At 36.8% G+C, this 68005-nt stretch overlaps 5 protein-coding genes across 7 annotated transcripts; 4 read left to right on the forward strand and 1 right to left on the reverse strand.

The window, feature by feature from the left end:
* Positions 1-3409: 3409 nt before the first annotated feature.
* Positions 3410-7727, forward strand: LOC149381481 (5'-3' exonuclease family protein). Of its 3 annotated transcripts, none has more exons than XM_089601155.1 (17): positions 3410-3539; positions 3636-3752; positions 3859-3917; positions 4022-4081; positions 4188-4241; positions 4358-4406; positions 4512-4559; positions 4732-4797; positions 4912-4962; positions 5131-5250; positions 5333-5417; positions 5554-5635; positions 5982-6093; positions 6210-6266; positions 6377-6423; positions 6512-6566; positions 7389-7727. In XM_089601155.1, exons 1-17 carry the CDS (start codon positions 3528-3530, stop codon positions 7464-7466), a joined length of 1152 nt encoding a protein of 383 aa, XP_089457281.1. In that variant the 5' UTR covers positions 3410-3527; the 3' UTR covers positions 7467-7727. The 3 variants fall into 3 exon arrangements, with proteins under 3 accessions (XP_089457281.1, XP_089457282.1, XP_089457280.1); XM_089601156.1 differs by having other exon boundaries at positions 7395-7727; XM_089601154.1 differs by lacking the exon at positions 7389-7727 and adding an exon at positions 6960-7275.
* A 1143-nt stretch (positions 7728-8870) lies between these two features.
* Positions 8871-11018, forward strand: LOC149381482 (Pentatricopeptide repeat (PPR) superfamily protein). Its single transcript, XM_089629942.1, has one exon. The coding sequence runs from the start codon at positions 9142-9144 to the stop codon at positions 10873-10875; it is 1734 nt and encodes a 577-aa protein (XP_089486068.1). The 5' UTR covers positions 8871-9141; the 3' UTR covers positions 10876-11018.
* Positions 11019-20687: 9669 nt separating this feature from the next.
* GLP5 (germin-like protein 5) lies at positions 20688-21790 on the forward strand. Its single transcript, XM_089600740.1, has 2 exons — positions 20688-20919; positions 20995-21790. The coding sequence occupies exons 1-2, from the start codon at positions 20808-20810 to the stop codon at positions 21537-21539; spliced, it is 657 nt and encodes a 218-aa protein (XP_089456866.1). The 5' UTR covers positions 20688-20807; the 3' UTR covers positions 21540-21790.
* Positions 21791-24656: 2866 nt separating this feature from the next.
* On the reverse strand, positions 24657-30229 carry PHYA (phytochrome A). The gene is made up of 4 exons (XM_089630744.1): positions 29498-30229; positions 26138-29045; positions 25320-25610; positions 24657-25212 (listed from the first exon to the last, which is right to left on the reverse strand). The coding sequence occupies exons 2-4, from the start codon at positions 28999-29001 to the stop codon at positions 25011-25013; spliced, it is 3357 nt and encodes a 1118-aa protein (XP_089486870.1). The 5' UTR covers positions 29002-29045; positions 29498-30229; the 3' UTR covers positions 24657-25010.
* A 28877-nt stretch (positions 30230-59106) lies between these two features.
* LOC149381485 (uncharacterized) lies at positions 59107-60263 on the forward strand. Its single transcript, XM_089601752.1, has one exon. It carries the CDS (start codon positions 59404-59406, stop codon positions 59809-59811), a length of 408 nt encoding a protein of 135 aa, XP_089457878.1. The 5' UTR covers positions 59107-59403; the 3' UTR covers positions 59812-60263.
* The last annotated feature ends 7742 nt before the right edge of the window (positions 60264-68005 follow it).

Raw genomic sequence — 68005 nt, forward strand, 5'->3', positions numbered from 1 at the left:
GCGAGCGTTATTCTTTATTCGATGAGTGGCGAGATTACGAGCTACGCCAAGGCAAAACTAGTGCCCGACCCATTAGGGGCTTATTTGGGCCTGTTTTTGCCAAAGTGAGCTAGTCTAGTTGATATAAATTGAGAGATTTGCACCAAAGTCACTTCTTATAAATAAAATTGCATCTATGTCACCACAAAAAACGTGTTGCAAGTAAGTCACTCTTATTTATTATTAGACCAAAATACCATTAAAGTAGAACCAGAGTTAAATATTTACAAAACAAAAGTAGACTAGAAGAAGAAAGTAGAAGCACAGTTAAATATTTACAAAACAAAAGTAGACTAGAAGAAGAAAGTAGAACCACAGTTAAATATTTACAAAACAAAAGTAGACTAGAAGAAGAAATCGATAATCTGAAGCGCCTCGACTCCGTTGGACAACTTATCGGCACCATTCTCCACCGCGGCCGCCTTGGAAGACGCTGCCGCCTTGCCTCCTCTCTTCGCCGCCGTAAAACACACACCAACTTCTTCACCGGATCCGGAGAATCTCCGCGATCCCGAACTCCGGCGAAGGCGGCGATGGTGAGTTTATCGGCTTCGTCATGGTCGAAACCATATACTCCGTGGACTGGTTCTCCGTCGAGTCTGGACCGAATCTCCGCCGGCGAAGACGAACACCGGGAGAGATCGGAGCACGGTGGCTTCAAGGCCGCGGGAAGGCTGGTTCTGTGATTCCGGCGAGAGCTATGGCGAGGGTTACGGCGGCGGTGGCCTCGTCGGAGAAGCGATCGACGCGGTGGTCGGAGCTTGAGCTAGAGAGATTAGGGTTTGGGAGAGAATTTGATGAGAGATTAGGCTTTGGGTGTGGATATGGATTCTTGTTGGATATAAAATAGAAGGGTAATTAAGATATTATATAGGTGACAAATATGCAAAAAAAAAGACACGAATGCAATTTAGACTCATTTGTGATACAAATGAAATAATGTGCTGTTGTTGTGACTTCAACAACAAATTTCACATATAAATTTGGGTTTTCCGTGTACATTGGACGTCGATTTTAGGTGTTGTTTTTGTAAATATGCCGTTTTTTCGATGTAACCGTTGTTTTATTACCTATATATATAACTCTCAAAACTACTTAAAAGGAAACATATGTCATATGGTGTAAATATTCTAGTCCACCGCTGTCTACCACACCCCAATCTCGTTCAGTTGGTCTAGTCCATGATATTCTAGATTTTCATTTGATGGAAAAAGTTTTTTTTTAATGATTAAAAATAATATTTCAAAGGTATTTTGCTTATGTAAACGTGCATATAATTGTTTAATATTTGTATAAAAAATAAATATAAAAATATTTTTGTAGTGAAATTTATCTTTCTCTAACTAAATCCATTTTATAAGTTATTGATGTTGTGTATAAATATATCAAATAATTGGCTACATAGCTATCTTAAACACTAGCAATTAGGTTTTAGCCAACCTTTCGTTAATTTTCCGTAAATAGCCATCTTGCTTACGTGGCATCTTATTAATTGAATTAGTTTTACACATTTGCCCTTATTTATTACGCCCGCTAATTGAATTATGCAGTTTTTTTTTTAATTTTGAATCTAACCGATTTGGAAATTTTCAGCGTTGACTTTAGCTAATTAGTTTATATTTTTGTGGCAATTCATTATGGATAAAATCTGTAAATATATTATTCATTTATAGATATTATTTGTTTTCATAATTTTAGAACGTCCAAAATATTTCCAGAATTTTTTTCAGTTTATTTACACGAATATATTGTAAATCATCTTTGTATTTACAATGCATTACGATGAAACAATTGGTATTAACTGTAAATCAACGTCGTATTTACAATACTAGATAAGAAAGAACCAAAATCTCAGCAAATTCACAATCACTGAAACAAATCTCATACACTCAAAACCACCAGCAATTCCGATGAAGAAGAAGAAGAAGAAGAAGAAGAAGAGAGAAAAAAATGAAGGATCGAACACGTCGGAGAACACCATGGCCGACATCACGGCGTGGACAAATGAACATTTTCCTCTTTAAAACGAATCTTTTCTTCTTCTGTCATCTTCTTTCTTCTCGTTGCCTCCCCGGAGAAGAAAGAAGATGACAGAAGAAGAAAAGATTCGTGGTGCTCCTGTCGGCGAGGGAGCATCTCGGTGAATTTTGTGGTGCGTGTGTTTTGAATGGATTTTGTGGTGCGTGATGTTTAATTATGTTTGTTAATGATGGTCCCTTGATTTGTGTCTTGATTTGTGCTAGAAATTATGACCTAATATTTGATTTCCATTTTAATTAATGGGCTGAAAATAATGAGCGGGAATTTGACACTGAGGTCAGTTTGGTCTTTTTACCTTTTGTAAATTGGTGGGTGTGGCTAGATACTAAAAATCAACAAAAGGTTGGCTAAATTTAAATCCCCTATAACAAAATGGCTATACACCTATATAACCCTAAATATATATACAAGGACGAAATCAAGAATCTAGATCAGCAGAGGCTAATTTGCAAAAAAAATTCAGGGAAAGCTGATTTGTAAATTTTAAGAGTAAAAAAATATAAAAATAAAATAAAAAGTACAAAAAAAATTTAAGGGAACCTATAGCCCACCCTAAACTGATACTTGTTTCATGCCTATTTGCGTGTGTGTATATATATATATATATATATATATATATATATATATATATATATATATATATATAAAAGAAATTTAATGTAGGTGGAATATAATATTTCTAAAATTATAGGAGAAATTTTACGGATGTCGATTTTATGCTCATATCAAGATTACCGATTGTCAAATTAAACTTCCCCAAATTTAGTTTATAAATTTAATGTAAACAACTAAATAAATAAATAAATCTGATAGAAGTAAAATAAATTAAAAAATACTATACATCATATAAATAAACCAAATAAAGTAATACACAATAAATTTATTTTTATAGAAGGTTGGTATTTCATGGGATTAACTTTTGAAATTTATTTGTGAATTAAGTTTGAAAACTAACTTCTTCTTAAATATCATTGAAGAGAATTCATGAAAAATGATTGTTTACAAACTTAGCAATAAATTAATTTTATTATAAAAATAGTGTTTGTTCAAATATTTATTTTCTTAAACAAATACTGTTAGAAGTTAATAAAGTTAAATGAAGCTACCCGTCACAACTCACAAGTTTTGTAAGCATAAAAAAAGATGGTTTACAACTTGCAAAAAAGAAAAAGCTATTTTCGCCATAAAAATGAGTGCTTGAGTTAGCCAAGACAATTTCCACAATTTAATATGGCCAATCCAGAGGCCCAGAAATAGTAAAGATCAAGGCCCAAAAAGAAAGCCTGGGTAGTGTAGACATATGCCAAGGAGGGAATTTGGGAGTATAGGCGGGAAGAGAGAGAGAGAGAGAGAGAGAGAGAGAGAGAGAAGTCATCTTCATAAAACTCCTACGTTTTTCCGACGCAAATTCAAAGTCTCAGCAAACACATAAACTTTCTGGAACTGCGATGGGTATTAAGGTATTCATTTACATTTAATAATTTAATGTGTATGCGTTTGATCACAGTTGCTCTGTGTTTGTGATTCATGAAATTGCGGTTCGTGTAAAAATGTAGGGTTTAACTAAGCTTTTGGCCGACAACGCTCCCAGTGCGATGAAGGAGCAGAAATTCGAGAGCTACTTCGGAAGAAAGATTGCAATCGATGCCAGTATGAGCATTTACCAGTTTCTTGTAAGAACTTCCCTCGTCGTTGATACTGTCCTCTCAATTCGAAGCGTTTAATTTTGTTTGTATTTTTTAGGCTTAATTTGGTAGTTTTCTGTTTCGGTAATGGTAGATTGTTGTGGGAAGAAGTGGGACAGAGATGTTGACAAACGAGGCTGGTGAAGTTACTAGGTTAGCTTACATTTCTCTTTATACATTTTTTCTAATTATAAAAATAAAAAAAGAAACTTTTGGCTGAGTTATGGTGTTTCTTTTCGGTATTTTGTTAATTACAGTCATTTGCAAGGGATGTTTTCAAGGACGATTAGGCTACTTGAAGCAGGAATTAAGCCAGTGTAACGATTTGTTTTCCTTTTCATTTGATTATGAATCCGTTGGCTTCGTTTTGCTCTCGATGTATAATTTATATTGAACGGATCATTTTGGGAGGTTTTTTTTCAGATATGTTTTTGATGGGGCACCGCCAGAGTTGAAGAAGCAAGAGCTGGCAAAACGGTACTATTTTCAAATCACGTACAACCAGACGTGTTTATTCATGCCTTTCTGCCAGAAAAAAAAAAGAATAAAATTTCTAATTATGCTGTCAATTGATATTCTTTATCGTGATTTAGGTATTCAAAGAGAGCAGACGCAACTGCTGATTTGGCCACGGCTGTGGAGGTAAATCTGGCACTGTTTTTTCTTTCTGATGTTTGAAATAGTATGTACGTCGTCTAATAATATATATATATATATATATTTTTTTTTTCTCTCTTTTCTCTGCAGACTGGTAATAAGGAAGACATCGAGAAATTCAGTAAGAGGACAGTAAAGGTGGGCGGTTGTTTGGCCTGCATTGCTTCATAATCAATGGCTTTCTTGTTATTAGAATTTGTTTGTCCTTCGCATCACATGTGACAAGTACAAATGTGAAATAATTAGCAGAAACAGTCAGTTAAAAAAAATGTGCATACTTTTGTTGAAGTATTCGCAATTAATTTTTCAGGTGACGAGGCAGCACAACGATGACTGTAAAAGACTTCTGAAACTCATGGGTGTTCCTGTAATTGAGGTGACAAGAATGTTTTATAAATTTTAATATATAAATTACTGATTTCTTATATGACCTTTAGTTTATATGTGGATTTGGAATTTCTCACGAGATGTGGTGGTTTTTCTTTCACAGGCTCCCTCAGAAGCTGAAGCACAATGCGCTGCACTGAGCAAAGCAGGGAAGGCATGAATCTCTTTGCTTTGGTGTAGTTTAAATTAAACCTTTTTGTCACACAGAGTTACTTTCGTGAAATTAAGAGAAGGAAGAAAATATGTTTTATGTTCTTTGTCATTAGCTTTATTGTGGCACACCAATCTGAGTATACTATTATACACCTTTTGGCCATATTAGGTTTATGCGGTGGCTTCAGAAGATATGGATTCATTAACATTTGGAGCTCCTAAATTTCTTCGTCATTTGATGGATCCTAGCTCAAGAAAGATCCCCGTTATGGAGTTTGATGTTGCAAAGGTGCTTTACGTCTTTTATGCCTTCATTTTCTCTATGTTTTTTGGTGCACAATCGAATCCTTGAAATATGATTTTTTTTCTAGGTCTTGGAGGAGCTAAACCTCAGCATGGACCAGTTTATTGACTTGTGCATTCTATCTGGTTGTGATTATTGTGACAGCATTCGAGGTACCAAGACTTAAATTCCTTGTTGAATGTGTGTATTTTCCATTTGTGTTTCAAAGTATTACTTCAGTCCCAGAGTTTGATTGAATTTAAGAGGGCACTCAGGATACGTTGCACATAATTGTATCTTTATTCACAGGAATCGGTGGACAGACTGCATTAAAGCTTATCCGCCAACATGGCTCAATAGAGAGTATATTGGAGAATATAAACCGAGAGAGGTTCTTCGCTTGCTTATCTCATTTATTTGTTATCATTCATTAGTTTGGCACACTTACTCAGTGTTTTCAACATGGAACATGCTTTATATCTGAAAATTGAAAACTAAGATAGCCATAGGCTATGGGCTGGTAGCCAATTTGAGATCCACAATCTCATTTTACATGGATATTTTAAATCCTGTTTCTTCTCAAGTGAACTGATTTCTATGTTAAGATTGGTAGTGCTCTTATTCTTCTATAGGAGGTTAATAGAAGTTGGAGAATGGACTGGCTACTTTGGAACTGATATCGTCTTGTTACAGGTATATTCACATTGTCTTGATTCAGCAAGTATTTACCTTTTCAGGTATCAAGTACCAGAGAGTTGGCCGTACGAAGAGGCTAGAAAGCTTTTTAAAGAACCTTTAGTCCGTACAGACCAGGAAGCTGAGATTAAGTGGACTTCTCCAGATGAAGAGGTAATGTGGCAATTGATAATTTTTTTTTATATGTGGTCCGATGGTTTCAAATCACGGGCTGACGTATATTTGACCTTCTATATGGTTTGACTAATAAATTCCATGTCATATTGCAGGGGTTGATCACGTTTTTGGTCCATGAAAATGGATTCAACAATGACAGAGTTACCAAGGTGAGCATGTTTATTTTTGGATGCAGTTGGTTCTATGCTAGCTGTTGCTGTTCTTGTTGTTATTGACATACTAAACACTTTATTGGAATTCTATATCATTTTACTTTTAGGCAATCGAAAAAATCAAAGCAGCAAAGAACAAGTCATCCCAGGGCAGGTTGGTTACGCTCGTATCACAAATGTGAATATTTCACAATGCAACTCCTGGTATTCCGGGTTTTAAAGCTTTATATTTTCTTTTGCAGATTAGAATCATTTTTCAAACCAGTTGCTAGCTCTACAGTTCCGATCAAGCGAAAGGTAAAATTCAACCATGAATCCTTTCATACCATCTATTCTATATTTTCTGATTTAGATCCAATATTTGGTATGTGGATTATTTGCACCACATGAAATGGGTACTTTTATAAGGGCTTCAAAGTCGGCCATTTTATATGTATTTTTTTTTTCTTCTTCCTCTTTTCTTGTATTTAGTAATAGTTTCGGTGGGTCTGTTTTCGTTGGTGTGTGGCTTTCAAAATTAGTTCCCTATGCTCTAAGGTAGTTTAATCTTCCGTACAAGCTGTTTTTCTGGCGCATTTCTCTTCCTCGTCAAAACTGATTCATGGGTATAACAATCTGAGATGAGAGCAAGTTAAGAGATCCCCTGGGCCGAAATCATGTAGACCTGATTTGTTATAACATAATTGACAGGGAACCAAATGTGTTCTTAGATTGCCTACACAGCCATTGAAGCATAAGATGTTTTCTCTGCAAGCTTTTGATTCTTCGAGGATCAACATCACTCTCAGTTTGACTCTTCACCCAAAACCAGACCCAATCTCACGGCCCAGGGGTGTCTGCTCGGCCTGCTTTTGAACCTCTTTCCCAACCATCACAATACCATTACAATTAAAGTCTACATTTTTATTTATTTGATTTTAAATAGTTGGAATGTGGGAACTATCTCGTATTTGAACTTTGTTACAACCCTACCCTGTGAGCTTGAGCCGCTAAATGAGAAATCATCCCCGACTCATTATTCTTCCTTTTTTGTGATCAAAATTCGTTTTCCATCTTCCGTTGGGAATAGCTATCTTGTGTTGCTTCGGATTATCAATGTGTTGTTCGTTCTTGTCTTAATGGCAGGAAACTGCAGAGAAAGCTAAAGAAGCGAGTAATAAAAAGTCCAAAGCCAGTGGCGGTAAAAAGAAGAAATAATTTGCTTTTATGGCAATACATTTTTATTTATTCCACCAAGGTTTAGGGAACTATGAGTACCCTGATCAGGTTAGTATGTATAATGTATTTCTCTCTTCCGAAGCTATTTATCATCAGCACGGTGTCACTAGATAGAGTACGTTACTAATGAAAGTTTGTTTTTGTGGTGGTATGATTCGGTTCTTTTCTTAACATTGGACTTTGTTAGTTTTTTTCTTTGACTCGGCAAACTTACTATGAAAACGTTTTTGTTTTTGTTTATTTTTTATTTATTGTTATACATATACATATATGTGTATATATATATATATTCCCTATTAAATTTTTAAAGATAAAATATTTTATAAGTATGATACATAAGTAAATGTATATAGACTGAAATTTTATATATAATTAAATATTGATAATTGTTTCACTTTTAGATGTATATTCTTTGAATAGTCTTGAATAAAAAAAAAAAAAGCCGGTCTCACACCAATCAAGATTAAAATAAAAAAAATGTATTAAGTTTTTTTTATAAAAAAAAATGTATTAATTTTTTTTTATTTTCAATTCACACAACCCCGTTAGTAGGAATTTTGATGAGAGAAATGATTATAAACTTAATTTTCAAAATTTTGTATGATATATATATATATATATATATATATATATATATATATATATATATATATATATATATATATATTGAAGAACGTTCATGTAACATAAACTAAACTACACGACTTTTCATGGAAATTCGTTGAAAAATGAGGCCAAAAGTTTTAAAGCATGTCTTTCGAAGGTCGGAAGTGTTGAAAATTGATTATTCCATGGAGAATCATGGAAATTCTTACATTCAAGTAAAATAAGAATTTTTGTAGTTTGCAGTTTGCTTGCAATTGATATTTATATTTTGATTACTTTCTTTTGTTTTGTAATTCTCTATAGTATAAAAAAGTACATTTTACACCAATTTTTTCCATTGATTAGAATGTTATCAAACAACTCTAAGTTTATATGAATTACTTTGTTCTGAATTAAAATATATAGATTAAAAGTATAAATTTAAAATGATCATGGGGTCATTTTGAAATTAAAATAACTATTTTTAATTTAATTATTTTAATTCCGACATGGAATTACATTAGATTTACCTCTTATTTATGGAAGGGGCAATGCAACTAAATAGACTTGGGATTTTAATTTAGTGATATCAAATTAAATAAAAGAGGTTACAATATCTTAATTTGTGGAAATCGTATGTGGTAATGTTTTTACTAAAATTAATCGCAAAAATAATGTATTGGAAAAATAATTTGTTTAAGCATTAAATATATATTTTGTTTATGTTTACACATTGTTTTAAAAAGTTTGTTTATAATAGGACTTCGATTACAGTTTATAATTTTATTTATAAGAAAAATAATTGAATATAATTTGAAGAAAATTTTATTAAAATATAAGATGACCACAATTTTTTTTTTTTTCAAAATCACACTTTTAAAACACTATTCTTCTCGTAGTTGACTAGTTGTAGTGGTTCCTATTTTGATCTAACACCAAATGACCTTGAAGAAAAAAAAATCCAACTTAATAAAAAAAAAAAAAATCCAATTCTTAGACCGAATCCGGAACCCGTTTTGGCACAATTAGTGCAACAAAACTCTGAAAACCCGTTGATGCTCACGTCAGAATGTCCTTTGCGGCCGACGCCAAAGCCAAAGCCGTTCTAAGATTCCTTCAAGGCTGCGACTCCCACCGAAAGCTCCGCCAAATCCACGCCGTCGTCCTCACCGCCGGCCTCCTCCGCCACTTCCCCGGCGTCCCCTCCGCCCTGCTCCGCTTCTCCGCCGTCTCTTCCGCCGGCCGCCTCTCCTACGCCCTTCTCCTCTTCCACCACCACCTCCCCCACCCCTCCTCCGACGACTTCAACTCCCTCATCCGCGGCTTCTCCCAGAGCCCCTCTCCCCAAAATGCCCTCTTTTACTTCAACCACATGCTCAACGCTTCCTCCGAGGCCTCTCGCCCCGACACGTACACCTTCTCCTTCGTCCTCAGAGCCTCCGTCAGAGCCAGGTCGCCGGAGAAGTGCCGGGAGGTCCACGGCTCTCTGGTCAGACTCGGGTTCGAGAGGGACGTTGTCGTCGGGACGAATCTCCTACGGTCCTACGCTGGGCATGGAATGGTTTCGGTTGCAGCCCAAGTGTTCGACGAAATGCCCGTGAGAGACCTCGTCTCGTGGAACGCGATTCTCTCGTGCTACTCCCAGGCGAGCCTCCACGGGGAGGCTTTGGAGGCTTATCGCCAGATGAGGCTCGCCGGAGTGACCCCCGACGCGTTCACGCTCGTCGCGGTTCTCTCGAGCTCGGCCCACGTGGGCGCTCTCGCCGTCGGGCTCGAGGCCCACCGAACGGCCCGCGAAAAGGGGCTCCTGAGAAGCGTCTTCGTCGGGAACGCCTTAATCGACATGTACGCGAAATGCGGGAGCTTGGAATCCGCTCTCGCCGTGTTCGATTCGATGCGGAGACGCGACGTGCTGACGTGGAACTCGATGATCGTCGGGTACGGAGTCCACGGCCGAGGAGAAGAAGCCATCGAGTTCTTCGAGAAGATGGTCTCGTCGGGGCTGAGCCCGAACCCGATCACGTTCCTCGGCCTCTTATCCGGGTGCAGCCACCAAGGCCTGCTCGAAAAGGGCCTCGAGTTCTTCGACCTCATGACCTCCAAGTACAACATAAAGCCCGGGATCAAACACTACGGTTGCCTCGTGGACTTGTACGGGCGGGCCGGGAAGCTGAAAAAGGCTCTGAGCGTGTCCGAGGCTCGCGGGTCGGACCCGGTCCTGTGGCGGACCCTGCTCGGGTCGTGCAAGATCCACGGGAACGCCGAGACCGGCGAGACCGCGATGAGGAACCTCGTCCGCCTCGGGGCCGCGAACGCCGGGGACCACGTGCTTCTCGCGGCGATCTACAGGGCCGGGAACGACTCGGACGGGGTGGCGAGGATGAGGAAGATGATCAAGAGCCGCGGGATCAAGACGAGCCCCGGGTACAGCTGGATCGAGGTCGGGGGCCGCGTGCACAGGTTCGGCGTGGACGACAAGTCTCACGCGGAGTCGGACGAGATTCACGAGAAGCTTAGGGAAATAGTGAGGGAGCTGAGTCAAGTGGGTTTCAGGGAAGAGGAGTGTTTCATGAACATGGAGGCTTGTTCGCACCACAGCGAGAAGCTCGCCATCGCGTACGGGCTGTTGAGGACCCAGGAAGGGACGGGTCTCAGGGTCGTTAAGAACTTGAGGGTTTGCGTGGAGTGTCATTCTTTCACTAAGCTTGTTTCCAAGAAGTTTGGGAGGGAGATAGTTGTTAGGGATCGAGTGAGGTTTCATCATTTCAAGAACGGGTTTTGCTCTTGTAATGACTTTTGGTAAAGAAGTGGAAAGAGATACAATAAATTGATTTTTTAAATTTTTTTATTTATTTATTTTATGGTATCAAGCTGTGAAGTGTGATCTAAGGCATAGAATTTAGGTCATATGCGAATCCATAGTAAATTTAAATGGGTCTCGTTCGGTAGAGAAAAGAGCATCTTTTGAACCTCATTTACTGGCATCTGTCTCAAAAATTTTGTGCACAAAAGTGGGATGGAAGTGGAACAAAAACGCCATAAAATTCGGACCTGGACCGCCTATATTGGTTCTCAACTCATACTTATCCGATTAAAGTTTACAGACTCAAAATCATCTCCCAAATAATTATCAATTCAAAAAGTGGCAACGATGAAATTTTGATTACACGCTGTAAAACTTCGGGATGATTGCGAAAGTCCATAAGATTAGCGTCTTTGCACAAAACACGAGAATTGTGCAGCTTTCTCAAAAAAATTATTATTTATTATTATTATTTAGCGTCTGCGTACAATTTGATGTACATGTATTAAAAGACTCTTTGGTTATATATCAAGCTCCATGTCACGTAGGATATTTTAAGACGATTAACGATTCAGGTAGATAAAAGGCTTAAAATACTCTTTGTTAAAAAACTCCGAAACAATTGAAAATATAAAAACAAAAACTTTGAAATCATTAGAAAAATGAAAAAAAAAAAAAAAAACTTTCGAAGTCAATGTTAAAAAAAAGGCAAAAATTTTGAAAATAAATTATTATGACATTAGTGATTTCGTTTTTTTTTTTTTTTGCCGTCATCTTTTTAACTATTTCTAAAGTCTTGTCTTCATCTTTTTTAATTGTTTCGAAGGTTTTGTCTTCATTATTATGGTGATTTCGAATTTTTTTTATTATATATATCTTTCTAATTGTTTCGAAGTTTTTTAACAAGGATATTTCAAACGTTTTACCTATTAGCATAATATATATGTCATTCTATTTATTTAGGGTTATTTTAAGAGATTTGTAAGTAACTAGGCCATTTTAAACATGTGATTTTGGATCTAGCCTATGTTTGACAGTTTTTAGGGATATAGCCAAATGACTTATGTGGCAATAATTAAGGTATGATTTGCCCTTATTTATTAACAAATTCGTCACTTTCTCTCTCCTATTTTTTTCAAATAATTTTTTTTGCATCAAAACTTCAAAAATTGTATCTTTCTCATACGAACTCGAAATTGAGTGATTTCAGATCCTACAAATTCGTGGCGTCGAGATCTTCAAAAATAGACCTATTGTGTTTGATGAAAAATTATGTTTAATGCATCATAGTTACGTTTCCATTTATTTTTTTGATAATTTAAAAAATTTCCATATTTAAGGTAGTAACATGATTTTTCTACATCTATGGTATTAAACATGATTTTTCATCAGACACAATTGATCTATTTTTGAAGATCTCGGCGTCACGAATCCGTAGGATTTGGAATCACGCAATTTCGAGTTCATATGAGATAGATATGGTTTTTTGAAGTTTTTATGTAAAAAAAAGTGTAGGAAAAAAGTAGGAGAGAGAAAGTGACGAATTTGTTAATAAATAAGGGTAAATCAGATCTTAATTATTGCCACATAAGTCTGTTGGCTATTTCCCTAAAAGTTGTGAAACATAGGCTAAAAACAAATTTCGTAGTTTCATTTTGGCTATATCGCTACAGTGCCCTTATTTTAATCTTTTTATTTAGTTGTATTAGGATTATATACCAAGACTATTGTATTATTCATTCTTACATTATTATCCGTATCTCTCATTTTCTGTCTGAATCTCGCATGGATCTTGGTTCTCAAATGTGAAGTAATATTAAATTTGGTTTCTCAAGTTTTCCTATATATACATATTACAATTTTATATATTATTTTTTTAATCTTCCAAAGGCTATTCAGAGTCCCAGTAAGAGAAAGTTAGATGAATACTGTTTTATAACATTTAAAAATAGTGTTTTAAAATTATAAATTAATATTTGTGATTATTTTCTTAAAAAATGAATCTGTGTTACTGTGTTAAATAAAGCCCACGGCAATAAAAAAAAAAATTATTTTTAACATCCAAAACAATAATTGTTTACGACTAGAAAAACGTCATTTTCGCACTAAAATTTTTAAACATGTTATTTTTGCGATAAATTACAAAAAAAAAAGGTGCTAGCAATGTCCACTAAATAAATCCTAACTCTACTTATAATGATACTTGAAGCCTCATTTGTTCCAGAAAAATAAAATAAAATATTATTCTTACCTAATAGAATTGGACCTGGCTCTACTTCCAGACCCTGCTCCCTTATAGTTCTTTAGGGGAAATTACAAAATAACTGTTTTAAGTGTAATATATCAAAAATAGCAACTATTTTAAATCTATCAAAAATAGTTTATTTTAAATGGACAATTAGGCCAATAGCCCAATAAACCACCATGCGTTTAAGAAGTAGCGCAAGTTATAATTTATTAAAAAAATAGCCGATCGGACCCACATTAGATTAATTAACTAAACTGTAAATTAAATTTAGTTTTTGGTTAATTAATTTACTACAGACTTGTTGGACTATTTTTTTTAATAAATAAAACTTGGTTAGAATCTTAAAAGAAGCTAAGGAAATTACTAGTTGCAACAAATTTTTGTTTTTTCAATGTTAAACAAATATTTTTATTTTTAATTATAATATAAACAGTAAATAAATTTAAGTAGAGCCCAAAATAGTACACTAATATTTAAAAAGATGATAAAAATAAAGAAAAATTATCTATTAACACTCTAAAAAAATATTGTTATAGTAAAAAATTTAAATAGACTATTTTTGCAACAAATTACAAAAACAACTATCAGAAGCAATTTACACTAGTTATTTTAGTGAGCAATGTACCTTATTTCGTATACCTTTTAGAATTATAAAGCAATTAGGTCTATAGCTCAATAGTCCACCGCTCTTTTAACGAATATCTAAAATTTCATTTTACTAATAAAATAATCCAATAGACATACAGTAAATTAATTAACGAATGAGTAAGTTAATTAATTTATTGCGGGCTTGGTGAACTATCATCTTAATAAAATAAAATTTGACGAGAATTTTAAAATAAATTAAGAGACTGATTAGTTGAACAAATTCTTTCAGAAAAAATACCTCCAATCGAAGTCTTGGAATTGACATCTAGTGTTCGAACTTAATCCCCAAAATATATCATTGCTTTTTGATTATTTAAATACCAATTTTTTGGGACCAGATTGCCACTCTAGAGGATGTCCCTTTCTGTAAGGCTTTCCTGATCGGGTGCTCTGTTCGCACCACGACCTGGTGCGCCTGGAAGTACGGGCGAAGCTTCCTGGCGGCGGTGGCCAGGGCGAGGGTGAGCTTTTCTATCTCGGGGTACCTGGTCTCGGCGTCCAAGAGTGCCTTGCTGACATAGTAGATGGGTTGCTGGACTCTATTTTCTTCTCGAACTAGGACGGCGCTGACCGCCCTGGTTGACACAGATAGGTAGAGGTAGAGTGTCTCGCCGTTTTTCGGCTTTCCCAGGAGTGGTGGGGAGCCGAAGTAGGCCTTGAGCTCTTGGAATGCTGCTTCGCACTTTTCGTCCCACGCAAAGTTTTTCCACCCTTTAAAGCCTGGAAGAAATGTTGGCACCGGTCAGTTGCCTTGGACACGAAGCGACTCAGGGCGGCGACGCGCCCGGTCAGGCTCTGAACTTCCTTGATTCTCCGTGGGCTTTTCATGTTTATAATTTTTTTTTACTCTTTTGTTCAACTGTTTACCGTAACAATTAAAAATAATAAATCATTTTAAAAGGTTTGAATATATTCAAGTTCGAAAAACTAGCAGTTTTATATGAGGTATTTGTGTAGATGTCTCAAATTTTTAAACTCATATCCTAAGCATCATAATCACCTTAATTCCAAAAAAGGATTATACATGGTGTTGATGTCGGAATCCGAGCTTTCAACAATCACAAAGAAAATTACGATAAAATATTTATTCAATTTTTTTTTATTAAGTGGATCTCAAAAGACTTCGTAATTGAAATGAATTGTTCAACGTAAAGAATGAACATAAATCTAAACATGAAAGAAATGCTTTATTGACTTCAAGAATTTGATTACAGAGCGAGGTCGACAGATTCGAGGTTACAAGAGTTATCAGTAAAAATGGGGAACTAATAATCTAGATGCATAAAAGTAAAGTGCAAATTCTCTTGTAAGAAGGAAATTTATAGTATGTCGAGGTGCGGAATCATCAAAGACACGTATTTGACAACTTCGCTCCCTATCTGACACGTCCCCTGGTTATTTAAATGAGCGCTGGTTGAAGTCGTCTTTGATCCGATATCAATGGCGAGGTTCGTGTGTTGACTGCGACTTCGTCCTGAGTTGGTTAAAATTGGAAGGAGCTCATCGAGGTGACGAAGCCTTGCTTGGACCGAATCCATATAATGTTTTTGGGCCGAATCATTCTCACTATAATTTACTTGATCAACGAGTTCAAGGACATCATGTTTAAAAGTCAAGTGTATGACAACCAAGGCTAGAAATGACATCATATTTAAAATGTGCTCGTAATTCAATATGTCACATAAATACCCAAATGAAAGGGTCATGGGATTAGGTTATTTCCGCTTTTTTTAGTCTATTCTCAGGGGCGTGGTTGTTTTTGAGGAGTTTTCTTATGTTGGGTCCCTAGATTTTGTAACATTGTGGCTAATCATATCATAGCCGTTTGGCTTTCCCAAAAGAATTTCATCACAAGTTTAGTCTCGAAAACATTCATTTTCAAATTTTTTTTATTCTCCCTATATTGCTAGGATTTAATAGATGAGTTGATATGATCTAAAATATAAAAGAAAAAAGAGTTCTTTTGGATTCGTGATACACAATACTATATGTGGGAAATACGACAGAACAATAAATATTTCTTTCTAGATCAGAATTTCGGTACAAACCATAACGGAATCTTCCATTCCAAAAGTGAGAAATTTCGACCAAACGGTATTAGAATTTTCTGCTTCGATACTATTAAAAACATGGATTAGGAATGTTTTTTTTTTAATTATACCGTTATGATAGGACTAAATTTTATTCCACCACTCTTTTAAGAACCAAAAAAACTCCATTCCGGTTGAAATTGGAACTTAACTCTGAATCTGGTCTTTCTAACATAATGGGAGAGAGATTGATTATTTTTCTGTTTTGTTTGTCCACATCTAAACGAGACTCGCTTAAGTTATAACTTATTTTGTTGTTGTTCAATGATTTTTTTACATTGGTAATTATGTGATGACAGAAGGTAATATTAAAGGTTCATTAGAAAAATAGTCAATTTAAACTTTTGATAGCCAACGTTTATGATTATTTTTAGTAAATAGTCACTTCCATATATTAGGCCACGTCATTATTTATGATTATTTGTCAAACGTTGACTTTTTAGAAATGTCAAACGTTTAAATCGGCTGGTTTCTTAATTTTCTTTTAATAATAATGTTAATAAGAATAACTCACACGCTGTTGTCGCTTTTGACGATTCTTTCTCAATAACTAGTGCTCCGACGACTTGCTATATATAATGAAAATAATATAATATAAACAAAATTATTTGTATGTATTCTTATATCTTCCCTTTTTTCCCTCCTGATCGGGCATGAATCGTGCATAGAAACTCCTACGTCATGCGTGAGTTAAAGCAAATAAATAAAGCGTAAAATTATCCGTCTAAATATTACTGAATGCATAAACATTTCCCCAAAAAGTCAAATAGATAACAGCTTAAACATGCTTATTACAATATTATAGATAATACACTAATCACTAACAATAAGTTTTTTTTTTTTTTTTTTCTTTTTCTTTTTTTGAGGAGCTATTACAAAATTATCATCCCATTAGTACTACTATACTAGCTAGTATTATTTAAAACCGTTGACATTCCTTTTTTTGCCCTTCAGATCGTTTACAGCATCTTTAACGTTTTCTAATGCAATATTTGCTTCAAATAAGCAAATACATTCAGTGCATTATATATTTTATACGTCAATATATATTGCTAGCTAGTTTAGAGGTTGTTTTTAAAAAAAAAAAAAAAAAAGAAGAAGAAGAAGTAAGGTTTACTTCAAAAAAGGTTGGTCACTTCGATGTGTTGGCATAAATGATAAGTGTTCCTTTTTTTCCTGCCAAATTTAAGAAATATGTGCCATGTATTCGATTTGATCCAGGTCAAAGTCTCTCGGTATCACATGAGAGTTCTATTTTTAACTATATGTAGATGATTTTATTAAGTTTGACAATCCCCAATTATTATTATTTTTTTTTGGACTATTTTTTTATTCATACATTGTATAGTAATTACATGGAACTTAAACTCAGAATAGAAGGGGATATATATGAAAAAATTGTTTGAAATAGTCAAATAACTATTTTTCATTAAAATAATAATTATTTCAATATTAAAAATATAATCCAGTTTTTAAATAAAATCATATCATAATTACTTGAATATTAAAAATATACACGCATATCTTAGTTTGAAATATATTCCAATTATCAGATAATTAAGTTTAAATTTTAACATAGATAGTATAAACCGACCATATATTTATTGTTGTTGTTTTTTTTTTTTTTTTTTTTTTTTTTTTTTTGTTAAGGGTTTCCAATCTAACTTGTGTTCTTATTTGAGAAATTATCATGTGTATTTCTTATCTTTAGTTATAATCCGGCTACTTATTCTCTAGTATCTAGAAATATCACGCCCATCCCTTCATATACATACATATATATATATATATATATATATATATATATATATATATATATATATGAGATCTTCCGTTCTTATTTTTCTTTTCTTTCTCTTTCTCTTGAATATACAAACTAAACTAACATTAACTTCCAAAACTATTTATTAGCTAAGGCGCATTACGTGATCAATTATTTAATCTGCAACGTCAAAGCTTGTTTAATGTTCTAGAAATATTGCACATAGTTAATGCAATTTTATTATATCTAAATGTTTTGGTTAAAACAATGCAAGAACTCGTATTTTTTTCAACTCTTTCCATTACATATGCTATAAAACAAAAGTACACCGTAGAACCTATATATAACCTATTGTGGTGTTGGCAAATTTCATTATTAATTCTACCTAGAGTTTAGACCATGACAACGTTCCTCTAAAGGGCTTGTTGGGTGTTATATATGAGCAAATATTCTCCAACACATACATGTAGGAGCTTAGTAAATATTCAAATGGGCTGCCTAACCCGAGCGTTGAAGTTATTGCTAGACATTATTAATAAAAGTAGACTTGAAAAGACTGTAACATCTAGTTATATGTGTAAATCTTAGTTTGAGATTAAAATGCTAAAGGGAGTTGAATTGAACACAACTTTTAAATTTTTATTTAATTATTATTCCGTATTAAAAATTAAACTCCTCAATACATGCATGAAGGAAGACAAAAAGAGAAGTGTTTGGCTAAATGAAACTAACATAATCAGTTAGCCAATGCCAACTTGGCTTAAGTGGTTGACTCAGCTGCTGATGTGGCTGACTGGACTGGACTGGACTCTAACAGCCAATCCACGTGGAGATTGTCCTTCATCTTTAGGAACCAAGTGATATGATCAATCGCACACGTATTCAATTTTCCAATTGCTTGCAAAGAACCATATATCAAATGAAGTAAAGATAAATTTTTGATATGTTAGGAACCATATGTCGTGAAGTACTGGATTTGTAACCATTGCACCTGCTGCATCGATAAATTGTCCCACCATATCACTAATACGCTTAGCAACTTGATCCATAATAATTTTGCATGTTTTCACGTTGCTCGAGCTTCAAGCACGTGTAATATGCCCATCGGCGTTGACACGTTGTCCATAAACATTAGATGTTGCTTCAGTGTAGAGCAACCTTGATTATAGTACCAGTCCAATTATTTTTAGGCGGAGTCCAATTAATTTTTTATTTTTTTTATTATTGTGGTGTTGTTTTATTATTAAATGAGATTTGCAAATATCAAATTTATAGTGTTATGATTGGTCTTTTTTTATGAAGTTGTTTATTTCAAAATATGTCTTTCATGTCGCTTTAAAATATGACGTAAATGAAGCATTTCTATTCTCATTGCGATTTTGTGAGCTTGCATTTCAAACTTATGAATGACATGATTAAGACACGCTATGATATAATGAACATTATCAAATTATCACATGTTGTACAAGGGACGGTAAATACAACTTTTAAATACGTGCCCTCAAATTAACTACTGCAATATATATATATATATATATATATATATATATATATATATATATATATATATAATGTATTTGTATGTCACCAGGCATAAAAATGACACATAATCTAATAGATGCCCCACAATGGTTGTAGGTATTAGTTGGACGAAATATATTATATAAATATTTGTTTTAACTTGGCAAACATCCTAACCATTTCTTCGATTTCTCCATCTTTCCACCAGATAATGATAACAACCTTTTCCATGATTTTTTTTTCATGAACTTTTCAGTCGCTCTTGTACATTACTACATACATATACACACATAATTAATAAAGTGATTGAAATATAACACACCAAAGTACATGAAATATACATACACCTTTTGAGTACCAAGCCATCCATAACAAGTATGAGAAAAAGAAAAAACTATAATTAGAAAGATGATCATCTCATGAAAAAGGGAGTGCTATATTTAATTTTATCATTACAAAAATCTTATTTGAATAATAACTTTCCTTGAAATAGTGCTTTCTACATGGCAAAGTTTTGTTATAGCGCGGTCATTTACGTTTTGAAATTCATCCGATACTAATAGTGAGATGATCTCAAATATTTTAATACCATAACGAAACAAAAAATCATAAACAAATTTCCTGATGAAAACAAAATGAAGATACGTGTACCATTGGGTCTCTATTACTTGCTGTTTTCACGAAGAAGAAATATATAATACTTGGAAGACAAATTATAAGAGGATGGTTAGATAAAAAAGTAAAGCAAAAGCATTGGAAAAAAAAAAGGATTGATTATCTTTTACCCGTCTTAAACATTCAAGCAAGTCGGTATAATGATCTCTCCATTATGTTAGTTACTATGTGATTACACAGTTTAGGTTAAAACTTAAAAACATTACCATATTAGCCAAAATGTATTATGTGACGGGAAATTTTGTTATCCGCCAGATTGTCTCGCATAAGAAAATTTTTGGCTTTGAGTAATTTTTTTTTTCAAATACCACAGAAATAATTCGAAAAAAAAGAACTAAAATTCGAAAAAAATCGGAAAAGATGATACCACGGAAATAGCCGGTATATTTCCGCGGAATCAGACAAGAAAAAGAAATTTATGTTTCTGTTTTTGGAGCAAACGGACTGAGAGAAATAAAATTAAAGCATGTTACACTAATACTAGTAATACGAGAGTCAAATCCTAACCGCTCATATAACCCAAATATTAGTAAGGCCGTGCGCGAGTGACACGATCTTCGCATCTTGGCCATTCAAAATTCTATCTTTAAAAAAAAAAAAAAAAAAAAAAACTCTCAAATTCAGATCACAAGTTATTGCATTTACATCTAAATTCTAAAGCCACCAATTTGGTGTGCAGTAATAAGGGAGTCCAATTCACGCGCAAATAATATGGTCAACGACCAAACTTAGGGAGAGAGAGAGAGAGAGAGAGACGGCATTTCGGGTGATGACTTGGCTTCCGGAATAAGAAGTAGAAGCAAGTAAGTAAAAAAGCATGTCCCATGCTTACAAAACACCCCTCTCTCCTACCTATAAATACATTCACCGCACCCTATCACTTCCTCATCTTCCAAATCATTTATTATTCCAAACAACCAAAAACAAAAGAAAAAAGAAAAAAAGAAAAAGTCTCCTCTTCTCTCTCTCTCTCCACAAGCAAAACGACATGTCGTCGGCGAAGCTCCTCCTCCTCTCGGCAGCCTTCTTCGCCGTCGTCTGCTTCTCCGGCGCCGACCCCGACAACCTCCAAGACGTCTGCGTCGCCAATCTCAACTCAGGTCGCTAACCAAACTGCTTCAAACAAATTCCATTTTATCTAATCTGTTTATTGATAATTTATTTTACTGTTACAGAGGTGAGAATGAACGGGTTCGCGTGCAAGAGCGCGTCGAACATAAGCGCGGAGGACTTCTCGAGCAACGTGCTGTCCCGTCCCGGCGCGACCAACAACACTTTCAAATCCCTAGTCACCGGAGCGAACGTGATGAGAATCCCCGGCCTCAACACGCTCGGAGTCTCCATGGCCAGGATCGACTACGCGCCCGGAGGCATCAACCCTCCCCACACGCACCCACGCGCCACCGAGATCGTCTTCGTCATGTACGGCTCGCTCGAGGTCGGCTTCATCACCACCGCCAACGTCCTCGTCTCCAAGACGATCACCGCCGGCGACACCTTCGCTTTCCCGCGCGGCCTCGTTCACTTCCAGAAAAACGCCGGCGATTCTCCGGCCGCCGTGATCGCCGCCTTCAACAGCCAGCTTCCGGGGACGGTGTCCATTCCGCTCACGCTTTTCGCCGCCTCGCCGCCGGTTCCGGACCACGTTCTTACCCAGGCGTTCCAGATCGGGACGAAAGAGGTTCAGAAGATCAAATCCAGGTTCGCTCCCAAGAAATAGGGTTTGGATTTTCGAGACTCTACTCCGATTGCGAATCCGTGAGTTTCATCGTGTTTGTTTGTTCGTTTCGTTTGAAATATGATGATGATTTGATTTGGTCGCACATTGGGATGTTCGTTCGTCCCTCTGTTTGGGGATATTTTTTCACCTTTTATTGTCGTTCTTTGTTTCTTTAATTTCACAATTGAAAAGATGAAGATAAAAAACAGTTGTTGGTTTTTTATATTTATTTTATTTTACTTACTTTTATAGATTGTTGTTGAAGAAGAAAAAAATAAAAAATAACACAAAGCTTTTGACCAATGAATTAATACTACTTTGCAGTTGGATAATGTACGTTATCAGTTTCCTCAATTTCCCAAATGTTCGTTTCGCTTGATTCTTTTTATTTTTTATTTTTTTGCTCAATCAATTACGTTTTTTTTTTTTTTTTTTTTTTTTTGCTCGAACTCAATCAATTACGTTGTGCTGTGTACGATTGCTGATTGCATGATGTCTAAATTTGCCAAGTGCCAAATGGTAATGTTAGTCTGTTCTATTATATGATTAAAATTTAAAAGTGGTTGTTTTTGCCTTTTAATATTTTTTTCTTTTGTTTGACATGAGTGTGAGTGCTCACTTTTGAGTTCTATACTCATAGAGTCATCGTTAGATTTTTATTTTCACCAATTAGAGCTAAGCAAAGTTAAACAGCCATTATTCAATTGTTTTAAGAGCTGGCGATGAAGATGTATATAAAATCTTTACGAATACTTCACATGGCGAAGTGTAATCAGCGAGTGTGATGAGAATCGATGATGGCTCAATGATTATTAAACTACGTGTTTCGTTTTTTCTAAAAAAAAAAACTCGGTCACACTCACACATGTACCTTTTATATGATTTTATTATATTCATTGGATTACGTGTCAACTCTCTTTTATTCCACCAATGAATTATAATAATGTGTGCATTTCAAGTAAATTTATATTGAAAATTGAAATTGAAATATGATTAAAACATTATTCTTTAATTGATTTCATTTAATTTTATTCAAAATCTAAATAACTTGTTTCAAATACTGTTAAAAAAAACAAGACGCTCTAGCAAATAGTGTCATCATAAGCTATCTCATTTGCAAGTTAGCCAATTTTTTTCAACGGAAGCTAACGCTAGTACCGTTATTGTTAATGACACTTCCGTTAGGCATTTGGTTGACTTAGGAGGCTTTACGGTAACGGTATTATCGTTGACCTTAATAGAAATATAGATTTTCGATCATTTTCATTTTAGTAATTAAAAAAAAAAAATCAATTATAAATGAGAAATGAAAGGGATTAAAATGTTAAACTTTTAAAGCAAGGGATTAAAATGAAAACTGAATTGTATTTTTATTAATCACTTCAAAATAAAAAAAAATATAAAGGTCAAACATTACAATTCTACTCATGAATACTCATGTTTTGAAAGTTTACATCAAAATTATCACCAAGATCAATGTTCACAAATGCTTCTTGAGCACGTTTTTCATGTTGACACAAATCTTTGTAAACGGTCAATGTCTCGACCATTTCGGATTTCAAGTTCTGTCTTCGATCGTCAATAATGCAACCCTAGCTACTAAATGCGGATTCAGATGAAACCGGGATCGAATGTAGATCTCGGGTCATCTTGGACAATATTAAGAACATGTTTTTGTGTTGCCTCCACTATACTAGCAAGTTGAGGTCGTCTTGGTTCATGGAGGCGAATTGTTGAGAGTTGTATAGCGTGATATCGTCGTGTTCAGATGTTTCTCGAGAGGTGTTGGGATATGGTGACGATCTTGGAGACGAACTCCCACCTCGTGCAAAACGCCACATTTCATGATACATTCATCTCGCATCATCAACGGCTCAGATTAATAAAAAAAAACTGATTTATTCAACAGCCCAAAATCAATCGTTGCACATTAATTTTCCATTAGCTAACGATACATTGTTGCCTTGTCTTTTTCTGCTTGCCACACTTCTACTTCCGTCATGTGTCGGAAGTTTGTCTGCCATTTTCAAAGCCACTGAAATTGGCACTTCCGTTAGCTTAAAAAATGTTTCGGTAACAACACTTTGGTTATGTGTCATTAGTGTAGCTCAGGATTAGTCATAAACATTTCATTTACAATTTTGAGAGAGCAAATATTCCATTGAAAAATACCAAACGTACCCTAGTTATAGATTTTATGGTAGACATCTATAACTTGGCGTGTTCTTTGTTATTCAGACGTTAGACACAGATTGAGTCTTCATTATTAGCGAATTTCTAATAATGAATAAATAATAAGATTATAATGATAGTTAACAAGCATACACAAACCTTGATTAACTTTCAAGCTAAATTGGCCAAAGAATGACTTTAACTTCTCGTCGATATCTATGTCATTACATTCCAAATCAACAACTATCTCTAACTAAAACTCAAAGTTCAATTTTAGCTTTTTACTTATTGAAGTATTTATGGACTTTCGAAATGTAAACAAGAAAAAGCAAGTTAGCCTATTCTAGATTCTAAGTCTTTTTTGCTTTAAATGGGAAAATTATGTAACTATCTTGAAATGGACACATAATATTATAAATATCTATTACATAAACTCAAACTTCATTTTGTTTTTGGGAATATTATCTTCTATCTATAATCGCAATCTAGCATATATAAGATCATATTGCATGCCAATTGCCATTATTACACGGCTACATTTATTTATTAAAAAAAAAATTCTTAAAAAAAAAAACCGTTGCCGTGCAATGGCATGCAATGTGATCTATATACATATTCCGAAAATTAGATGAGAAGTACTGCCGAGTACTAATTTTAATTACTCAAACCAAGTATATGCTCTAATTTTTTTTTATTTAATAATAATGTTCGGTTCAAAATTTAGAACTTTTTAAGTTTTAAGTTTTAACACAACTTTTTCCAAAAAAACAAAAAGTTTTAACACTATATTATATTGTTGAAAATGGTAAGGGATCATTAAGTGCTGCACTGGAGTAATTTTTTGTTGCTCTATAAAAAGTGGTGGACGTCATTATTAACATCCTATTTTTTTTTCTTTAAAGTCATTATTAATTAGCAGCTGTGAGAGCCTCGCGCAGATATTAATTTGTCAAATAATTTTGAAAGAGGACTAATCTCATTTATTGAAAATAGGATACAAAGTTAGATGATGTTGAGCTAAAATTAACCATCCAAAGATAATAATTTCATTTTAGCCCCAAATCATGATACCAGACTTACCACTCGTCATAGAAAAGATGGCCATCTATAAACTAATTCTTTTTTCTCTTTAGCCAACAACCAAAAAAACAAACCCCAGAAACAACAAACAAGCAGAGAAAAACAACACGACAATAACGGCTAATAAATATGTACATGTAGCCAAATTCATATAAAAAAAATGGAAAAACTACATTTATTAAAAAGCATACAGCGTTAGAGACTCTCTTTAGTCTTTTCTCACTTGTGGGCACCGGCGAGTTCGACGGAGACGATGAAGGTGGACCGACCGGCCTCCTTGAGATACTGAACATCTCCGTTCATGAGCTTCACGAGCTTTCGGCTGATCAGAAGACTTATTCCGTCCTCGGACACGTCTGACTCGCTTCCGAACATTTGGTTCAGCAAAGCTTCCGGAATCCCAGAACCCGTGTGAGTTAACCTAACAAACAAACAAACGAAAAAAAAAAAATACACATTGTGTTAAACTACTATTTCATTGCCCGGGTATCTCTCTTATTTTATAAAAAAATAAAACAGAAGAACGACCTTAGGTCGAGGCGGGCGAGGTGAACAGAGTCTCCGAGGCGGTCCTTGGTGAGATTGGCGGCGACGATGACCTGGCCTCCGCTGGGAGTGAAGTCGATGGAGATGAGCAAGAAATCGGCCAAGACTTGTTGGAGTCGGAGAGAGTCTCCGTACAAGGTGTCGTTCATGGTGTTCTCCGAGGCGTCTTGAATCAATCGCACGCCTTTTGCCTTGCTCTTCATCATCACTTGGCTGATCGCCGCCACGAGCACCTCGTGCAGCGTGAACTCCACCATTTCCAGGTCCGAGTAACTGTTTGTTCGTTTATGGCATACATGTAAATACAGCACATAAAAAATAAATGAACTGTTACGTCTGCAACCTGAGAAAATGTTCGGTTTAAGAAAATTTGAGAGTTTCACTAAAATTTAGATATAAAACAAAATTCAAGAGAATGAAAATGCTAATCTAGTCTTTCTTTTTTTTAAAAAAAAAAGAAAAATTACATGAATAGTATTTCGAGAGTGCAACATTTCTGAAATAGAGGCTATTTTAAATCTTTTTTTAAAAAAAGTCTTTTTTTTTAATATAAACTTATATTCGTTATAAATGAAACAGTAAACAACAAACAAAGTTAAATAAACAATTCAAAATTGTTGTTTACTACTTAGAAAAATATTATTTTCGCTATAAAAACTTTGAACACGTTATTGTTGCGATTAATTTATAAAAAAAACTCTCAAAATTTCATCCTACTCCCGAGAAAAGTTATAATTTTCATTCAATGCAAAACCAGGTTTGCACCGGGTGAAAATACGGAAGCGAGAACGAAAGCATACCCATCGATGATACTGTCGAGATCGGAGTCTTCGAGGACTTTGCTGAGCTGGCGCTGGCACTGAGCGCTGGTGCGAAGAAGCTGTTTCTGCTCGGGCTCAAGCTCGGTGCCTTCCATCATCTTCCTCGAGAAGGCGATCCCGGACAGAGGGTTCTGAATCTGCCTCTTGATGTAAGACAGGGCTCTGAGTCTCTTGGAAGCCGTTTGTTCCATCAATCGCTGGACGTGAAGGACTTGCTGTAGCTCCAAGCTCGCGAGCTGCAAGAAGCAGAACAGCCCCGTCACCGACCCCTCTCTGTCGAGCTTCTTGCTCACGCAGAGCAAGCACTCGATGTACTTGCCGCTCCGAGCGAAGAACCCGTACTGAATCTTCTCGGATTCGTGCCCCGTCATCGCGTTGTTGAGAACGACGCCGAGGTTCACGAACGCTTCCTGATTCTTGAGGCGACAGCAAGCCGCGCCGACCCCGAAGACTTCCCCGAGGAGCATCTTGTCGATGACCTCTTCTCTTTTCCAGCCCGTGAGCTTGGTCATCGCCGGATTCCACTCCGAGCACCACCCGAACTCGTCGGCCCCGAATATGGGCGGGATCAGAGGGTTCCGGTTCTGGACGATGGCTTTGTAGTCTCCTTCGATGCGGGTGAACTTGTCCATCATCGTCTTCTGAACCGTCAGGTCTTGCGCCACGAAGCACACCCCGACCACGTCCCCGTTGAGGTCCCGGCTCGCACACGCGTTCACGACCAGGCTGATCGGGCCCGAGTTGGCCCGCGGACCGTGCGTCTTGATCTCGAACTGAATGTTCTTCTCCTCTTTACCCTGCAGCGCCAAGTCCAACATCCTCTTGACTATGTCGACCGACGCGTCTTCGGCGAGGGTCAACAAGTGCTCTCCGATGGCCTTGTCGACGGGGAGGCCAGTCAAGTCGGCGATCTTGGTGTTCCAGCCGTTGACGAGGCCGTCGACGTCGACGGCCAGGATCGGCACGGTGGCGGTCTCGATGAGACGGACCATCTCGCTCGTGACGGCCTCGAGCTCTTGCATCCCTTCGATCTTCATGTCGGTGAGCCTGGTGTTGAGGGTGAGCGTGGCACCGTCGAGCCCGGCGTCGGAGTCCTTGAAAGCGTTCCTGAGGATGAGCTGGAGCGAGTGTATGGCGTCCATCTCGAAGTCCTTCCACGGGAAGCTTCTCGTCCTCACGACCTCGAGGAAGGCCTTGAAGGAGGACCTCGGGTGCATCTTCCGACCGTCGTCCCGGTCCCCGGGCTCGTGCTTCGCTCCTCCCCAGCGGATCTCCGCGGCCGTGTGGGACCGGAACCAGAAGATCATGTCTTTGGGCGATATCCTCACCGCGGCCATGCCACAGACCATGTCGCCGAGCGAGAGCGCGCCGGGGTACCCCGCGTCGCTCAGGCTGTCCGTGCTCAGCCCCGTCGAGTCCATGTGGCACTCGCCCAGCCACATCACCAGGTCGCGGAGCTGCGCGTCGCTCGGGCAGACCCCGAGCCGCCATATCTTGCCCTTGTACAGCAGAGCCGCGCCGTCGCACTTCACGAGGTCCATGATGTTCGGGCTCTGCGTCACGATCCCCAGCGGGGCGTCCCTCATCAGCATGTCGCACAGCAGCGTCTGGGTTCGGAGGATGTTCTTCTCCACGATCTGGCTCTCGAGCTCGAGCTCCTTGTTCACGTGGATCGCGAAGACCTGGGCCAGGAACTCGCACGCGTAGCGCAGCGGGAACGGGACGAACCTCGGGGACGTGTTGTGGCACACGACCAGTCCCCAGAGGCGCTTCCTCTTCTGCGCGTTGTCGCCGTCCTCTTCGCCCTCGTTCACCACCACGGCCATGACCAGCGACGCGATCGAGTTCATGTTCGCCATGTACTGAAGGTGACAGCTGTGCGGGGCCCGCAGCGTGGACCCGCAGAGCGTGAGGTCGAAGGGAAGCTTCTCGTCCTGGAACACCTTGACGTGCTTGGCATTGCAGTCAACGATCATTCGGACCTTGTTCTTCATGAAGAGGAACCGCGCGGCCTGAGGGATGTCCGTGGCCGGGTAGTGCAGGCCCAGGTAGGGGTCGAGGCCGGGCTTGGTGACCTCCGAGACGACCTCGCCGTGGTCGTCCTCGTGAAACTTATAGGCCATGACCCGATCGTAGCCCGTGAGCTCGAAGACCTCCTGGACCATGGTGTCGCAGAGCCTTTCCATGCTTCCGCTGGGCAGAGATTGGAGGCGAGCGATGGCCTTCGCGGCGAGCTTGTACGACTGGAGCGCTCCGGCGGCGGTCATCGGGACCTCGTACGGCTTCACCGGCTCGAAGTCGATGATGAGGCTTCCCGTGACTCGGTGGACGATCGCGTAGAAGGGCTTCCCCGAGGTCTTGCAGTGGACGAGGATCGGGTTGAGGAGCGAGACGTCGCCGAACGCGAGGGCTTTTTGGAGAGCCGAGGCGCTCGGGCCGGTGAAGATGGTTCTGACGTCGGTTCCGACGCCGAGGACAGGGTGGTCTCCGACGCTGGGGACCGCGTGGCTGACCATGGTCAACATCTCCGGGGCGTTCTCGCTGTACGCCACGACTTTCAGATTCTTCTCGTCGAGGGCCAAAAGGCAGCCGAAGGGTTGGATCTGCTTTCCCTTCTGGATGTGGTGGAGGTACGCGGTGGTGACTTTGTCCGACCGCGGAGGCTGCTCCGACGACGCCGAGTTCGTCACCCGAACCGAGCTCGAGTAGTCGAACGAGCTTCCAGATTCCTCGAAGTCCGCGTGAAGCTTCGCGTCCACTGTCGTTTGGGCCACGATCCGGGCGCTGTGCCTCGACCGCCCTGAGTTCGTCGAAGACTGGCTCGGCTGCCGAGAAGACGACATTTTTTTTTTTTTTTGCTTTTCTCTCTTTCTTTTTTTTGGTTTACCTGAGAAGACAGCAAATGGTGAGTATAAAGTGTTCGCTTTGCTACTTTTTAGCTTTTTCTTTCCAGCAAAAAGGAAATACAAGCATACATAGATAGATTCCCTATTAATTGAAATGTGACTCAACAAAAAGCTTAATTCAGAGTGTGAAATACAGTAACGACAAAGGATCAATACAGAAACATGTCAAAATTAGAACTTGATTCCGGGTTTTTTGTCTTTCGGAAAAACAGGTCAACAGGCAATCATATTCAACGGTACTATTGTTCGTCTATCCCTAAAAAAAGCTAACAACCATAGAGGAAAAAAAAACAATTGAGCTTTTTAGAGTAGCTACACAGTTTTTTTAGTCCTATAATTTCTCTCCTTGGTTCCGATTTCATCAGGCGTGTCTCCAAAGAGGCTTTCAGAGGTCAAAGGAAAAACAAGCACAAGAGAATAAATTGACACTAACCTTGGTGGAACTTAGCTCTCAATCAGAAGCACTTATCTTCTTCTTCTTTCAGATCCAAACGCTCCACCGATTTAAACCCAAAAACAAACTCAGCAGAAGTACGACAAAAGAAGCTAAAAAAGGACAATCAAAAGCCGCGGTGAAGAACCAAAGCCAACAAAAACTCTCAGTCCCATAATCTATCTCTCTCTCTCTCGACCCAAGAAGAAAGGAAATTTATCGATCACCGCCTCTTCTGTCTGTGGGCCCCACAAGCCACTCCTTTCCCCATCAGACCTCGTGCGTCGCAGCTGATTGACGAACTGCCTCTCAGAGCAATAAAATACTACTTCTTTTTTTTTAATTTAATAATACTACTTTTTGTCATTCACGCAGGCCCAGAGTAAGAATATGGTTCAGAAATTTTTACAGAGAGAAGGAAAAATAGGAAAAAGAGAGCTGAGGCTGAGCTGAGCTCAATTAGTCTCCAGATATGGATAACAGTGGTAAAAATGGGATGGTTGGCTCACAGAGCCATAAATAGCAAGCAATTCATGAGTCTAGTGTTTCGAGTTCATGATTTCGAAAAGGGAAAGAAATGGAAAAGCTGACCCTTGATTACGGAAGTTGGTTTTTGTTTGTTAATCGCAGTCAATCAGAGAAACCAGAAAGACAAATATTTGAGTCACTGCTTTCCTCAGCTTTGCTAGTTGTTTTTGTTGTTACGCACTTACGAGATGAAATTGGGTGAGACTCCACGAAGAAAAAGAAAATGAAAAATCATAATAATGATAATAATAAAGGAAAGGAAAGGAAAGGAAAGTGAAATGACCGAAAAGCCCATGGGGTTTTGAGTCACGTATCGAATGGCAACAAAAGATTGTGTCAAACGCACATACGGGAGTCACGTGCGTAATCCTGATCCTGTTGGGATTGCGCTCGCTGGATAGCGCTGATTTCTTCCTATAAAAATATAAGATATTCATCGCAACTTGCCCAAATCTCTTTTTTTTTTTTTTTTTTTTTTTTTTTTTTATGTTTTTTATATAATTATTTATTATTATCATTACTACTAGCTCTTAGCTTGCCCAACTGCTGTGTCTCTTTTTTATTTTTGTCTTTTAATTTCTGGGGAAGTAAAATGAAAATGTGTGAGGTATGAGCAAGGTTCGCAATCCCGCGGGTTCCGACCGGATTCCGGTCGGGATCCCGTGAACCGGAGGGGACCGGGACGGGTCTTGCATAAACCGGTCCCGTGAACCAAACCCGGTCGAATTCCGGTCGAACCCGCCGGATCCCTCCCAGCCGAAGCCATTTTTGTCCAGATCCCGGGGAACCCGAGGTATCATCCGAGTTTTTCATTTTTTATGATTTTTTTTTTCAATTTGTACTTATGAATTGATGATTATTGCGATGATATTGTTGAATTTTAATTAATTTCGAGATTAGTTGTGATAATTAGTGTGTTTTATCGTACGTGTTGTAATAATTTTATACTCTACTTATGGTATTTTATGTTTAAGAACTCAGTTTATGTTTGGTATGAATCTTTGTTTGAAGTATGAACTATGAAGTTATGAACTATGAAAACTATTTTTATTATTGTAAAATATTTGTCTGAATCCCCATCGGGTTCCTACATTTTTTGTCGGGTTCCTCTCCGGTAAACGGGTTCCTACCGGTATCGGTTTCCTTTTTTTTTTTTCCTGAATCCCCTTCGGTTTCCTCTTCGGTAAGCGGTATCCCCCTAAAATTGGGGGCCCGGTACGGTAACGGTAACGGTAAGGCGATCCTTGGGTATGAGTATGAAGATGCAGTTTTAACTTTAAACTAAAATAAAATGAATGCTTGATCCACTGTACCTTGGGAAAATATCGTTCTTGAGTTTATCGAATGTTGTATTTATATATTGCTTTCAGATATATCAGTATCTATCTATTTAAGGTCCATCAGTTAAATAATCACATTTATAATTTAATATTATTAAATAATCGATATTTCATAAATTTCAAGTAAATAATTTTTATATATTTACAAGCGTAAATCTTAGATAAATAGTCATTTTCATTTATTAGATCACAACATTTTTATGACTATTTATTTAAGATTTACGAAACGTTGGTTATAAAGCAATTTCAAACGTTTTAATGGATTATTGACCTAATTTTTTGATCTATCTATTATATAAATGTCTTTTATGTTCAAAGCAGTTATTAATGAATCTTCTAATAAATTTTTTAATTAATTTTTTGCTTCCTAATTTATCAAAATTTGCTTCCTAATTTATTAAAATTTGCATAATAATAATAATATGATTATCTAGTTAACAAACTAAATTGAAATATTAATTTTGAAAAGGAGTTAATGTTTAGCTAATATTTGTACAATAGCCATTAAGGCCATCTCCAACCGATCACTCTATTTCTCACTCTATTTCTCTGTAAACAGTGATTTCTCTCCAACCGAACTCTATTTTCCACTCTATTTTTCACTCTATTTTTTCCCCCTTTATTTCCTATTTATACTTATACCCCTATATTTTTTATTATTATTACTAATTAGATAACTTAGATGAATTATGATAATGAGTAAAATATTACTCTATAAATTAATTATAATTATAAATATAAATACATATTAAATAAAATAAAATTTTATTTAATAAAAATCACAACACAAAAAATAAAATACAACACAATACAATTAAAAAAAAAAAAAAAAATTACAACACAACTCAATTAAAATAAAGTAAAACAAACTACAACGCAATACTATTGTTATTTTATTTTGTTGCATTGTGTTTTTAATGTCTTTTGAGTTTTCTTGTTGTTTTTTTTAAATTGCTAATGTAATTGTGTTTGGTATTAGTTTATTATGACCGTTTTAATATTATAATTTTCTTGCAATGTGCAAATATCATTGTTGTATTTTAAAATATTGTTGTCTTTTAAATTATGCACAATAATAAATTTTATATAAATTAAATAATTTTAGGGGTAAATATTAAGTAATTATATACAATTTGGGCATTTGGGTAAATTTTAAAACCTAAAAGAGAAACAAAAAAAAAAAAAAAAAAATTTGCGTTTAAACAGTGCAGCGCTACAAATAGCGCTGCACTGTTGGGAAATAACTTCCCACGCTATATTAGCGTGGGTTATGCCGCTCGAGTGGAGCACCAACGCTATATTAGCGTGTGTTTTGGCGCTCCACTGGAGAAGGCCTAATAACATCTAAAAAGCAAAACTGAACGAATATGCCTTTTAACCGAGTTCAATTAAAAAAATACATTAATTGTACAACAGAAAACCAAAAATCTAAAATGTTAACGAAGAAAGCAAGAAGCCCAGAATCCCATAAATTTATATAAAATTAATAAGTGGTATTTGCATCTTATGTCACAAATTGGCAATCCAATTGCAAATAAGTCACATGCAAAAATTTTAGAAAGTTTTAGAGGAAGATGAAGTGGTTTTTAATAAGGTATTGTAAAAATTCAGAAGACATGTAGTAACTAATAAAAAGATTAAATGATTAAATAAAGTAATTTGAAATTTGCACATGTGACACGAATGTAAATACGTGACACAAATGCAATTTTGACAACTTTGTGACACAAATGCAAAAACCCGACGAATTTGTGACATTGACGCAAATTCCCCAATTAATAATCCGATTTATATATTTTCAAAACCAAATCTTCAACAACTGCGCTAAAAAATTTCCAAATCGAAAAATCGTAACACCTATTCAATTTATCATGCGTAAACGTGGCCTAACGGTAGCGGGACGGGACGGAATCCCCGCTACCGTTAGGAACAGTAACGAGAGCGAGACTTCCGTTACTGCTATTGGGACGAGACGCGAGTCCCGTTAATGGGACTAACGGGATACGGTGATCCCATTAGTCCCGGACGTTAAATTTTTTTTTTTAATTTCGGCCGTTGGATCTTTGATCCAACGGCCCAAAAAAATAGCCGTTGAAAATTGTTACCGTTTTAATTATAGCCGTTGTAATTTCGGCCGTTTTTTTTTACCCTTTAATTTCTAAAATCTATAAATACCCCCCATTTCATTCATTTTCTTCACACATTTCTCTCAAACTCTCTCAAATTCTCTCACTCTCAATCTCAAATACTCTAATACTCTTTACCGCTTTCAATTTATCATGACATCATCATCCCACAATCGAGGAGGTCGAAGGGGAAGAGCTTCCCGAGGTGAACGAATGCACCGTTTTGAAGAAAATTGGTTGCACTTGTCTCAAAACGCCCCCGACTTAAACACTCAATACTCTTTCGATCCAAATTATGTTGCTCCTACTTTCGACCATTCGGAATTCACCGAAATTCCAAACACCCAAGTGTCATACTACCCTCAAATGGATCCTGAGCAAGCCTATCAAGCTCAAATTCCGCCATCCGAAGTGGCTTTTGAAGCATTTCAAGAATTCGAGCAACATTATCGTGAATCCCAAAATCCAAATGAAGAACAAGATGACGATGAAACCCAAAATCCAAATGAAGAAGAGGATGAGGAGGAAGAAGAAGACCTACCACCTCAACGTCGAAGTCAAGTTCCACGACCTCGACAACGTGAACAACAAGAGGAGACACAACAACGACGAGCACGACAAGAACAAAACAACAACATGAAGGTGCTCAACAACAACAACAACCACCTCAACAACAACAACCACCACGACGTCGTGCTAGGTCCGTTGTGTGGACTTTCTTTGAAGAGGTGATTGCGAACGGCGAAAAAGCCGGAAAATGTCACAGTTGTGGCAAAATCTTCAGCGCTCACAACACAAGAGTCGGGACGTCGCTGTTGTGTAGTCATCACAGGCACTGCCAGGGGACGCAATCTGGATCCTCGTCAAGCCAGGTAAGTCACATCGATCTTGTAAGCTTTATACGTGATTTAGTTGAATATTTTATTTCCACTGATCAATCTTTTAGTCATATCGAATCTCAAGGCTTCGTTGAATTCATGAGTTCTATAATTCCAAACGTTCAAATAATGTCTAGGAAAGCCTTGAGATCCGATATCCTAAAATGATTTTTAGGAGAAAAAGAACAAATGAAAGACACAATATCATCTGGTAGGTATAGCGTAGCCTTAACCTCGGATATCTGGACTGGTCAATCTAAGATGGATTTCATGAGCGTTGTAGTGCATAATATAGACGATGATTGGAACCTAAACAAACGTATCATAGCTTTTAGGAGGATAGAAGGTTCTCACACTAGTCAAAACATCTTAGACATCATAGTTAGTGTTATAGCTGAGTGGGGTTTGACCGATAGGATTATATCTGTAACCTTAGATAATACCACAAGCAACAACGTCATGATTAGACAGTTAAAGGAGAAACTTAATGTTGACGATACCCTTTTGCATCAACGATGTGCTACCCATATCATAAACCTCATAGTGCAAGCCGGAGCCGCTAGTTATGACCCTTCGATCAACAAGATTAGGAATTACATTAGTTGGATAAATAGTTCAACCTCTAGAGTAGATGAGCTTAAGAGACGCCTTAGAGTAAGCGGTCTCCAAGAGCGCACCTTTCACCTAGATAACAAAATTAGGTAGAATTCTACATTTCTCATGTTGACAAACTTTTTATCCGAGCATTATGTCAATGTTATTGTTTCTTACATTAACAGTGAACATGGCGATAACGCTATCACCGAATATGATATTAAGATGGCCGAATCATTTGTTTCTTTTCTCGACATTTTTTACAAAGAAACTTGTTATCTCTCTGTTGTTTACACTCCTACTTCTTTTCTCGGTCTTCAAACTATGACCGCAATTGCTGTGCATCTTGATAAATATAAAAACGAAACAATTTTTGAAGATTCTATTCAAGCAATGACAGCCAAGTTTTTAAAATATTGGGGGGCTGGAAAGGTTCCATTATTATACGGTTTTGGAGCCATTCTAGATTGTCGATGTAAAATTGGTAGTTTAAAAAAATTTCTTAAGTACATTAGAAATCATTTCGAGGACCAAGATTACGTTGCACTTGATCTCGCGAGGATTGTGCAAGCTTTTTATGATCTTTTCAGGGTATACGAGGCGAAACTCCTACCGCAATATCGAGCACGAGCAACTCAATCACAAACACAGTATCCAAGAAGACACCAATACACGAATGTCTTCGTCAACGCGCCCGCTTACAGCCCATTGTTGCGATATTTTTTATAACTAGCACGCAAGTGGACGTATCGAACAAGTAATAGTGTTACGTAAGTAACGGATATCGATCCACAGAGACTAGTTACTATAGCGACGTTTAAACAACCTAAAGCAAATTGATTTCACGGTATTAAAGTGGGTGGTGAAAGACTTGACTACAATTAAACTAACAAAAACAGCAACGGAAATGTAACACGAAACTTTGAATAAGAGAAAATGGGGGTTACGACTTCACCGGAAAATTAGGACTCGGGGGTTTCGGGTTCCAACAACTTGACCTACTTTACTCACGCTAATCTCATTCTCCCTATGATATTACTAGCATTTCTCGAGTGATCTAGCAACCTACGCAATTGACGGATTATATATCATCTCGGCCTCTAATCCTATTAAAACAATCACGAGCAATAAACACGAGAATTCAAACGATCACATTAAGCTTAACCCGTCTAGCAACCTAAGAATAAAACGAAGCATGGGTTATGAGCATGAGTTTTCGCCCTCTCTCGAGTGACAGAAAACTCCTAAAAACAATACTAAAGATGGCCAATCTAAAGAACGCATTAAGAACACATCCACACAAGCATGAATAATTAAGTAATTCAAAGCATAATTTCACCCTAACGAAACCCCCCCTAACCCAATTCAATCCGGCTACATCGAAACCCCGCTAAAAATCTAGCCTCTAACGGAATCCATATTTAACAACATAATGATCAAAACAAGAATCAATATAATCATAAATAAGAAACACACTATGAGATTCATGACTGGAAGAATGAAACTATCAATTAACGAGAAATTAGAGTAATAGAGAATAAGGGAAAGAAGGAAAAACTATTAAAAACGGGAGTTCGCGGTTGCTTGTTCGTCGGATCGTCGACTCAACTTCGCTCCCAAAACAAAAGCTCTCAAAGAAAAAAGTGCAGCCAAAAGTAGAAAAAAAGGGAAAATAACACATTTATACCATGTGTTTTAGTGAAATGTCGAGTTTAACCCTCAGTTTTCAAAAATGTCGAGTTCATACCCTCTGTTTAACTAAAATGACGAAATTATACCCTGAAATGAATAACAGCGTCACAAATCTCCCTTTCATTGATATTAACTCTTATATAAGAAAAACCGAATCAAATCTAAATCAGTACCCTAATTTTCAAATTTTCAATTTTGAAATAAAAATAGCCTTAAATTGAAATTAAATAATAAAACTCATACTGCCTAAGAAATGACTTCATTCCGTGTTCGAATTGTAACTCTAAATCTTGGATTCTCTGTTCGAATATGCGATTTCGATGACTATCAACTATCGATGTTTACCCCTTGCCTCTTTCTGTGTTCTTCACGATTAAGAGACTGTTGTTTATTTTTTAGTTTTTAAATAAATTACATATATGGCGCGAATGAATAAAGATAATTGGTGTTTATATTATAAATATTATAGTTAACGTCAATGAAAAATTAATAAAAAGAATATTTGTGACACTGTTGTCTATTTCAGGGTATAATTTCGTCATTTTAGTTAAACAGATTGTATAATTTCGTCATTTTAGTTAAACAAAGGGTATGAACTCGACATTTTTGAAAACCGAGGGTTAAACTCGACATTTCACTAAAACACAGGGTATAAATGTGTTATTTTCCCAAAAAAAAAACTAAAACAAACTAGAATGATTAATTAGGTTACAAGAGTTGTTTTTAGCCCTGAATGTGTGTTTTTCGGAGTCATCTGAGCCTTCCAATTCAATCCAATGGTCATAAATCTTCAGAAAATGTTAATTTCTTATTCCAGTAATCCGAAGGCGCGTGGCGCGCGGACCCAGCTCCCGGTTATGCGCGCTCCACGCATAAGACTCTGTGCGGCTTCCCGGTTCGTGTCCCCGTATGCGCGGCGCGCGGTCTCGCATTCTATCTTCCCGCTGCGCGCGAAGGGATGCGCCCGGCGTGCGTGGTCGCCAATTTATTTGCTCATTTATTTTTTACACTATTTTGACTGTTTTGTCTCCAAATCCCGTATTCTTTCAACTAAATTAATTGTAGACGCTCTAATGCTCCTCTGAACATGAAATTACTCAAAAACCTACTAAAAACCATTAAAATACTTGAGGACTCGTCGATTTTTGGTTCGGGAAATAGGAGTTTTACGCGTGATTAACGCACCTATCACTCATCGCCTCAACAACAAGAAGCTGGGACAAGTCAGATGAGGTCGAGCGCAATCGACGCACGGTCCCATCCGGAGATCCAAGAGTACGATCGGAACGAGTGGGTCAAACCGGATGACGAAGCCATCGACCTATTGGTTTGGTGGAGACTGAATGCGAGGAGGTTCTCAGTCTTGTCATCTATGGCACAAGACATCCTCACCATCACTGTTTCAACCGTGTCATCTGAGGAGGCTTTTAGTAGCGTGGGCCGCATCATCGACGATAGAAGATGTAGCTTGAAACCGGAGATGGTCGAAGCATTGACGTGATGTTTACATTTGCGAAATCAACTTCAAAATCGTCAAGAATATCGAAGCATTGACGTGTGGTAAGGATTGGATTCAGCATGGAAATCGAGCACAAGAAACATTCATGTGCTTCGATATTCTTGACGATTTTGAAGTTGATTTCGCAAATGTAAACATCAATGGTTAGACTACCTTGTATACCTAAGGGATATTCCGGCCCTTGTGATAATTTTTCAAATAATTAACGAGGAAATGGGTGCTCTTTTTCCTCGCTGTCGCACCTTTTCAGGGGTCGGTGGTGTTTTTAGGAGGCTCATTTTTAATTTTACATTCTTCTTTATTCTTTTTTTCTATCCACTTAGTTTAAAATCCTTTCAATTACATCATTCTATATAATTATTTATATTCTTTTTAAACATTTTTTTTTCCGCCTAACGGGGTCCGAATCCCGTTAGGCGGGACCCGCTACCGTCCCGTTAGTTAACGGGACGGGACTCCCGTTTGGCCAAATAACGAGAGTCCGGGCTCGGGCGGGACGGGACTAGCGGTTATTACCGCTAGGCCAGGTTTAATCATGCATGTTGATCACAAACACCGCTCGTATCATCTCCTTTAACACTCACTTTCTCCTCTCTTCGCGACAACATATCCTTTTTAATTTGGAAAAGGCTGATGTCAATCTTTGTAAATAAAATATCAAATAACTCCTACTTGCAAATCAAAATAGGATTATTAATTAATTCAATGAAAATTTGATTTTGAAGTTTAAATAAAAAAAATCCTGAAAAAATAGTACGGCTAAAAACGCAAACTCGTATATGAAAGTCATCTCAACTTTAAGGCTTTATTTTTAAAGAAATTGAAACGCTGGCTAAATTGAAATAATTAGGTTTCAAATGGCTTATTCAATTATAATTCTCTTATAGAAACTTTAATAAAGAAACCAATTAATCACGTTTTAGGCTATGAGCAGTACACATAATTCAATTGTTACCTCATCGATTTGGCTATTAATTTTAAATCTTGAAAGATTGGCTAGAATTCAATTATGACGTTCAAAGTGACTTAGTTGATATAAAAAAAATGCTCAAAAAACTAGGGAAAATATCATGAGTATCCTTTGTGTTTAATCGAAATGCGAGATTTATCCCCTTTATTTCTAGAAATATCAAATATATCCATTCAGTTTAATATAAATGACTTATACTTCCCCTAAAATAATGTTAATAATGTTAGTTAACGGGACGGGACTCCCGTTTGGCCAAATAACGAGAGTCCGGGCTCGGGCGGGACGGGACTAGCGGTTATTACCGCTAGGCCAGGTTTAATCATGCATGTTGATCACAAACACCGCTCGTATCATCTCCTTTAACACTCACTTTCTCCTCTCTTCGCGACAACATATCCTTTTTAATTTGGAAAAGGCTGATGTCAATCTTTGTAAATAAAATATCAAATAACTCCTACTTGCAAATCAAAATAGGATTATTAATTAATTCAATGAAAATTTGATTTTGAAGTTTAAATAAAAAAAATCCTGAAAAAATAGTACGGCTAAAAACGCAAACTCGTATATGAAAGCCATCTCAACTTTAAGGCTTTATTTTTAAAGAAATTGAAACGCTGGCTAAATTGAAATAATTAGGTTTCAAATGGCTTATTCAATTATAATTCTCTTATAGAAACTTTAATAAAGAAACCAATTAATCACGTTTTAGGCTATGAGCAGTACACATAATTCAATTGTTACCTCATCGATTTGGCTATTAATTTTAAATCTTGAAAGATTGGCTAGAATTCAATTATGACGTTCAAAGTGACTTAGTTGATATAAAAAAAAATGCTCAAAAAACTAGGGAAAATATCATGAGTATCCTTTGTGTTTAATCGAAATGCGAGATTTATCCCATTTATTTCTAGAAATATCAAATATATCCATTCAGTTTAATATAAATGACTTATACTTCCCCTAAAATAATGTTATATTACAAATCTCACCCTTTTCGTTTATTTTTTACAAAAAAATAATTTGAACTCCCCATAATACCCTTAATAGAATAAATATGTATTTACTATTTTATTAAAAAAAAATCAAATTTTCTCTTTATAAAAAAATCCTTAACTTTTTATAAAGAAATTTTTTAATTTAATTTAATTTTTTTTTGTATAGAATAGAAAATAAAAAATTATTTCATTAAGGGTATTTTAGGGAGTTCAAATTATTTTTTGTAAAAAATAAACAAAAAGGGTGATATTTGTAATATAACATTTTTTAGGGGATGTATATGTCATTTATATTAAACTGAAGGGATATGTCTGATATTTCTAGAAATAGAGGGGATAAATCTCGCATTTCGATTAAACGAGGGATACTCATGATATTTATATCAAAACATCCAAGTCAATCTATCTAGCTATTTTAAAGCATACGCAAAATGTTGATTAGATAACAATTCAAACGTTTCAACTGACCTAATTAGTTATATTCTTCTACTGATAATAACCATGGACATTATAGAATGGGAAAATCTATAAATATGTATGATACTGAGTGTATTTAAGTTAATATGTGTCAAAAATAAAAATAAAAATCTTAGATATATGTGCTATTTTACTTTAAAAAGCCTATAATTTTCAAACTACGTTTTTTACTTTCACTCTCACTTTCCTTTTACTTTCACTCTCACTTTTCTTTTACTTTCACTCTCACTCCCTCACTTTCCTTTTCTCTCTATCACCAACACGATGAGCGATGCCCAACCGCACGTCATTGCACTCAACTGCACGTCGCCGCCATCTCCACCTCATGTTGTCGCATATCACAGTGTGGTTTGCACGCGTTGAGTTTCTCTCTTCTCGGCCATTCCACATATTTCAAGCTCTCGCGATCAATTATTGTTAAAATGTAGATTATCGATGGATTTGATATTTTCAAGTTAAAATTAAAGGTTGTAGAATTGGGCTATAAAAGCGTAAATCTATGGTCATGGTCATTTCGGTCAACATATTTGTGATCAGCAGTGGTATTCGGTAGACAATAATATTGTATAGAAAAATATGCAACTGATATGACCACAAAACGTTGCAGTTGTCCGTAGACGAGTGCAAATGATCATAGCCGACCATATGAGTCCCAACCGCATCTCACCACATTAATTATTGCCAGTTTTAAAAAAGTTCGTCCAATTTTTCTAAAAATTATCTAATAATGCAAAATCTTAACTCTTTCAGTACATAACACTTTTACATATGTAATAAAAGTTTATATAACAAAAATTAGTTCTTCACAGCTAAAATTAGTTCTTCACGTCTAAAATTACTCGAAAAATAATGAACATTTGATTTTAAACGAGAGAGAGAGAGAGAGGGGTTTAAAAGAGGATAGTCGAAATAAATGATTTTTTTATGTCAATTGATATATATTTTTTATATTTATCATACGTGTAGAAATTAAATTATGTATAATTTAACCGGCTTTATTTAATTTCCCGATAGAAACTCCGCATTTTTTTTCTTCCCATAAGACGACTTATCATGTTATAAAGGTATTTGACAACAAATAATCAAAATTTAAAATTGTCAAATAAATGGGCACAAATCTAAAAAAAAAAAAATTAAATAAATAAATGTAGGACTGGCAGTTCACTCAAACTATTTTTTGTTTTTTATTTTCAGTTTTTTTTTTTTATATTTGTAGCCTAATAGTTTTCTGCAGTTGTTTTCAAGTAACTATTTGGTAGGGATTATAATTTTTTTATTCAGTTTTTTTGTAGTTGTAGTGTGATAATCCACATAAGAATTAGGTGTTGAGATATATACTAATTGAAAGTCTTTGTTGCGCATAACATTGTTGTACCTTTTGTTTTAACTTGAACTATTGATCGGGCTGTGCAGAATATATATTTTTATCTGCCACATTTGAATTCCCAACCAAAAATGTGTCTGAGGGTTCGCCGCGGTTCATTGTTGTGCTTACACACTCGGCGACCCTTCTCTTTCCTTTATAACTAAGCTACGCGGGACCACCTACCACTAGTCTTCGGCCGGGTTTAAAGGGACCGAAGCCCAAGGAATTTCAGATGCAAAGCTCCGCACCTCATTAAGATCATATTGGCGTACTCTCCCAAAAAAAAGAATGATTGGTCACAGAGTGACCGGAAAACACAACGTTTTTCGCCATAGTTGGAATGACAACTGTCAGATTTTGAAACTTAATTTTGACAAAAAATATTGGAAACTGATCTACTCGAAGAGATGATCACGACCCAATTTACGGTTTGTGAAAAAGAGTCTTGATTGTTGAGATATTAAAGTTTAAAGTTTTTTCGTCAAAGTTGTAAAGCTTGAGTTATGAGTAACGAAAACAAATTCGATATTTGAAAATTAGGAAGATTGAATGATGTTGATAGGAGAGAAAGAGATGTCAAGAGGAGATAGTAAAAAAAAATTAGTGAAAATTTTTAAAAACACTTAAAAATTATTTTATGAATTTTTTCATTAAAACAAAATATATTTGAATTTTTTTTTAGTTTTATTATGATAATTATCAAATAAATACTGAATTCAGTTTTTTATTTTACTATTTAAATTAAAAAAAAAAAGTCAAAAACAATTGTGAAGTTATTAAACGAAACCATAGATGTTTTTGTTTCTTATTTCGGTATATAAAATGCCCTAGTCCCCACCAACTTTTTGTCTTAAAGAAAAAAAGAAGATATTTATTGTTGATGACTATTTTAGACGTGGGAGACAGAGAAGAAGTGGCCCATATTTTGGGACGTCGTTTATGGGCCGATTCCAATTCCATAGACTTTTATACGTTCCTTTGAGCAACCAAACTATAGGCAAAGTGTTTTTTTTAGATTCTCTCTCTCGCTCTACAGATAAGAGGAGAGGGATAAGGATGATGGACTTTGACAGCCAAACCTGTAGATTGATACACACCCGAGCCATGTGAAATATAATATATAATAATCTTATGGATAATGGATTTGTCCACTCCACTTTTATTTTTCATTTTATAATTTGTAAGCACCAAAAAACATTTACAACGTTAGGTATGGGCACTCAAAGATAGTGCAACTGTCTCTTGGAAAAAGTATTAAAGAAGAATAAAAAACTAGAACGAGAAGATACTGGAAAGAGAAAAAAAAAAAAAACATCGTTTTGTTGTGTTTTTTGGTATTTTTCAAAAGCATAGTTGGCATGTTTTTAATAAATATTTTTGTTTGATACAAAAAAAATGCCAATAATTAAATTAATTTTTGTATACTTTATTCAATAAAAACATATATAATGCTTGATTTATTATTTAGTCAACTTTTCAACTATATTTAAAATATAGTCAAATTAGATGACGTAGCCATATTAATTAGATTTAAATTTACATTATTATCCCGACTTAAAAAATAAATGAAATATGGTATGTAGCCTACGTTTCAATATTGATGTTTCCCTAACTATATAGTAGGAATTAGTTATTTTAAAAAAAAGGTATTAGTAGCGAAAATAGTTATATTAGACAACTGACGTTTATTTTTTAATTTCGAATGTCGATTATTAGATATTTATCAAAATTAATCACAAAAACCTTTTAAAACAAGTAAATTAGGCGGAGAATTTTAAGTAATTTTTTTAATATAATTATTTAAATTTGTTACGAGAGAGAGAGAGAGAGTATTGAAAAGAGAAATTGCCACAACTACTACCAAATCACTAACTTTTTCCAATTTCTCACCAAAACCATAATTTGGCCAAAAATGTCACTAACTCAAATGTACAACTACATTTTTATCCTCCACTTAAATTTTTCTTACAACCCACACCAACTCTCCATATCCCACTTATATCTCATTAATACATGAGACTTAATACATTAATCCCTGACTCTCTCTCTCTCTCTCTCTCTCTCTCTCTCTCTCCGTCAGTCTCTAAAACCCTCGGCGTCTCTACCCCCACGGTCACGCAGAGCCAAACGCCTACGAGACCCAAACGCCCACGAGTTCGTAGTCCAAGACCAGCTTGCCCACACGGTTTGTCTCGCATTTCTTCATTTCCCATAAATTTCGTGGTTCAAAAAGTTCAAGTTCTATGTCATTTTGATAGTTTAAAGAGATTCAAATGTTCTGTTTGGTCTCTTTCTCGCACCAGCTCTCTAAAACCCGAGGACCCAAACGCCGACGAGACCCAAACGCCGACGAGATCCAAATGCCAAACTCAAAACTCCAGATTTAGTCTAAGATCAGGTCGCGCACAAGGTTTGTTTCGCTTTTTAGGATATTGTTTGGGATATTGTTTGGGTATGTTAAGAATCTTCAGAGTTTATCAGTTGTTTAGGATATTGTTTGGATGAACTTTGTGGTTAAGATTTTAGGATATTGTTTGGGTATGTTAAGAATCTACAGAGTTCATCAGTTGTTGACATTAAATGTCAACAATGGACGTTCAAATTGTTCAAATAATGACACATCATCCGAATGACTATCGAAATGTTGATTATTTAGCGATTCAGAATTTTGTAGTGACTTAATTGTTTTATCAAATTCTAATGGAACGTGTCTGCAATGTTTAAAAAAAAAATTGTCAAATTTGAAACATCCTATTTTATGTGATTGGGCAATTTGGTATATCGAATGTAATAATAGCCAAACTTCGCATGTGTTATTTAAAAATATGTTTTGCATTTTGTTTTTGTTTTGGCATCAACGATGCTTAACTGATTTTATTGTACAGTAGGAAATGTAGAGAAAATGTGTAGTTTTTATATGCATATATGTATATATATTATTTAATTTACTTATTTTGAAATACTTTAAGGTGTAAACGATTTTATGGTCACTTGCTCTAATATATAACTCTTACTCGCTTTAATAAACGATTTCAAGGTCACTTGCTTAAATATATAGTTAACTCTTGCTTTTATAAACGATTTTATGGTAACATTTTCTTTCACATCTGAATATTCAGCTTGAGTTCCTTTCCATAAAAAGTTTGAAATGTTGTCGTCTGATGAACTATCAGTGCTTAGGCTTCACTGAAACATCGAGATAAATGTTAGGCAAATTTAGAATCTTATTTTTTTTTATATATGTGTTCATCTTTCAAAGTTGAGACTCTTTGATTATTCAAGAAACTTATCGAACTTGTTATGGTTGTTCTTTCTTCGTACTTATCGGTCCGCATGGCCAGAGCTACAGTAAGTTGAGTGGATTAAACCCCACATCAAATTTTTGTTTTTGTACTTTTGACCTATTTTAAAAAAAAAATTATATTTTTTACTCTAAAAATTTACAAATTAGCTCTTTTGAAACTTTTGTGTTCAAATTAGCTCTTTTAAGTATTGGATCGCAGACTGTCCAAATTTCTCAGGGTCACTGTATGAACACACACGGTTATTGTGTCTACGAGGATTTTTTTTCACTGAATAATTAGTCTCTCTTACCGTATCCGACATTGCGTTGGATCAAGGAGGACATTGAGAAAAAAAATCAGCAAAAATCTGAAATGATTTTGAAGAGAAACGAAAGAATAAATAAAGATATTTCGTTTAAAATTTACCCTGTTTTAATAGTATGAAACGGGCAAGTTTGGCCGGTTAAACGTGCTAATGATTTGCCTAATAATACCAAACCGCTCTTTTTGTTTTGGCTCTAATTCGATCCCCCATTCACATCAGTGGGGCTCTTTTACTCTAAAAGTCTAAAACAATTTGATAGTGTTTGATAGCAGTATATTAAAGAATATTTTATGTTCTCAGTAACGTCAAAATATCGGTTTAGCCGTGTCAATCGATGATAACATTTCTCACCCCCGCGGCAATAATTAAAAGATAATGGTAGAAATAATAAGGTTGTCAAGAGCCATGTTTAACATGTTGATGAAATTTCACTAAATTTCGCTCAACATTTTTTTTTAAGAAGGTGATGTAGGATTAGGTCCATTACGACGAAAGATACTTGTAGTCGAAAAAAGTAAGATTTATTTCTTGAAATTTCCATTCATAATGGCTATTTTTATTACATAAATTTTCATTGGCGATTTATTATAAATATTTTGTTATGTGTGGTTAAAAAAAAATTGTTTATTTGTGATGCTTGTTGCTATTTTTTTTTTTAAGTGATACTATCGGCTAAGGTCTGTTAACATAAACGACATTCCTTCACAAATATTGTCGTTCAACTATAAATGACCCTTAGTCTTGTATCTTGCAAATAGTGGCGTGGCAAGATAAGTCTCATTGAAGAATATGCTGAAACGATTTCTTACCGTTACCAGCGTAAGATGACAAGCAAAGATATTTTGACAGCTGCACAAGGACAAGGGCCAGCCTATTTACATTTTACTTTTTACTCACAAATATACTGTAATTATTTGATTGGCTGTGTAAAGCCCTAATCGCTCATTCCCTGACATATAAAAGGAAATGAACAGTTATCAATAAATACAACCTGCTTTTATATTTATCAATACATACCTTTCCTTTTCATGGTATCAGAGCCACTGCAGCATTAGAAATGACAAAAATACCAGATCCCGAAATACATAAGCCAGCCCTGCAAAACCAAAATAACCCAGAGATAGCCTTACCAATACAGCCTATTGTCAACCCAGGAAATCAAGTTCTCACCATTAAACTCTCAAATACAAACTATCTTCTCTGGAAACAGCAAGTGACTGCTGCTGTTAGAGGCCATGGTCTCACCGGCTATTTGACCGGAACAACCCAACCACCATCTCAAACCACCAACAATAACCTCCCGAACCCAGCCTATGATCTTTGGGAACGCCAAGACCAACTCTTGGTCTCATGGCTTCTTGCCTCCATTAGTGAGTTTGTTCTGACCACCACTGTTGGGCTGAACACCTCCAATGAGGTCTGGACAGCTCTAGCACAGACGTTTGCCGGTGAATCTAGAGCAAAAATACTACAATATAAGTTGCAGGTTCAGACAATGAAAAAAGGAGCAATGAGTATGCGTGAATACCTCACCAAAATGAAATCTTGCATGGATTTTCTTGCTTCAGCAGGTTATAAGCTCAAGGAAGATGACCAAGTGCTTCATATCTTGGTCAGTCTGGGAAGCGAGTATGATCCGGTGGTTGTTCCTATCACCACCAGATCAGAGCCATTCACCGCAAATGACGTATGATCACTTCTTCTCAGCTTTGAGGCAAGGCTCGACAGAAATCATGCGTTGGCAAATGACACGGCTCTTCCCAACATCAACTTCACCACCACTCAGAGAAGGCCATCCTACAACAACTCCCATGGCAGCAGCAGCAACAACAACAACAACAACAACAACAACAACAACAACTTCTCTGCAAATCGAGGTGGCGGTCGAGGAAACAACCAAGGTCGAGGCAGATTCAATCCCAATAGAGGCCTTTAGTGCCAAATCTGCGGGAAACAAGGACACTCTGCCCATAAGTGTTACAACAGGTTCAACAATAGCCACAACTACAACAACGAAAGCAACACCAACTACTCTCAGAACAACAACCACAACGGAGGCTTCCAGGCTCAAAACCCTTCAGCCATGGCTGCTCTGTTCTCACCGAACGATCAAATGAGACGAACGACCTCAACAGTCTCAATGTGGCGATGGAATACAGAGACAACAGTCGGGTTCAAATTGGGAATGGTAAAGGTCTATTTATCTCACATATTGGTAGCTCATCTCGTCTCAAATAGCCATGCAACCAGAAAATTTCTCCTCAATAAATTACTTCGTGTACATGCCATTAAAAAAAACCTGATTAGTGTTGCTCAGTTCTCTTTTGACAACAATGTTTTCTTTGAATTTCACCATTACCATTGTATTGTGAAGGATCGAACAACAGGGCGAGCTCTTCTTCAAGGGCAGCTTAAACAAGGACTGTATCAGCTCTATCTCTAACCCATCAGATCCTTAAGAGTCAATGGAGTCAGCTAAACCATCAAATAAGTCAGCAATAAAAACATGTCTTAAATTCCCTAAAAATCACTGAACCATGTGTCAATTCGGTTCAGCAAATCAATGAGTCTAGCGTTTCAGATGACTCTAGTGATGTAATCTCGTGGCACCGAAAACTTGGCCACCCTGCTATTTCAGTTATCAAAAAAATTATTTCCTTTTCTCATTCTCATTTTCCAAAGAAATTTTTTTGTACTGCTTTCCAACAAGGGAAATCTCACAAACTTTCTTATTCTCAAAGTGAAAATGTTGTCTCAAATCCTCTAGAAATCATTTATTCTGACCTATGGGGGCCATCGCCAATAACATCAAGAAACGTGTACAAATATTATGTGAGCTTTATTGATGCCTACACAAGATATACGTGGATTTACTTTATGAAAAATAAGTCCGAAGTTCATGAAATCTTTACAAAATTCAAAACAAAAATTGAACTTCAACTTAATCACAAAATAAAAAGAGTCAAATCCAATTGGGGAGGCAAATTTCAGGCCCTTACCTCTTTTTTCTCCAAACACGGTATTGAACACACGGTTTCTTGTCCACACACCCCGGAACAAAATGGCATAGCGGAACATTAGCACCGTCACATCATGGAGACTGGTCTTACGTTGCTTGCTCAGGCTCACATGCCACAAAAATTCTAGGATGAAGCTTTCTTCTCGAGTACCTATCTCATAAATTGTATTCCCTCAAGTGTCATAAATTTTCTCAGTCCTTTTGAAAAGATGTTTAACAGAAAACCAAACTATCACGTTCTTAAAGTTTTTGGTTGCCAATGTTTTCCACATTTGAGACCCTACAATAAACATAAGTTAGAGTTTAGATCACAGTAATGCACCTTCATTGGATATACACCACAACATAAAGGGTATAAATGTCTAGCTAGTGATGGTAGAATTATATCTCTAGAGATGTGTCTTTTAATGAGTCTGTGTTTCCTTTCTTACCACTCACCAACCATACCTGCCACTGATACAGCCTTGTCACAGCAGCCCTTGATCAAGCTCCACACCCCCAACGTTGATGAGGTAATTCCATCTATCTCTGACTTTTCACTACACGCCTCTATCAGCCCCTCATCACTTGCATCAGCATCCTCACAAACACAAACACCCAACCAAGCATCATCATCAACACATACATCGACCATAAATCAACCATTAAACAACCAAGATGAGCAACTGATATCAGAGATTACTTTACCTTCTCAACAAAATGAACATCCGATGGTCACAAGAGGAAAGGCCGGGATAAGAAAACCCAAAATTTATAATGATGCTCTACGCATTGACACTAACCTCTCAGAGAAAGAGCCTTTGACAGTTGATGCAGAGCTTGCGACCCCACATTGGAAGAAAGCCATGTTGTTCGAACTCGGAGCTCTCAGCAGCAACAACACATGGTATATCACTCTACCACCTGAAGGCAGGAAAGTCATTGGCTCTTGATGGGTGTTTAAGGTCAAACGTCACGCTGATGGCTTAGTGGCACGGTACAAAGCCCGACTGGTCGCAAAAGGATACGATCAGATTCCAGTTTTTAGACTATAGCGATACCTTTTCGCTAGTAGTCAAGCCAGTTACAATCCGAATTATTCTCACCATCGCTCTTGCGCAAGGCTGGAAGGTTCAACAATTAGACATCGACAACGCATTCCTAAATGGAAAGCTTACCGAAGAAGTCTTTATGGAGCAACCGTCGGGTTTCGAAACTCAGTCAACACAACCGCTTGTGTGTCGTCTCCACAAAGCCATTTATGGCCTAAAGCTGGCTCCGCGTGCCTGGTTCAACACCTTGACTACTACTCTTCTGAAGCTTGGATTCGTCGCATCAAAAGCAGACACTTCGCTTTTCACCCGCTTTACAACCATGTCAACGACATATCTGTTGGTCTACGTCGATGACATCATCATCACCAACAGCAACGACAAGGAACTCCAACATCTGATTCATTCACTTAATCGCAGTTTCTCGCTCAAAGATCTCGGTGCCTTGAGCTATTTTCTGGGAATTGAAGTTCAGTACGCACCGGAGGGAATCCATCTGTCTCAGAAGAGGTACGTTACTGAACTTCTTCAACGGACCAAGATGCTTGAGTTGAATCCTCTGCCAACGCCGATGCTCAGCAACCTTAAACTCACGCGATTTGACGGAGATCCAGTTGATGATGCCACACACTATCGGACTGTTGTATGAGCTCTGCAATATGCGACTATTACCAGACCTAAAATCAGTTTCAGCGTCAATAAAGTCAGTCAGTTCATGCACTCACCGTTACAACCACATTGGAAAGCCGTTAAAAGAATTCTGAGATACCTTCGAGGAACTCTGAATTTTGGCTTATTTCTTCATCGATCGCCAATGCTCGAGGTCACTGGATTCTCTTATTAAGATTGGGGAAATCAATTGACCGACAGAAGATCAACGAGTGGAATGTGTGTATACATTGGAAAGAATCTGGTAACCTGGTCTTCGAAGAAACAACCCTCTGTTTCCAGATCTTCAACAGAGGCAGAGTACAGGAGTTTGGCGACAACGACGGCAGAGATTCTTTGGAGCAAATCTTTGCGGGGAGAACTTCGAGTCGGAGGAAATTAAACTCCTACCATCTAATGCGACAATCAAAGCACCGTGTTTCTCTCGGCGAATCCGATCCAAAATTCGAGAACAAAACACATGGAGCTCGATTTGTTTTTCGTACGGGAGAAGGTGATAGAGAAGACTCTTCGTGTCCAACATCTTCCGAGCCAAGACCAAATCGCTGATATCCACACGAAGCCACTGTCACAAGCCTTTTTTCATCCTCTCCGAAATAAGCTTGGAGTCATGCCATGGGGGTGGCTCGAAGAATAAAGTGAGTCTTAACATAAACGACAGTCCTTCACAAATATTGTCGTTCAACTATAAACGACCCTTAGTCTTGTATCTTGCAAATAGTGGTGTGGCAAGATAAGTCTCAGTGAAGAATATGTTGAAACGATTCCTTACCGTTACCAGCATAAGATGACAAGCAAGGACATTTTGACAGATGCACAAGGACAAGGGCCAGCCTATTTACATTTTACTTTTTACTCACAAATATACTGTAATTATTTGATTGGTTGTGTAAAACCCTAATCGCTCATTCCTTGGCATATAAAAGGAAATGAACAGTTATAAATAAATACAAGCTGCTTTTATATTTTTCAATACATACATTTCCTTTTCAAGGTCTGCATTTTAAGCTAGTCATGTGGAATCCGGAAAATGAGATCCCTTAGTCTCGTCCCACATTTCGTGGGAAATGAGACTTCAGGAATCATTTTCCACGGCACCGAAAATTCCCTGTACCATATTTCGCGGTTCCGAGATTCTCATATATATTTTTTTTAAATTTTAATAATGAATGCGATTAAAAAAAATTCTCATATTTAGAATAAAAATATAACTTGAAAAAGGTACTAAATAGTGCTTAACGGAAATCTCGATTCTGTCTCATTTCCTATGTTGTTCCGAGACAGAAGTCTTGGTACCACATTTCATATTACGGGTTTTTCTCATTTCTCACATGGTACTAATAATACGGGAAATAGGATTCCGTGGGATCTCATATGATCAACTTTATCTGAAGTTCATGCGGACCGAAAGGCACCACAATTTAAAGGGTATTTAAAATGTACTTTTTATATGTTAAGTTGTTGTCCGGTGGTCAATAATATGATAATATTATTATACAATTTTGATAGATTTCAAATAGCATGTTTAGTTAACTCATGATTTATTAATCTTGTGTAGCTTTGCAATCAACTTTACTAGTTCTTGAATTTATTGAGTATTATTTTTTTGTTGTTGTAAATTTGTTTTATATAAGTTTTGCAGCCTATTTTTTTTTTCGTCGTGCTTGTACAATATTTATGCCGATATTTCAATCTGCAGCCAATAATTTCATTAAATTAAATTATCAGTCATTTATTTGCCAATATTTGATGATAAATATTCTTTACCCATGTTGTTAGCTTGGCATTTTTCGTTTCATGTAAACCAAAATTCGAACCTTAATTTCAAGCTTTCTTCGTTAGAGAAGGCTTTATGGCTTAGTCTTGTGGCGGACAAGCTCTTACAGCTCGGCCGAGCATGTCAATGGTTTATACGTCTTAAAATCGTTGAGGTAAATTGTCTAAATTTTAATCAATAGTATAGAATTTAGAGGAATCAACCGATATATTTAAATTGGGCATCCAAAACTAAAAGCCCACAACCCAAAATAGTTAAGTCTTTTGAACCAATCTAGTTAGCATTGAATTTCTCAAATCATATAGCGTCTTAATTATCTCTTATTTTCAAAAAGGATCTTCAGACTATTATAATTATTGGCCAATTGCGAGCCTTATTCGATTGACTAAAAAGGCTGAACACGAGATCTCAATCATCCAATATTTTGGTACAAACAAGACCATTTCCGGTGGTTTAATTATTACATTTTAAGTTATAGATAGTTATACATGACATAATATATTGAAGAGCTAAAAGGAGACAGTTCAGTTTCTAACCATGAATGACCATGTTAACTCTGCTGGAGACATACTTTACCTAGTTAATTTCAACATATGACATTATTTTTGAGATTTCACCAACTGCGAGGTTTATGTCTAGGCATGGTCTTATCTTGTTCTAAATCAGTCTCGAAATCGGATTGGAATGATTTAAAAAAAAAAAAAAAAGATCGAACCAAACTAATTGAGAAAGGAAATCAAGATGGCCCGGAGCACAAGCCATTTTGTGATCCCACTGAGTGTACGTTTGTTAATTTTACAAATCTGACTGAATTAAAGTCCTTGAACAGTTAAAATTTCCTTATATATAATCATGCTGACAATTAACAAGTTTAATTTTACAGCTACAATCATCCAAAAAAACTAGAAAAAGAGAAGGACTTTGAATACCCTAAATTTTTTTTTTTTTTTTTTTAAATAATCAATCAAGAACTGGTCCTATCCGATTTCAATATCTGGTACTAGGCCGATACCAATTTGGGATGTTCAAATCAAAGCGTGACTAAACTGTTTATGTTTGAACTGCTCAAGACCCAAATATTGGTGTGAAAACCTGTTACAAGTACTTAGCCAAGTTGTAGAAAAATGCATATATTTTCGAAGAACTTGCTTTAGTTGGTAGTTGAAATGAATTAGTCAGATTAAGCTGAGAAATCGCAAGCTTGGGTTATATGAAATCTCTTATATTTAAGCTAGCAAATAATATCAAACACCCAGATCTGCAATGTTCTATCATCACTGAACTTTTGGCAAACCAGGGTTGAGACATTAGGAGGAGCGTAAAATAAAAATCAAGAGAAAAAACTAAACCAGAGTATTAAAAGAAATCTATCAACCTGGGACAATATATTTTTTTTTTGCTTGATGACATTGTCATGTTTTTCTATATGGTGATCTCAAAGGTAAGTAAAAAAAATACTAAACTATGGACTGAGCATAAATGTACTTCATGTCACATGCCCTTAATTTATTAAGAAGACACTAATTCACCCACATGTTCATGAAAATAAAATGCATTATCAATTCATCACACGTGCACTAAATCACCAGACTCCCATAGATTTCCATATAGCTTGTACTTAAATTCAATCACACTTTGTAAAATACCAATCAAACTATTTTTCTTTTCTCTCTTTCTTTCTCATCTCCTTCCAAGTATTCCCTTAAACTAACATGGATTCTATCACTAAACAAACAACAAAGGCAAGGATTCTTAATAAATCTCAAATGGGCAATTAAGAACCACACAACAAGAATTTAGCTTTCCGATTTCAGAAAAAAAAAAAAAAAAAAAAAAACCTTGTTCATCTCCTATACATGTATAACAACTTTTCAAACTACCAACAGAAACAATATAAGGCAAGTATATAAATTCTCTTCTCTTTAACATAATTTAATCTTCCGAATCCGAATCCGAATCCGTTTCCGAATCCAAATGGGTATTGCATTCTTTGCAACAAAAATCATTCCTCTCAATCAAAACTCTCAACATATCATAAGTGAAATTTGGGTCATTGGGGTCACTCGAGTGAGACCCATTTGGCGACACTGATTGCCTGTTTGAAGATCGTCTCAAGCAAAAGTAACAACCTTTGTTCTTAACATCGTTACCTGAAACAGAAGAGCCTTTGGATTTGGATTTGCCTTTGGATTTGGGTTTGGGCTTTGTCTTCAACGGACTCAACACAAAGCTCTTGGCTTTCTTTCCCAAACACGCCGAGAATGGGAACCCACAAAAGGCTTGCACTTTGATAACGGCTTTATTCCGTTCCTCTCTGTGGACCTTGGTGTCCACGTCATCATCGTCGTCGTCGTCGTCGTGATAATCTTCAACGCCGGTAACACTGGAGCCGGAGATCTCTTTGTCCGACACAGGCATCAATTGCGTGAGTCGATATCTGAATATATATTTAGCGATTGTATTTTGTGTCAGTGCGAGTTTTTTTTTTTTTTTTTCTTCTTCTTACTTCAGAATTCCAACGGGAAAACTCCAAAATAGGAAGGACCACTAATTTCAATTCATGGACAGAAAATAAGAGAGAATGAAAATAAATTTTAACTTTTTGTTGTTGTTGTTGTGGATTTTGGGAGGGAAGGATCAGGAGAAAGAAACCCAGTTGAGGATTGGATTCGAGTCTGTGAAGGAAAAAGAAAGAAGAAGAAAATGATTTATTTTCTATTTATTTTTAATTGAAAAAACGAGCTCCGATTAATTAGGCAAACTGTTGGAAAATAGACTTTATTATTTTTATTTATTTTTCGCTTTTCTTTTTTTGGTTGGCAGGGCAAAGGAGGCCAAGGCTTACGTAGCATATCTTTTTGCCAACCAATGTTTACAATAAGATTTGACGCGATGAATTATTTTAAAATATTTCTTTTTCAATATTGTTTTCCTAATAATTTAGATGAAAGTATGAAACTAGCTGTTGTACCCCCTAAAAGAATTTCTGAATTGATGTTTAAAGGTTTTCTGGATTTGAGTGCAATTTGTGTTGTTCTTGAGACTCATTTCTATAGGGTTTTTTCTTTTTCCTGCAAAAGGAGGTTGCGAAATACTTTGATTTTTTAATTAAAATATTTGATTAAAAGTCGATTTGGCTAATTAGCCGATTTAAAATTTAGGATTTACAAAATAGCTAAAGTTTGTCTAAGATTAGAAGCATAGTCAAAACGTGCAGTAACCAGATTTCAAAAACAAAATTTATCTTATGATTAATTTTTGAAAGTGATAAATTGCTTATATTAATTGTCAAATTAAATTAATCTTACTCGCAAAAAATATTTGATAACGTAACTCTGGCTACTTTGCTAAAATTTGAAACTTTGACTATTTTACTAATCAATTAGTTTCAAATGTCTATTTTGTACAATTTTTCATTGATTAAACTCATTTTAGTCTATCCTTGGAGCGATCATGTCTGGGTCTAGGACCACTCGCCAAACTGCAGGTAGATGACCGTCTAGTTTGAACATCTTGCGAGTGGTCCTGAACCTAGACATGATCGCTCCAAGGATAAGCTAGATGCCACCAAGTTGAGACTAATGATGGAAAGTCGTTACCGTTTTCGTATCAAGATTCAGATTTTGAGGGCTTACCGGGAGATACGATAAATTTATCGGGATATCCAATGAGAGTAATAATAAACTATACCGATGAATTTATCATTACCGACGTGAGTTACCGACAAATATCGGATTTATCGATGAAGTATCCAGTGCACAATAGATTTATACATGTATATATATATAATTAATAATAATATTAAGAAATTGAAAAGTATCAATACTTAATTAAATTTGTCATTCATTAATATTTGTTGTTATTAAATATTATTAATACTACGGAAAAAAATTATAAGTAAGAGAAATAAAGAATTTAAAGAATAAAGATGGAGAAATGGTTTGGAACCATATATATTAGAAAAATATTAAAACAAATATAGTATAAATAAAAACAATAAATTGTGTGAAAAGGAAAAGCTGAAATTTGAATTGTTAGTATGACAATGGCATGTCTTTCATTGCCACTGTTACTTAACCTTTTATTCTTTTTATTTTTTACATGCATCAAACAATTAACAAAAAATTAGGTAATTAGTCAGTTTAAATCAATGATTGAAATACCGTTATCGTATCGTACCGGGACTCATATTTTGCTGGGTTAACGGGAGATATCACTGGTTTACCAGAGTATCTAGAGAGGGTAATGATAAACTGTACCGATGAAGTTACCGTTACCGACGTGGTTTACCGAAAAATACCGGATTTACCGAGGGGTATCTAGTGAACACATCATTATATAATTTTTTTTTAAACATAGGATAAAAATGTAAATAGTCTACAATATTTTCATTACAATACATCACGTTTTGCACTTCAACATACCCATTGGAGCAATCAACCCTCTATTATTTAACACCCACGATCATGAGCTTAAAATTTCAAAATTTTCAAAGGTCGCCGCACGATCATTGGCTGAAATTTTTTAAAATTTAAAAAATTTGCCCATTTTTTTTAAAATTAAAAAAAAATTGACCTGGTTTTCGAGGTTTCGGTAACTGATCCGGTTTTCTTCCGGTTACCGGCTGTTTTCTCGGTATCTATCGGTTTTGTTCATACCGCTGCCGGCAAGTGCAAAAAAACGGCATACCGATCGGTTTTCTTCCGGTAACCTCGGTATTTCAATCCTTGGTTTAAACGTTTGAAATTGTTATATAACCAACGTTAGGTAAATATTTGATAAATAACCACAGATACAACGCGACATTCCTAGTTTGCCCATTCATTGAAACAAAAGATGGAACATTTACGTCAAATTAAGCGTGTAAATACGTGAATGTGACTATTTATCAAATATTTACAAAACGTTGACTAAATAGCAATCTCAAAGTGTAAATATGGCTATATAGCTAATGGAACCAACATTTAATGACCTCATGTCTTAAACCTTGTTTGTGTAGGTGGGCCCATTTTATACATTGATTAAAGTCAATTGAATTATTTTACTGGGCTTTTGAATAAGATCAGATATTAAGAAGCCCAATACAATTTATAGATAAATCTAAACCGCTCATTTAGAATATCCTTTAACCTCGCTCACTTGCACAATCGAATAACCCTAGCCCTGGCAGAGCTCTCAACCATGGCGGCAGTTGCTCCCACGAAGAATCCACGAAGTGTTTCGGCCGGAAGAAGACTATAGTGGCAGTAACCTACTGCAAGCGCGGCATCATTCTGATAAAAAAAAATAGAGTTTCGGAAGCTTACCCATGCATGTGAGCTCTTCTCGTCAGGACGCACGAAGTTCTCAATGTCAGGTTTCGGGAAAGTGCTCGGACCGCGGGAAGTGACGATCTCACGTGAAGATGCTTCAACTGAGTGACGGGAAATGGTGACCTAAAATTCGGCGTAAATGGAGAAAATGAGCGAGAAATTCATTTAAATACCTGATTTGAAAAAAATTAGTTGAGCCACGCCGGTTCTTGTCAACCGGGAACCAGATCACTTCCCATCCGACTCTCACCGGTTTTCAGGAAAACTGGCGGTTTTGTACGAAAACGTGTCGGGACCCTTCCTGAACCCGATTCTCAGACGGGAATCCCAAAATTTCAAACCCTGGTTACGACCACTACAAAGTCAACTTCGATGCAACAATTCCAAAACTTCAAATTGCATTGGTGTCGGAGCCATCATTCGCAACTGTTCTGGTTTGGTAATGGCTACCTTGGCTCAAAAACTCCCACACATATACACGGTTAAAGAAGTTGAAGCTCTTGCTCTCCGCTACGGCTTATCTTGGGCTTTGGAAGTATTTTTGCCTATCCACTCCGTCGAGTCAGATGTTAAGACGGTGGTACAAGCTCTCGACACCACAATAAAAAATGAGTCTGGTTTCATATTATCAAATGTATCTAATTTATTTTCTAATTTTTCAGGAGTAAAGTTATCACATATCTATAGGGAAGCCAACATGGCAGCCCACAATTTAGTAATTTACGATTTTTTCATAGATAATAAATTCATTTGGTTGGAAGACACCCATCGTTCGATAAAGTCTGTAATTAATCAAAAACTTTGCGATTAATAATAAATTTTTATTTCTAAAAAAAAAGGATGAAAATATATTTTTCTTAGTGGTCAATCATAGGATTCACAATCACGGCTACGCGTTGAGCATACCTTGGCGAGCTTTGTTGAGTAAGCAAAAGAAGTTAGGTAGATGGTAGATGGTCTTTGGCAAAATTAAAGATTGCTTTAATTCAAATAAATAAATGGAAACACGTGGCAACTTCAAGTACCTATGGAGATTCTTCTAGCGAAAGAAAAAAGAATAAAAAATTTGAACTTCGAGAAAAGTTAGGTAGTCTTGTGGACCCATTTGAGATAAATGTTCACATCCTTGGAACAAATTAGCCACCTATGAATCTATGATAAGCTTCTATACAAATGCTGAGTGGTCAATGCTTTGCTAATTTATTTATTTATTTTTTATTAAAAAAAGGCTAACTTTTGATAGCTAAGAGAAATACCACATGCCGTACCAAATTGTCAACTGTTTAATATATATTTTTAAAAGGGGAAATGGACATACAGTTATTCTTTGGGAGGCTTTTTTATTATTATTAAAAAAATTATTTTACATCAATAATCATTTTGTGACAATGTTGTCACAAAAAGTGAGTATTTTGTGACAACATTAACACAAAATAATCATATAAAAATATAGAAAAAAAAGAAAGTTGCTTTATTTTATTCATAGATATTGCCTTTTCCTTAAAAAAAAAGTGTAAATTGTAATTGAAAAAAAATGATAAAATAATGAAGAAATGTTAAAAAAAAATCCTAAAAAGCTGAAAAAGAGTGGAATATCTCGGATTGCATGCATATTCATGATGTCTTTCCAAGGGACATAACGGTCATTATTAGCAGACAAAAAACTATAAAACAAAGACCGGTTTATATGATTGTTTCCATCGCTGTAAAGAAAGCAAACACATTCATTCATTATAAACAATGTTGTGTGGTAGTAATGAAAGCCTCTCTGTCTTCATAGGCCCATCTCTCCAACTCCAACCAATTCACAAACCCTTCCATTCCCTTTTAACCCTCTTTCAATTCTAAATAATAATCATCATAAAAAGTTACACACAGGCACATCATGAGGCACACTAATAAAGGGAAGGTCTCTTTCTCTTTCAATCATGCCACACAACACAACACAACACATCTCAGGTGTGAGAATATCTAAAAGCAAGCAAACAAGAGGTTTGAGTTGATATGAGAAGGGCTTATAATCGGAGAGTAATGATGTGGCGAGTCGTGCCTTGTGGTAGCAGGAAAAGTCTGCGCACCGACTCGTGGAAGGACATCGAGGAGATTCTTCAGAGCAAGCTCGCGACCATCAACGAAGAGCCCGAGAATCTCGAAGAAGCCGATCATCATCTTCATCGTAATTATCATAGCTCTTCTAACACTTCTTCGCCCTCGACCAGGCTTAAACGCTTTATAGCCAACAAGGCGAAGAAGAAAGGGTCGTCGACCAAAGAGAAGAACAACAACAAGAGCAACAACAACAAGGTCGGGAATTTTCTCGTGATGCCGCGTTTCAGCATCAAGGACTCGTACGCGCTTTTCATGACCCGTTTCGCCACTAAAGGCAGTTTCGGAGGGCTTCTTCAGTACTGATGGTGATTTCTTGCTTCTCAAGAAAAGTAGGGTGTTCTGGTCTGTGTGTGTGTGTGTGTGTCTTTTCTCAACATTTTAGTGAAGTCTGTTTTTGTAATAATCCGGGGTTAGTACATCTTTATCCGTGTGATGTTCTTTTAGGCATCTTTGTATAGTCAATTTATTGGTGTAATGACCGGAAATTTCATAACATAGTCAGTCTAGAGTAAGTTGTGTTATTGCTTAGTTTGTGTTTTATTTTTATCTGGCAAAGAGCTTATTATTTTATTTTATTTTTTCATTTTTTGTTTTCTCTTTTGTGAGATATCCAATATATTTTGTGATATTATCACTAGTGAGAGAAATTGCTTTTTTTTTTCCCTCTCTTGTTCTTTTATAAAGTACTAAAGAAAAGCGAGCGATTCTTGACAATAGCTTGTCAGCTGTGAAATGAAGTGAAAAACATTGAACAAGATTATGTTTTACTTTTGTATTAGGTTAAACTGTTCGTTTTTGCTAGTATTCTGCGTCGTCAGTACTCTTGTAGTTGCTCTAAATGTTCGAGTGAAAGAACTGTATAACCTTATCCAAATTCTGAGTTTAATCAATTTGGAGCAGATTTTGAGTGAAGATATGATCCACATGATTTTTTGGAAATCTATTATAATGTGTGAGAAGTTGCGTATTTTTATTGCGGGAGTGTTCATTTTGGTCACTTGCACATTCTAAAAGAGAGTGAGTTTACAAACCACCCATTTGTTTAGCTTAGAGGATCTACGGAAAACACAAGTAAATGTGAGGTATCTATGTACTCTGAATGCTATTACTCCGCAAATTTTTTGCTTTTGAGTGTGATTCCTAGAAGTAATTACTAACGTGGTATTTTTTAGAGAATTTGTTAATGCGGGTATCTAGTCATTTTAAAGTTTGAATTTGGAAAAATAGTTCAATTTTTCAAAGTTGAAACAAAATAGTAAAAAATTGAAAAAACTCCCAAAATACCCACACACACAACCCCGCTCTTCGTATCGATTCCGTTATTCACCATCAACAATCCTTTATCTTCTCTTCGCCCAATCAAACCCTAGTCCCTCTGCAGATTCGCCGCCATACAACCATGGCAGAGACTCCGATGAGACACTCCTCGAGAATATCATAGCACTCACAGAACCTTAATTTCATCTCTAAGCTCTCGCTGTTAAACTCGCTCACACCTCCCACTCTCCAAACTCAAACACCTCGCTGATCCAATCGCCGAGCCTGCTCAGCTTCAAATCCGAAACCCCTTGTGTGGTCGTCGTTGATTCGCTCAAGGTCACCTCGAAGAGATCCCCAGATCTTCGGCGATCAAAACCCTAGATTCTGATAAAAATGGATATACATAGAAGAAAACTTTGTCAAATGGAGATATCCCACCACGTAAGATTTTCCTATTTTATACCATCTTGATATTGATGATGTTGTTGTTGATGATGAACCTCTATCTGGTAGAGATGACATTGGTGTACCCATTATATTATTAGTGAAAAGTTTATTAAGCGACCTACGGGTCCCGTGATTTTTTACTCTCATCTTGAGAGTTATTCACACTAAAACTGGTTGTCTTGATTGCTGTTGATAATCTGCTTTACTTTATTTTTGCTTTGATTGATTTGTCGTATTGAATTTAATTGTGAACAAAAAAGTTAGGAAAAATCAAATTTCGTATTGCTTCAAGTGATTTTTTCCAACAAAATCGTGCAAGGGAATAAAGCATATCTCTAACAGTACAATCATTAAACACTACAAGAAATAACACATTTAGCGACGACACTATTAGCGACGATTTAGTCGTCGCTAATAACCCTTTTAGCGACGATATTATCGTCGCTAATTCTTTGGTGCGAGAAATATTAAAGTTTGGCGGCAAAGATAATTAGCGACGACTTTATCGTCGCTAATTCTTTTTTGTCGTCGCTAAGTTCGCGGGAAAATAATTAGCGACGATAAATTAGTCGCTAATTATTTCAAAATACATTTAGCGATGATATTTTCGTCGCTAATAACGTTGAATTAATTTCGAATTTTAAAGAGGGAAAAATCCCTCCAATGTAATTAAGACGAAAACATTTAGCGACGATTTTATCGTCGCTAAATGTTGTTTTATCGTCGCTATACAAGTAGCGACGAAATAATCGTCGCTAAATGTTATCAAAATTTGACGAATTTTAAAGAGGGAAAAATCCCTCCCATTAAATTAAAACGAAATGATTTAGCGACGATAAAATCGTCGCTAAATGTGTGAAATTTACTAATAGCGACGATTTAATCGTCGCTAAATGTCTGGTTAACGTAAGTTCATTTAGCGACGAACTGAAATCATTTAGCGACGAAAAAATCGTCGGTAAATGTCTTTAAATACCAGAACGCGACCCAGCTTCCCCATTCGCTCAGAAACCCTAACTTCCATTTCTCTCTCTACTTTCTCCCTCCTCCGCTGTGTGCCTCGTCCGCCGTGTGCCGCCGACGCTCCTCCGCCGTGTGCCTCGCCGGTAAGTCTCTCTCCTCACTACTTCTCTCTCTCTCCTCACATCTCTCTCCTAAAGTCTCTCTCTCTCCCATTACAGCTCATCCTCCGCCGCTCCTCCGCCGCTCTGCCGCCGACGCCGACGCCGCTCCACCACCGACGCCGCTCGACCACCGACGCCGACGCCGCTCCCCTTCTCTGGCCGCGCGCGCTCTTCTTCTTTTTGTCCGATCGGTAAGTTTTTTTTTTTAAAAACTATATATATATATATATATATATATATATTAGTTAGTTATAGGATTAATATATATTAGTTATAAATTTATGTATATATTAGTTATATATTAGGTATATATGATTAATATATATAGGATTATAAACTTTAGTTATAAATTTATTTTAATTAGTTATAGGATTATAAACTTTAGTTATATATTTGTTATAAATTAGTTATAAATGAATTATATAATTTTAGTTATAAATGTTTGTTATATATAACTAATATAATTTATTTAGTTATATAAGTATAAATTAGTTATAAATGAATTATATATTTTTAGTTTATAAATTTGTTATAATTTATATTTTTAGAATTATATATTTGTTATACCAAATATAAATTTTATAAATTATGAATGAATTATAAATATTTGTTATAAATTTTATAAATTATAAATGAATTATATATTTGTTATAAATTTTATATTTGGTAAAATGATGTAAAAACAATTAGTTAGTTTATGTAAATTAAATGGAATTGTATTTAATTGTTGTTAGAAATGATTAAAAATGTGATGGATTATGAATTTTAATAATCGAACCACTGAGGTTGGATTTATTGTTAGCTTTAGGATGTTTCTATGCGGGTTTTAAAGTTAAAGGCTTGATGCCGGGTTGTTAAGTTTATAGGGGAGGTTCTGTCGAAATTTCGGTAGGATCGATCGTGAAATTATAAAATAAAATCCGAAAACTACTAAATTTTGAAATGTTCAATCTATAGGTAAAATGAGTTATCCAAATAGGAATTGGATAATCGAGGACCACCATTTAAGCGTTGAGTTTGCGGCTGGCATGACAGAGTTCATGGCAATGGCCCGACAACACGTAAATGTCGAAGGACGAGTTAAGTGTCCATGCAAGAGGTGTAACAACGTGTTGATGCAAAAAATTCATGATATAGAGAATCATCTCTTTATCAGAGGATTTAAGAGGAATTACACGAGGTGGAACTTTCACGGGGAGGAAGAAGATGACGTAATGCAGTATCAGACGGAGTACAGAGGAGGATGGATGTTTGATGCTGTACACGATATCTTAGATCACAACGACGTAGACGGTGACGATGACAGTATTGACCCGAATGCAGAATACCAGAGTGGACAGTTCGATGACCTTTTCAGCGACCTGAACACAGAATTATGGCCGAGTTGTACGGAGTATTCGTCACTCTCATTTGTTGTCACGTTGATGCATTTGAAAGTGATGAACAAGTGGACGAATAAGTCGTTTGATCAGCTTCTGAAAGTACTGAAAAAATCTCATCCGATCGACAACACGATTCCAGAGTCACATTATGAAGCAAAGGCGAAATTGCGTCGATTTGGTATGGGTTACGAGTCGATTCACGTTTGCAAACACGATTGCGCATTGTTTTGGAAGGACAACGCCAATCTAGACGAGTGTCCAGTTTGTAATGAGAGCCGGTGGCTGATGAAAGACGGTGGAAAAAAAGTAGCGCATAAAATGTTGCGCTACTTTCCACTGAAAGATCGACTTAAGCGACTGTACGCGAGTCGGCACACAGCTCTAGAGATGCAGTGGCACGAGAATGAACGCATTAAAGAGGATGGTGTACTGCGACATCCTGCTGACGGAGCAACGTGGAAGGAGATCGACCGAAAATATCCCATGTTTGCGGCAGAACCGAGGAACGTCCGGCTTGGACTTGCCGCCGATGGTTTCAACCCATTTGGCGACATGAGTTTATCGTACAGTATGTGGCCGGTAGTCTTGACTGCGTACAATTTACCGCCGTGGTTGTGCATGAAAACATCGTACTTGATGTTAACATTGCTTATACCAGGTCGTAGTGCGCCGGGTAAAGACATGGATGTTTTCTTACGACCGCTGATTGATGAGCTGAAGGAATTGTGGGAAACCGGTGTTGTGTTGAGAGATGGTTCGACCGGTGAGCTATTCAGGTTGTTTTCCGTACTTCTATGGACGGTGAATGATTTTCCAGCGAGAAGCAGTTTGTCGGGATGGAGTGGTCAAGGGTACCTTGCTTGTCCGACGTGTAACAACGACACACCATCTTTCAAGGCTCGAAACAAGATTGTTTACTGCGATCATCGTCGATTCTTGCCGTTGTTACACCCGATGAGGAAGAGCAAACTGTACAAGGTACGAAATGAGAAACGACCACCACCAGTGAGAAAATCAGCGAGCGATATACTTCGACAATTGCGATTAGTGGGAGATGCAACCCCGGGGAAGCACCCTGACTTCGGCGGGAAGAAACGAAAGCGCGATGCGAGTGAGCTGAATTGGACAAAGAAAAGTATTTTCTTCGAGTTGCCGTATTGGTCGAGTCTTACGCTGAAGCATAACCTCGATGTAATGCATATAGAAAAGAATGTATGCGACAATCTTCTGGGTACCTTGCTGAACATCGAGGGGAAGACGAAAGACACAGATAAGGCGCGGTTGACTTTGGCGGACTGGAACATAAGGCACGAGCTTCATTTGTACAAGAAGGAGATAGATGGATGAAACCGCCTTCGTCATACACTTTGACACCTTCAGAACGGAAGCGGTTTACTGAGTTCTTGAGATCTGTCAGATTTCCCGATGGTTTTGCGGGGAATTTGAAGAAGAATGTTACCGCGGATGGGAGGTTGACGGGTTTGAAGTCTCACGATTGTCACGTGATTATGCAGCGCCTATTGGCTCCTGCTATTCGTCCTTTTCTGGATCGAACAATTCGAGATGCCATAATAGAGCTCTGCAACTTCTTCAGACTTATTTGCTCTAGAACGCTGGTAATTTCAGACATTGAGAAGGCGCAAGAGGATGTGAAGCTTATATTGTGTAAGTTGGAACGAATTTTCCCGCCTGATTTCTTCACAATCATGGTTCATTTGGTAATGCATCTACCGGAGGAGGCAATTAACGGAGGTCCAGTTCATATGCTGTGGATGTACCCATTTGAGAGATACCTTGGAACGCTCAAGAACTTTGTGCGTAATCGAGCTAGACCAGAGGGTTCAATTGCTGAAGCCTATGTTGTAGATGAAGCATTGACATTCTGCTCAAGGTATCTAGAAGGCGTTGAGAATCGTTTCAACATGCCCCAACGAACAGACGTCGCGTCTAACTTCGAAGGTGTCGAACGGGAGTTATCGGTGTTTCAGTCATCAAGTTGTCGGCCTTACGGGAAGATGACCACGATACGCTTAGATGAGAATATACGATTGCTCGCTGAGTGGTACATTTTACGAAATTGTCCCGAAATTGACAATTTCATGAGGTAAATGAGTGAAATAAATGAACTTGAATTATATTTATACGAAGTGATGTATTAAATGAACATGAATTTTATTTCAGTGAACACATAGATCTCATGGAATTAGAAGGTCGGCCAGATGTTGAAGAAGCGCATCGACTTGAGTTCCCAAAGTGGTTTTGGGAAAATGTATTTCACTACCAAACTCAAAGAATATGAGATAATTAATAACCGACTCGTTAATGGTTGTATGTAGGTATTTCGCATGAGCCAAGACGGATTATCCGTTACCTCCGAATTATATGCATTGGCATTGGGACCACATTTCGCACCACAGACGTATCCGTGTTGTGTAGTGAACGGGGTTAAATTTATCTCTCGTCAACGTGATAGCAGAAGAACGACTCAGAATAGCGGGGTATGTGTACCAAGTGAAGGAGGTCACGACTTCTACGGTCAAGTAGAAAACGTCATTGTCTTGACGTATCAGAACAATTGTCGCGTCGTCTTATTTCAATGTTGTTGGTTCGGTGATCAAGATCCGAGGAAAAGGACACGCAACGACAATAACTTGACAAGCGTGTATGTGGCAAAAGAATGGTACAAAGACGAGCCATTTATTTTGGCAACTCAAGCGAAACAAGTTTTCTACTTGGAAGATAACTTGAATGGTCCTGATTGGCGAATCGTCGAAGAGTGGAATCATCGAAATGTGTGGGATCTTCCTGATATTGACCTCATTCTTGGTCAATCTTCGTCTTCAGTTCAGTTGTCAGTAGAACCGTTAGATTTAGATTCACTGTCAACGCGTCATCAGTCAGCGATACCAGAGCCCGTGAGCAACGACGCAGTGAACTTGTTGGAAAATATTGAAGAAGAAGAGTTTATCGATGATGAAGAAACTGAGGACGAAGATTTGATGGAAGAAGATGATTTGTCAGACGACGATGATTGATAGTATATAACGTTTTTCATTTACTTACTAAATTAACTGATTTAAATCATTAAGAATGCATAACTAAATATTTTTTTTTTTTTGAATTTCAGATGGCTGCGGCTACAGGAGCTGGAGGCAGCGGAGGCGGGGATGACTTCTTAGCCCGTCTCCCGAATTATTGCCAGTCGGCGCCCGTACGTGATGGCGTCGAAGAAGAAGACGAGGATATCGAACCGGCCGTGCGTGGGCCGACGGTCGGGCTTCGATCTGAGCGTGCACGGCGCCCCGGGGTGAAGGAAGTCGTTACTTATAACGAGGACTTTCAGTCGTTCTTGCAGCCAGAGCGCGAGATGGATCCGGATCTCGCGACGTTCGCGAACACGCTCGGGTTGGTCGCCCGAGACAAGATCTCGCCTACGGTCCCAAGGTGGACGAATGCGAACGTGGGGCCGGCGAAGGAGGCCGAGATCCGAGCAGCGATTCGAGACAAGTACGACATTCGAGTCGATGGTGATGCAATCGGTAAGAAGAAGGCGATTGTCGATGCGGCAATCATTCGAGACGCGAAGACTCGTCTTCGCGATTGGAGGCATACATTGCGGTCGTGGTTCGACATCGACTGCAAGAGCAGCGTACAGGTGGCGCGGTCGCTGAAACCGAAGACCGTTAAGCTCGACACCGAATGGGAGACGCTGATACAACGATATACGAGCGATGAATTTAAGGTAATATCGAATCATTTACGTTACTCGAATGTTTATTAAACGATTTGTTATTTACGTGTACGTTTACTTATATTACAACAGGCTATACAAGCGAAGAATAAGGCGAATCGCGCGAAGAAGAAGACGAAGACTCGACAGGGGACGATTGGGTTCTCGACCCACCGCATGAAAAACGTAAGTTTTATGTTTATATGATACATCAAATCGTTAAAATTATCTAACACTTGAAGTTTTGTTTACATGCAGAAGAGCGTCGAGACAGACGCATTCGAGAGCTTGTTTGCGAACTACAAGCGCCAACATCAGTCCGACAAGTCTGAATGGCTGACTCCTGAAGCCTCCGCACATTATGTAAGTTTACATTTATTTTTCTTATTTTTCGATTAATATATACTAACTAGTTAATTATATCAGGATCGAATGGTCGCTAGGTTCAACACGTTGCGAGCGGAGGCTGAGCACCAAGGAGCGGACGTTGATATTTCCGTTCTAGAGCAGCAGGCGATCACTTGACCGGCGTCGGACGTTTGGTGCCACAGGGA

This window comes from Urtica dioica, chromosome 11 (assembly GCF_054948205.1).
Source record: "Urtica dioica subsp. dioica isolate 48M chromosome 11, U.dioica_male_clone48M_v1_H2, whole genome shotgun sequence".
Taxonomy (NCBI): Eukaryota; Viridiplantae; Streptophyta; class Magnoliopsida; order Rosales; family Urticaceae; genus Urtica; species Urtica dioica.

What these genes read in the sequence shown, in the direction of transcription:
- LOC149381481 (XM_089601154.1), top strand. An exon ending in GAGAATATAAACCGAGAGAG is followed by an intron (nt 5,636 to 5,981) that starts GTTCTTCGCTTG and finishes TTACCTTTTCAG; the next exon opens with GTATCAAGTACCAGAGAGTT. An exon ending in CAGTTCCGATCAAGCGAAAG is followed by an intron (nt 6,567 to 6,959) that starts GTAAAATTCAAC and finishes CATAATTGACAG; the next exon opens with GGAACCAAATGTGTTCTTAG.
- PHYA (XM_089630744.1), bottom strand. Translation starts at nt 29,001, where the DNA reads ATGTCGTCTTCTCGGCAGCCGAGCCAGTCTTCGACGAACTCAGGGCGG. An exon ending in CTCGACAGTATCATCGATGG is followed by an intron (nt 25,611 to 26,137) that starts GTATGCTTTCGT and finishes ACGAACAAACAG; the next exon opens with TTACTCGGACCTGGAAATGG. An exon ending in CTCGCCCGCCTCGACCTAAG is followed by an intron (nt 25,213 to 25,319) that starts GTCGTTCTTCTG and finishes TTTGTTTGTTAG; the next exon opens with GTTAACTCACACGGGTTCTG.
- LOC149381482 (XM_089629942.1), top strand. Translation starts at nt 9,142, where the DNA reads ATGTCCTTTGCGGCCGACGCCAAAGCCAAAGCCGTTCTAAGATTCCTT.
- LOC149381485 (XM_089601752.1), top strand. Translation starts at nt 59,404, where the DNA reads ATGAGAAGGGCTTATAATCGGAGAGTAATGATGTGGCGAGTCGTGCCT.
- GLP5 (XM_089600740.1), top strand. Translation starts at nt 20,808, where the DNA reads ATGTCGTCGGCGAAGCTCCTCCTCCTCTCGGCAGCCTTCTTCGCCGTC. An exon ending in CGTCGCCAATCTCAACTCAG is followed by an intron (nt 20,920 to 20,994) that starts GTCGCTAACCAA and finishes TTACTGTTACAG; the next exon opens with AGGTGAGAATGAACGGGTTC.